Consider the following 72089-nt stretch of genomic DNA (forward strand, 5'->3'; position numbering starts at 1 on the left):
AAAAATTACCTATCTGTGTGGCCATTGGGCAAGCCACTTAACCCCATTTGCCTTGCAAAAAATCCTAAAAAATATAAATGATGAAAATTATGAATATAGAGAAGTATGGGAAAGCTGCTTTAAAGTGAAGTAAGTAAAACAGAGCTATATATATATGTGTGTATATGTGTGTGTGTGTGTGTGTGTGTGTGTGTGTGTGTATACACACATCTAATAGACACATACAACTACAGATACATGTAAATGGAAAGAACCAAAACAAACCATGAAATGGAATTCTGTGAAACTTCATTAACAAAGTTGGTCCCAGAAAAGAGAAATGAAAATAAACTTTTCTTCCTTCTTTGAAAAGATGGGAGACTTAAGGTAGGGAACAGCATAGATATAATCCAACTCAGATAGTGGATTGGTTAGTTCTGTTGAACTATGTTTTCTTTTCTCTTTTTTCATTCTTTATCATAGGAAATGAATTTCTGAATAAGGGAAAGATTATAGATAAATTGTCAATGTAAAAGAGAGCAACAATCTCTGGAAGAAATTAAGTTTATATCAATAGCTTATAAAAGTAGACTTTCTCCAGACTACACCATTCATGGTGATCAACAACCTCCCAAGTGTTTTCCATGAGTTAAACTTATGACAAACAACAACAGATTAAAGAATATGTTGAAATTTCTATTTGAATATTGCAATAAAACTGCAATTCAGTTATACATACATATATACATAGTTGTATGCATGCATATGTGGATATATACAAACATAAACCTAACTTTTCTTGTGACTCTCCTGACTCCTAGGTCTCAGAAACAAAAGTCCATGGAGTAAAAAGCAAAACACAACAGAAGAGTATGTATGTTTAAATTCCCATTTAACCATCTAACTTTATTAAAAACTCAAATTCATTTATTCAGTGTGTCAAAGATTTGTCATTTCTTTGATACTGGAACTTTCTCCAAATCCATAAACTCTCTATCTTAGGAAATGTTAGAGTTGCCTGAGGTTCAGAGAATGTGATTTGCTGGTGGTCTGGGGTCACATAACATTGACATATAATCATGTCAGAGGTGAGATATAAACATAAGTCTTTATGATTACAACTCAAATCTTCTACCTACCTTATCACAACAAAGCATATAGTAAACTTTATCATAAAATATTAATCAGTGATGCAAGTATATAGTATTGAGCAATTACTATATGAACCATATCAGACTCAGAAAGAACTGAGGTCAAATATTATATAGTATATAGTATTGAACACATACTGTATGAACCATATCAGACTCAGAAAGTACTGGCTTGGCCATTTACTAATGAAATTTCTCTGTGCTTCAATTTCCTTATCTGTAAAATAAGGATCTTATGCCTGTTCAAATCCTTTTCAGTTTTACTTGTGATACTATGATCTTATGACAAATTCTAAGTCCTTTAGGCATCTATATAGTCAATCTGTCAAATAGAATTTATTAAGCACTTACTATATGCAGGCACTCTGCAAAGTTGTAGGGTTTAAAGGAAAGACAGCCTCTGCTTTCAAGAAATTTACAGTACTTTGAGATTGGCAAAGTTCTTCACAATCATTTCTGATACAACAGCTCTGTGTGGTAAGAGCTACAGATATTATTTCAACTTTATAGATGAGGGAACTGAGGTTCAGAGATAGTGACTCATCTTTGGCCACATATCTAACATGTCAGCCTCTAGATTCCTATTCAGGTGTTTTGAGTGAAGTTCATTACCAAAAAGAAGCACTTTCTCAGATTTTATTTATATTTATAATATCTATATGGGAAGACAACTAATACATATGTAACAATTAAAAATATTAGAAGCTTAAGCATATTGTGCCACTGCAATTATCATAGGAACCTAAAGCAATCAATATGGATGAGATTTTTTAGTAGAGAAGGTTTCATTAAAGAAAAAAAGATTTATCTTTTATCTTACACCTCCCACTGCTATATAAATTTTTAAACATAATTTTTATTTTTTTTCTAATTGCATGCAAATATAGCTTTCTACAATCATTCTTTTGCAAGCTTTTGAATTCCACATATCTACCATCCTCCTTTCTCTTCCCCCTCCCCATGGCAATGAATAATCTGATATAGGTTATACATGTGCAATCATACTTAATTTAATTGTGTATTCTTCTTTCTTTTTTTAATCAAATTAACCAAATCTTTATCTATTATATTGATTTTTTCATAAAAACCAATTCTTAGTTTTATATATTAGATCAACGGTTCCTTTGATATCAATTTTATTAATCTCTGCTTTGATTTTCAGAAGTTCTAATTTGGTATTTAATTGGAGATCCTTAATTTGTTCTTTTTCCTAGCTTTTTTTAGTTGCATACTCAATTCATTGATCTTATCTTTCTCTATTTTATTCATATAAGCATATAAATATATACATTTTTCCCTAAAATTGTTTTGACTGCATCCCATGAATTTTGTTATAAAGTCTCATCATTGTCATTGTATTGGATGAAATTACTGATTATTTCAGTGATTTGATGTTTGATCAAATCATTCTTTGAAATGAGGTTATTTAGTTTCCAGTTAATTTTATTTTATCTTTCAACGACCTTTATTACATATAATTTTTATTGCATTATTATCTGAAAAGAGACATTTAACATTTCTGCTTTTCTGCATTTGATTTGAGATTTTTTTGCCCTGATATATGGTTAAATTTTAAATAGGTGCCACGTACCATAAAGAAGAAGATAAATTGATTTGTATCCCCACTCAATTTTCTTCAGAGGTCTATCATAGCCAACTTTTCTAAAATTCTATTAACCTTTTTGTTTAATTTGTGACTACATTTATCTAATTCTGAAAGACGGGGATTGAAGTCCTTCACTAATATAGTTTTGCTATTTTATGACTTCCTGTAATTCATTTAGCTTCCTCTCTTAGAGTCTGGATGCAATACCACTTGATGAATAGATCCTTAATATTGATACTTCTTCATTGTCTATGGTAACTTTTAGGGAGATAAAGTTTCCTTTCTTATCCTTTTTAATTTGATCAATTTTTGCTTTAGCTTTGACTGAAATCAGAATTTCTATCCCCACTATTTTTACTTCAGGTGAAGCATAATATATATTCCAACTTTTGTACCTTTACTGCTTATGTATCCCTCTACTTCAAATGTGTTCCATATAAATACCATGTTGTAGGATTCTGGTTTTTAATTCTCTCTACTATCAACTTTCATTTTATGGGAGAATTCAAGCCACTGACATTCACAGTTATGATTCCTAAATCTATATTTCCCTCCTTCCTTTCTTCTCCCATTTGTACTTTTTTCTCTCCTTTCCCCTTATAGCTACTTCCCAGTTTTTATTTCTGATTATTTCCTCCCTCTATCTGCCCTTTCCCCTTCCCCTTCCTACTTCCATGTAGATTAGGATAAATTTCTAAACCCAATTCCTTCTTTGAGGAAGATCTGTTGAGAGTAAGATTCATTCAGCATTCAGACTCTTGCTACTTTCCCTCTACTATACTAGGTCATTTGTGCTTTTTCAAGTTGTGTTATTTATCCTCCAGTGCCTCCACCTTCTTCTCCCTAAAATTGTTTTATACCTGTCTTAAACCCAGACCCTCTGTCAGAGTTTACAACTGTCCTGATAGAAGTACACTTCTCAAGAATTACAAACATCATTATATCATAATCAATTTATACCTACACTCCCAAAGTATACTCGCTTCAGCTGTACCAAATGAAAAACAACCATCATGAGCTAAAATACCATCATATAATGACCAATTTATATCTTCTGTCTAATTTTGCTTCATCCAACTGTCCTTAAAGATATATAATTCACAATAATTTCATTGTCTTTTGAGGGATATAGACCATTTAATTTTATAAATGAGTATTTTTTCCTTTCTGTTTACACTTTATACATCATGTGAATCTTGTATTTGAAGACTGAATTTTCTGTTCAGTTCCAGTGTTTTTATCAGGTAAGTTCTCTATTTTGTTGAAAATGCATCTTTTCTCCCACAAGGATATGCTGAATTTTGCTGAATTGTTGATTCTTGGTTGTAATCCAAGCACTTTTGTCTTCCAGAATATCATATACCAGAACCTTTGAACTTTTAATATTGAATTTGATAAGTTCTGTGTAATACTGACTATGCTTCCCTGGTATTTTAACTGCTTCCTTTTGACTGCTTACAGTATCTTCTCCTTTAACTGAGAATTCTGAAATTTAGTTACAATATTCCTTGGGAGTTTTTATTTTGGGATTTCTTTCTGGGGATGATCTATGAATCATTTCATAGGACTATCTTATTTTCTTCTTCTAGAATATTAAGACAGTTTTCCATAATTATTTCCTTAATGGTGTTGACTAGGCTTTTTTTTAAATTTTGACTTTCAGATAGTCTTAATAATTCATAAATTATCTCTCCTGGCTTTTCCAAGTTAATACATTTTTCATCTAAGATAGTTTACAATTTCTTCTGTTTTTTCAGTCTTTTGGTTTTGTTTGATGGAATCTTGATGTCTTATAGAGTTATTAGTTTCCATTCTCCAATTCTAATTTTTCAGATTTTATTTTCTTCAGTTAGCATTTGTCTTTCTTTTTATAATTAGTTAATTCAGTTTTTGATGAGTTTTTTCCTTTTCCAGTTATTCAATTTTATTTTTAAAGGAGTGGAATTCCATTTACTTATTATCATTATTATTATTATTATTGTTGTTGTTGTTGTTGTTGTTATTATTATTATTTTCATCCATATGCACATGCACATTTTTAAACTACAAAATTTCCTTCCACATTAGCTTCCCACACTCCTCCCCTCAGTGCCAAACAGTCAGGTTAGCATTATACATATATATTTTTGATAAACATGTGCACAGATTAGTTATTTTTGGTATAATGAATTAGGATTAGTGGAAGGAGATTTGGTTGAGATAATTATGTAATAATAATACATAAGAGGTAATCTGTACATCATATTCTGAAAGGTTTTGTGTATGTGTGCGTGTGTGTGTGTGTGTGCGCGCAAGTGCGCGCGCATGTGCATGCATTTTGTTTTATTTTCCTTCCTCTGGATGGGGATAAGATTGTCCATAGCTGGTCTAATATGGTTGTCCTAGCTCCCTGAGAGGAGTGCTTCTATCAAGGTAGAATATCTCACAATGCTGTTTATAATGTGTACATTATCTCTTGGTTCTGATCCCTTCACCCAGCATCAGATCCTAGCACTTATTCCATGCTTCTCTAGAGTCCAACCATTTATGGTTTCTTATAGAACAATAATATCCCATAATATTCATTTACTATAACTTGTTTAACCATTCATATAGATGGGCTTCTATTTACTTATAGAGGTATCATTTTCTTCATTCAATTTTTTTCATAATTCTCCTGAATGACTTTCATTTCTTTTCTGTCTTTTTTCTTTCTCTCTTTCTTGGTTTTTAAAATCCTTTTTAAGCTATTCCAAAGGACCTTTTTGAGAAACCAATGTGGATTTTTTGTCACTTTCTGAAATGATATTTTTAATCACTCTTTTTAGAATTGTAATTTGAGACTATTTGTCTACATGATCCAGTGACACTGACTTCCTTATTTTTTTTTCTTACAATGCTTCATCTCCCAGCTCTGGACATCCTTCTTCCCTGGTTTCTCATTCCTGTAAAGATTTCCAATCTCAACTCTGCCTTTTGGCTTCTTTCAAGTGCCAATTAAAGTTCCACTTTTTGCATGGGGACCTTTCCCTTTCTTCTTTATTCTTAATGTTTCCCCTTTCAGATAATTTCTAATTTATCCCTTATAGTTTGCTTGTAAGTGATTATTTGCCTGATGTCTCCCCAGTTTGTTGCAGTAGTTTGACAGCAGGGAACAATTTTTATTGTTCATTTGCTTATTGTTCTTTGTTTTTGATTTTGGTTTTGTGTTCTTCTTATTCCCTAATTCTTAGCAAAATTTTTGGCATATAATATGCACTTAATAAAAGCTAATTAATTTGACTTGACCCAAAATAAAGTTTTGGTTATAACTATATGATCTTAGAAAATTTTAAAAATCCTTTCTGAGCCACAATTTCCCAAACTATAAAGTAGGAATATAGTATATTACCCATCTCATAAATATGTGGGGATAAAATTAGTATGTGCACATCCATATATATACATATATATGTATAAATATAAACATATATATACCTATACATAAACACAAATATAAATATATGAATTTACATATAAATATATATTTATATACATATATATGCATATATATGCTGCTTTGTGAGCTACAATTATTAAGACTACAAATTATGACTGCTTTGTGCTGCATTAAGAAGTTTTCCCATATCTTTCCATTTGAATATTACTTTAAAATACACTTTAAGGGAATGTACATAATATGCCTTTAATTATTTTTCAAATTAACTTCGAACTTACCTCAGACAGCTGCACAACATAAGCCTCAATTTTTTTTAATTCCTGAACTGTCTGCAAAACACCCTACATATGACTTCAGTTTTCATCTTTTCATATCTAAAGAGTATCTTTCAAATTTACCCAATTTTTTTTTCAATTTCTGTCAACAGCAGGATACCTTCATTACTCATTTTGCTGTAAACTTTGGGTGATCTTGTACACATGAGCCCTATGTGACTCCAAGGAGAGAAAATGCTGCAAATGTGCTTTTGATTTTTGACCAGTGCTAGCTTCAGTTTCAATTCTCATCATTTGAAGCTGATATGACAACAGCCACCAAGCCCCGAAATTGAAGTCATTAGTGAAATTGTGTTTCTTTGTCTAAAGGGATACAGATATTTCTCTATAACAATATCATTTTATATTTCCACTTAACAACAGTACATATATCTCTGGGAAATTATTATTCCTTTCACAGTCATGGAAGAATATGATGACTAAAAAATGCCATATATCCAAAAAAAATATTGTGCATTTCAAGTTTTTAGGGATTGCTGCTGATGTTGATAATCTGCCACCACTGTTTGTAATTTCATCCTTTTCCTCCTCCATCAAAGCGTTCTAATGCAGAGTTAAAGTTGCATGGAAATAGCATGGGGAAGGAAGAAAATTGGTGTGTTTATCTCAACACTTTAGAACTGATTTCCTGTCATGAGTTCCAAACCCTTCATGTTGGCTCTTCTCATTTAAGTAGGGGATGCCCATTCTTCTTATTCTGATGTTGACATTGGAGCTAAGCAAAGCCCCTGGAATGTTTTCTATGTAGCCTTTTCTTTTCTCTTGAGCAAAAACTGAAAATATGTTAGGAAAGATTTGCATAGTTTCTCATTGGGGTAGCTGCACCATATGTCTCACAGGGCATTAGAAGATAAATGTGTGGAAGCAAATACTTCCAGACTTTAATTCTTCATATATCTCTTCACAATTCAAATTCGAAGGTTATTTATTTTTCTTTCCCTGAATTACTTTCTATCTTTCTGCCTGAAATTTCTTAACCACAAATTTAGTTTTGCTATGTTAGGGGTGATTCCAGAATTCCTAGATATTTTTTCTGTACTTGGACCTTTTTTATTCTAAGGTGTTATTCCCCATACTGTTTTATTATTTAAATTCTAATTACTAATTATGAGAAATTTAATCAATTGACTTTTCTCAATATTTCAAGGCTCTATCCTAAACATATATTCAATGTCTAGTATATGATAATAAATTTCTCAGAATCCAGGAAGAGTGGTAGGAGAAAAGATACAAGATCTAGATTTAATATCAGAAAAGTTTTAAAACTTGACTCATTCCTTATCAATCGAAAAGCTTTTGATCAGTCACATAACTTTTCTGAGCTTCAGTTTTATGATTTTCTAAATGGAAATTTAAAGAAAAACTGTACTACCTGCCTCATAGGGTTGTGAGAAAAAAAGTTGATGTCATAAGGTATTATAATGAATTATTTTATTATCTGCAGACATGACATAAATATTATGGCACCTGATGCTTAGATTCCTATTGCTAACACTCCAATGGGTTTTTATAAAAATTTTATTACTGAATCATCTAAATGTGTGTGGGGAGAGCAAGCTATTTCTATAGTTATAGTTTGCATATATTTATTTTCTATATAGCTAACATATATATATATATATCTCAGTGTGAAATAATATACATATGTGTATATTCATATTTACATATATATATATATATATATCGGTATGTGTATACACTTATCTTTAAATCAGCAAGATTTGGATTCAAGTACCACTTCTGATTCTGATACATTCTATTTCCATGAATAAATCACTAGAACTCTCAATGCCATGAGCAATTATCTTAAAAATATAGATTATAAATAAGTTGCTGACCTGAATTCAATAAGAACTCCCAAATAATGAATTACAGATCCACTCCCCCAACATGTAAGTGTATATAAGTATTTATATATATATATATATATATGTATATATTTATATACATATTTACATATATTCTAAAGATAAACAACTTTTGAATGAAGTTCTGCTCTAATAGATATTCTAAGGTTTGAGACTATATACTGAATAGTTAGTAATTTCAAATGACTTGCAGAAGCTTTTCCAAAACACTGTTTTGTCAAATGTGCCCAGAGCCCTTAAGAAGTTACTAATGAATTTTATCTCCACAGGGCTGATAGTGATAAGGATTTTAAAAAGAGGAAAGAATGACCACCCACAGCCCAATCTGTCTTAGAAGAATGATACCAAGTTCCAGACCCACAAATATCGCAATCAAGTGGTATACACATTGGGCCCCAGACTACCTGTCCTTCTGAGTGACATTCCTTCAGGGTATTGTATCAAATAATCTAAAGAAAATAAAAGAAAGGGGATGCTTTTTCTTTAAATACAGCTGAAACTCTTCAGAACATATATGTACATACTGTCTTCCCTTTGAGCTAATGTTTAAGTGAAGAGAAAATGAGTTGATTTAACTCTTTTAATTGAATGGAACATACAAAATTCATATTTCCCCCAGAAAGCCTCCCTAAGGAGTTGAAAAAATCAGGTCGGTTTATTGTACAAGAGAGTACTGCCGCAGATAATAAGGTGCCAATAAAAGGAAGGCTGTAGATGCTCCAGGGCATAAATCATTATTCTTGTCACTTTCTATTACATCAACATGGAAAGCACAAAAAATATATATTTTTTCTTATTTCCAGGTTCCTCCTCATTAGCTTTGCAGTATCTAGGTAGTAAAGTAGATAAAATATTAGACCTGAAGTCTGGAAGACTTCAGTTCAAATCCAGCTCCAGGTACTTACAAGCTGTATGACCCTGAACAAATTCCTTAAACTCTGTTTGCTTTGTTTCCTCTCTTGTCAGATGGGGATAATAATAGTTCCCAGGGTTGTTAAGAAGATCAAGTAAGATAATATTTGTAAGCACCTAGCACTAGTAGGCACTATATAAATACTAGCTATATAGATGAGAATCCAAAAAAATTTATATAGCAAAGGGAAGTTATCACCTTTGATATTCATTGCAAAGAGAAATAAATTAATAACTCGTTGGTGTGGTCAAACTGAATAATAAGGGAGACCTTTCAAAATAACCTGATAATATTCAGAAAGTGCTATCTGATATCCCATAATTTAATATAACATTCATATATTGACTAAAATTCAAAAATCACCCAACTGTTATTCATTGGTTTGCTGGAAGACAGATATTTTTTAGTTTTCTAAATATTTTCAGTCTCTTAGTTGTATAATAAAATCAATTCTTTTTTCACTCTAACCAAAACCCCCAAACAATAATAAAAATGAACTAAAATTATTGAGGGTATGCATATTAGAGTGGATAGAGCATAAATCTACCATTCAAAGAATTTTCATTGTTGACCTATACACATCTTATTTTTTTTATTATATTTTGTTATATTATGTTTACTAGTAAGAAATTTCTTGAAGTGCTTATTGACTTTTGTTACTCATTTCCTTAACTATTGGACCTTCCCGAAACTCTCTGTCCTCCTCTCCTAATTTTGATGTTGGTATAATGATAATGTTGGAAATGATGAATCCCTCAGGGTGAAGGTCTGTCCTTGTCAACAAGGTCAGTAGTGACTGTCTGATGAGTCATGCAAAAAACTACTCAGATTATAGAATCATGGACTTTTTGAGTAGAAAGAATCTCATTGGATTGGGGACTAAGATCCTTAGGGGCAAAGGCCTAATGATAGTCTTGTATGAAATACTGACATAAAAAGTGGGATGAAGGGTGATTGCAAGCTGTGTTGATCATGTCTCTCATTTACAGCACAGTGAGCAGGTGGGTCACCAACCTAATTTACTTTCCTACACTCTTCATTTTATATAAAGTTGGAGTCCCTTACTATTATTACAGAAGAGAAAGGGATCTTTTTATGGATGAGTCATCAGTTGCACAGCTTGGAAAACATTATGCTGTGGTCACTAATCTAAAACTGGAAGAAAACTTGTGAGCCACCATTTTTCATATATTCTCTCTCACTCTCTCTCTCTCCAATTATCAAGTATAAAGTACTAAATTTAATACATAAGGTTATTTCCATATCTCTTCAAGATTTGCTTTACCTGCTTTAATGGCAATACATTTAGAAGGAATACATCCTCAGGAGAAAGAATGGAAAGGAAGAAAGGCAAGGTGATGGGGAATGAAGCAAAAGGAAGGAAGAAGGAAAAGGTGGGAAGGAAGGAAAAAAGGAAGGAAGGGATGGAGGGAGTTGGGGAAGAAGGAATTAAAGGAGGTGCAAAAGGCATTTATTAAAGCAAGACATATGTACCAGACACTGTTATTTATAAACATTACAACATATACTTCAAGAATATTTTTAATTATCTTATAGCAACCCTGGAAAATATATACTATTTTTATCCTCACTAGACAGTTGAGGAAACTAAGGCATGCAGAGGTTAAATATGTATATCAATAACTGTTCCAAATAGTCTTGGGGACTTGGTTGAGGCACTAAACAGATATACGTTGTCATAATGACTATGTATAAAAAGCAGAATTTGACCCTAAGTCTTCCTGACTAGAAGGCTAATCTAACAATAGGATGCTATCTCACAATATATAAACTGATTAAATATACTTTTAACAAAATAAAAATTTCTTTTCTAGATATATACATTCAAGACACATACTTAAATTGAACTATATAAGAAATTTTGAATTGGATAAATATATATATATGTGTGTGTACATATATACTATTTATTGATATGTACTATATCAATGGGGAAGCATTAGCATGCTTTTATAATAAAATGTGTTTTTTATATATCTATATATCTATATATAATATATATATATATATATATTTATATATATATATATATATATATATATATATATATATATATATATATATATATACACCTCAAATTAGTGGCTCCTAACAAAGGATGCAAACTATGACATATAATGTGAAGTCACAGCACAGACGAGACTGGGCATGTGGCATGGGGGGGGGGTAACCAGTCTCTTCTTGTATGTATCATCATACTCCTTAAACTCATCTATATTTGGCTCAAATGTTGTCCATTCCGGGAAATATAATATAGACTAGGTGAGTTGCTGGTAGGGCAGAGTTCAGAAGCAACATTTACTCTGACTCAGATAGTAAAGCTGTGTCAAAGTATCTATGTCTATGGACTAGGGCCATAGTTAGAAAGAACTTAAGAAGGCATCCAAAAAAATTCTAGAGAAAATATTCAAGTCAGATCCTTTAACTCCAAATCCAATATTATACTCAGAACATCTTTCTGGCTGTCCTTTCTCTTTCAATGAAATTGAAGTAATTCTTCTCTCTATAATTTAAGAAAAAGCTAATTCTTGATAGTAGCTGGAGAAAACAAAAAAAAGTTGAAGCATCTATATGTATAATATTAATTTTTTATATTTAATTTTATTTTTTCCATTTACATGAAAAGATAGTTTTTGACATTTTTTGCTAGAATTTGAGTTTCCTAATTTTCTGCTTCCCTTCCTTCCCTTCCCCATGACTGTAAGTAATCTGATAAAATTATATAAGTACAATCATGTTTAACATGTTTCTATATTAGTCATGTTGTGAAAGAAAAATCTTAACAAAAAGGAATAAAACATGAAAAAAAACCAATTTTAAAAAGTGAAAAAACATGCTTTTGTCTGTGTTCAAGACTCCATATTTTTTTCCTTTGGTTGTGAATAGCTTTCTTTTTCCCAACACAAGTTTTTTAGAATTTTTTTTTTTTTGCTCATTGAACTGCGAGAAGAGTTAAATCTATCATAGTTGATCACACAATGTTGCTGTTACTATGCACAGCATTCTGGTTCTCTTTACCTCACTCAGCATTAGTTTATGAAAGTCTTTCCAGATTCTTCTGAAATCCACCTGCTCATGATTTCTTACAGAACAACAGTATTCCATCACATTCATATGCCAAAATTTGTTCAGCCATTTCCTAATTGATGGGCATACCCTCAATTTCCAACTCTTTGCCATTACAAAAAGAGTTGCTATATGTATATATATATATATATATATATACATATATATATATATATACATATATATATATATATATCTTGTATAGGTCTTTCCTTCTTTTTTATATGATTTCTTTGGGATATAGATCTAGAAGTGGTATTGCTGGATCAAGGATAATTTGACTCAGTTCTCTATATATTTTATTTTATTTTTTAATTTTTATTAAAGATATTATTTGAGTTTTACAGTTTTCCCCCAATCTTGCTTCCCTCCCCCCACCCCCACCCCACAGAAAGCACTCCGTCAGTCTTTACTTTGTTTCCATGTTATACCTCGATCCAAATTGGGTGTGATGAGAAAGAAATCATATCCTTAAAGAGAACAGAATTCTCAGAGGTAACCAGATCAAACCATAAGACATCTGGGTTTTTTTCTGAATTAAAGAGAATAGTCCTTGTACTTTGTTCAAACTCCATAGCTCCTTATCTGGATACAGATGGTACTCTCCTTTGCAGACAGCCAAAAATTGTTCCCATTTGTTGCGCTGATGGAATGAGCAAGTCCTTCAAGGTTGAACATCACTCCCATGTTGCTGTTAGGGTGTACAGTGTTTTTCTGGTTCTGCTCATCTCATTCAGCATCAGTTCATGCAAATCCCTCCAGGCTTCCCTGAAATTCCATCCCTCCTGGTTTCTAATAGAACAATAGTGTTCCATGACATACATATACCACAGTTTGCTAAACCATTCCCCAATTGAAGGACATTTGCTGAATTTCCAATTCTTTGCCACCACAAACAGGGCTGCTATAAATATTTTTGTACAAGTAATATTTTTACCCTTTTTCCTCATCTCTTCAGGGTAAAGACCTAGTAGTGGTATTGATGGGTCAAAGGGTATGCACATTTTTGTTGCCCTTTTGGCATAGTTCCAAATAGCTCTTCAGAAGGGTTGGATGAGTTCACAGCTCTACCAACAGTGTAATAGCGTCCCAGATTTCCCACATCCCTTCCAACAATGATCATTATCCTTCCTGGTCATACTGGCCAATCTGAGAGGTGTGAGGTGGTACCTCAACAAAGTTTTAATTTGCATTTCTCTAATAATTAATTATTTAGAGCATTTTTTCATATGGCTATGGATTGCTTTGATCTCCTCATCTGTAAATTGCCTTTGCATATCCTTTGACCATTTGTCAATTGGGGAATGTTTTTTTGTTTTAAAAATATGACTCAGTTCTCTGTATATTTTAGAAATGAGTCCTTTGTCAGCATCATTAGTTGTAAAGATTGTTTCCCAATTTACTACTTTTCTTTTGATTTTGATTACATTGGTTTTACTTGTGCAAAAACTTTTTAATTTAATGTAATCAAAATCATCTAATTGGTTTTTAGTGATGTTCTCCAACTCTTCCTTAGTCATAAACTGTTCCCCTTTCCATAGCTCTGACAGGTAGACTAGTCCTTGATCTTCTAATTTGCTTATAGTATTGTTTTTTTATGTCTATGTCCTGTAACCATTTGGATCTTATCTTGGTTCTCTATATATTTTAGATTTCAGTTCTTTTTTTCAGAAACATTAGCTGTGAAAAATTTCCACCCTTTTGCATTTCTTCTGATCTTAGTTGCATTGGTTTTATTTGTGCAAAAACTTTTTAAATCTAATATAGTCAAAATTATACATTTAGCAGTTTATAATGTTCTCTATCTCTTGCTTGATAAAAAAAAAACTCCCCTCTTCATAGATCTGACAGTTAGACTATTCTTCATGTTCCTAATTGTTTATGGTATCATCCTTTATGTCTAAATCCTGTACTCTTTTCAACCTTACCATGGTATATCAGGTATGAGATATGAATCTATGCCTAGTTTTTGGCCATATTATTTTCCAATTTTTGCAGCACTTTTTGTCAAATAATGAGTTCTTATCCCAGAAGCTTGGAGTCTTTGGATTTATCAAATAGTCGATGACTATAATCATTTACTACTGCATCTGGTGTACTTAACCTATTCCAGTGATTCATCAGTCTATTTCTTAGCCAATATTAAATGGTTTTGATAACTCAGCCACTATATAAAGGGCAGTATGTAACAAGTCCTACTGGAATCAGCTAATTCAGGAAATAATTTCATTCTATATAATGAAAGAGACATAGAGACATCTAGATAATAAAGTGGACAGTCTGCCAGACTTGGAATTGAACCAGATACTAGATGTATAAGTCAGAACAAGTCTCCTAATCTCCCTTAGCCTCACTTTACTCAATTCTAAAGTGATAATATAACAGAACTTATAATAGGTTATTTAAAGAATTAAATGAAATAACTCCTAAAGTTCTTTGCAAGTTTACAAATAAATGAGCGGAAGAAGAAGAGTTGAAAGAAGAGGAAGAAGAAGAAGAAAAAAGAAGATGAATACCACCATATTCTAAACATGATTGTGTGATCTTGGAAGAGTCAGCTGATCTTTTTGGACCTCAGTGTCCTCATTCATAAATTGAAATGTTTTTATTAGTTAGTGGATTCTTAATCCTAGCTCTGTGTACTTTTTTTAATTAAAATTTGATAGAGGGTAGCAGGCAGATAGAGCATGAGCCCTGGAGTCAAAAGGACTTGATTTCAAATCTAATCTCAGACATTTAATACTTACTAGCTGTGTAACTTTAGGCATTGCCCATTGTCCCACTAAAGCCAAAAGGAAAAAATATCAACAGCTGCATTTTAATATTATTGCTTCACTTTGTAATCTCATTTATTTCATTTAATATATTTATTCTAAGGATATTATATAGGCTTCAACAGCCTGAAAAAAGGAATCTATAATACCAAACAGTTAACAATCTTCTATATTAGATGAGATCTTAAGTCTTTTTCTCATTCTAACACTATGTAAATGTTTAGGTCTGAGATCCAGAATTTTACTTTTCCCACAATAGACATTAAGGTAAACTGGGTTATAAAAATTTTGCCTTTGTCTTTTTGGATAAAAATTCCTCAAAGCATTTTAGCAAACATTTATTAAACAGGGAAACCATGCTACATGTTAAAGAGAGAAGGATATAAACCAGCATAATATTTATGTATAAATTATATATACTTTCCTTGAAACATTTACTAAAAAATTGATGTGCTCTAACACAGATGGTTGAGAAATTAGGAGAGAGAAGAAGGGCCTTTGGTTGGAGCTAGTAGGAAAGGCTTCATAGAAGACATGCCATTTCAGTTGGCCCTTGAAGAAAAAGAACAAGTTCAAAAGCCAGAGATATGGAAGGAATTCATTACATATATATTATTCATCTTGACATGTTGGCTGTGTGAATGTGGACAAGGCATTAACCTGTCAAGGTTGGTGGACAGCTCTCTTAGACAGTAAGGTACTGATCTTCATTTGGTATGGAAAGTTCACTAGGAGTTCTCTTAATAATAAAAACACAGACCCAAATAAAAAAAAAAAACTTAAGACAGAAGACTGGGGAAAAAACACTGATTTGAAACTCAGAGGTTATAGGTTTTAAATCCTAACTCTGATACTTTCTACCTGTGTGGCAACTGAGCAAAGCATTTTCCTAAGTCCCAGTTTTTTCAACTGTAAAGTTAGAGGGTTGGTTTGACTTGGTATTCTCTAAGATTCATTTCAGTTTTAGATCTGTGATTTTATGAGATGAGGGATCCCATACTAGATAGCAAGTGGGAGTGAAGTAGAAGGTAGAGGTGGTGGAGAATGACATAGAAGGTTTGAAAAGTTACTCCAAGGAATGTGACTGGAACTCCTACCAAATTAAGTAAAAGCATGATTATGTCATTAGAACATAATTGTCATTTTGCACAATCATTATTTATTTAAGAAATTTATTCCTGATAGAATAAAGACTCTCTGAGAGTCAAAACTGTTAAAATATTTTTAAATTATGAATTCAGTGCCTAATCTTAATACTTGGCATATAGTAGATACATAATAATTGCTTGTTAATTAATTGATTAATTAATTGTTTGATTGATCATGTGCTATGCTGGAAACTGCTGGTTCTAGTCACATTGCTGTTCTGCACAATATCAAAGACTCAAGTTAAGTTACGAAAGCTTCAGCCAAAAATAAAAAGCAGATTGTCATTTTTGTAAAAAAGTCAGGAACCTTGCTTGACCTCAAGAACTGGGGGTTGGAAACTGGCAGACATAGTCATTCAAGAACTGCTAACATTTTTGTTAAGTTCCAGAATGAAGGACATCATCACAGTACAGTCTAAAATATAATATTGATGTGCCAAAAATTATTGTGAAAAAGAAAACAGCCAATACATCAAAATTAGATCTCCAGTCACTTGCACCATGATGTGCTAAGTACACAGAAAAGCTTCCAGCTGCAAAACATTATGGTTAGACCAAGTCGGGCAACATAGCAATGCAATTAATGCAGAAGAATAATGACTAGAAGATAAGAATGGAAATGAAGAATCATATGGAAGGAGTTAATAGACCAGATGTACCACTTGTCCAGATGAAGATTTAAAAGATTATATCTTGTTACAAACAGATTGGAAAACCTCAAAGAGTAGTTTGGATGTAGAAAGGAACATAAATTAAATTTCTTGTCTGATCCTATTAAAGACTCCACCAGCCCAGCAGGTGCTGGGAATTTTGGGAAGTGTACTGTATAGAGATGTTGGATATATAAAAATCACAAGGTCATAAATTGAGAGGTTGAAAGGACCTTAGAGAACAATGAGTCCAACTTTCTCATCTGAGAAATTTAGAAACTGAGGAAAAGGAGATTGTGACTTGCTTAAGAGTCAAAACAATATTTAAAGGAAGATCTGAATTCACATCATCCTGACTCCAATTCCACCACCAAATCCATTATTCCACACTTCCTCTAATTCAAAATTTTTGAGCTAGCAGGGATATGAGAGATTATTTTACAGTGTTCTGTTTTCTTAAACTAAATTTTTATTGATTCTGTTTTTATATAGCCTTTATGTACCAATATACTCCTCTTTTCTTTTCCTTCTCTTCTCATCCCTTATAACAAAGAATAGCAAGAAGTGTTTTTTAAAAGCTTCAACTAACATATGAACTAATTCCAACATTATGAGTCACTATCCTTATAAATCATACACATAGTTCCCTACTGCTGAAAAGAAGGGAGAAAGGTATATTCTTTTACCTTGACTTTTTCAGCCAAGTTCGTTTATTAGAGCTCACAGAATTTCATTTTGATTTTGCAATTCCTTCTTTATAGACTCTGATAAAGATCACCCAGTACTCTAAACCTCAGAGCCTTGACAATAGCAGTACCCTGCCCCAAGACCACCAGACCCAATTCTAACTCAGCACCCACAGGCAAAGAAAGGAAAAATAATTGTGATAGAGATCAAACTTTCTCATCATCACTAGCAACAGCTGGTCATCAACTGTCACCAACTGTCAGATAAGATAGACATAGAAATCCTGGGAATTTCAATACATCTCAGGTCACCAGTCCATCTTTCAGCCTAGCTCTCACAAGCATCATCCAGTGAAGCAATTCCTGTGGAAAAAGGGTTGACCATACCTACCAACTGCCACACTCAGGGAAGGCAAAACAGATTACATAAAATGGTAAGAATGAGAGATGAAAGATGCCAGTCAAATCAAACTATCACAACTTTGACTGTTATTTCCTCTCAGATTCTAATGGAGATAGATAGCCGGGGACCCAGAATCCTAAAGTTTGGGGAATGATAATACTTCCAGTCCAGCCCCCTGAATTCTTTATCTTAAAAAGCAATTCCAGGGGCGGCTAGGTGGCGCAGTGAATAGAGCACCAGCCTTGGAGTCAGGAGTACCTGGGTTCAAATCCGACCTCAAGCACTTAATAATTACCCAGTCGTGTGGCCTTGGGCAAGCCACTTAACCCCATTGCCTTGAAAAATCTAAAAAAAAAGCAATTGCAGTAGAGATAAGATCTGGTAATGGCTTCTGAGTGTGCTATATAGTCATTGTTATAGAAGATCCAAAAGAAAGTTTTTGTCACTAAAGTCCCTATCATTTTCAAATGACTCTATATCAGAAAGTGACATTATTTTGATGAAGAGGCATTGCTATCTGCTTTGCCATTGAACCCTAAGAACCACAGACCTTTAATCTCACCTGTAGCAGAAAATTTCCATTATTAGAATGTAAACTCCTGGAGATCATGAGATATCTTATTTTTCTATTTATATCTCTAGTTCATAGTGAAGTAAAGCCTGATCCCCATACTCTACTAATAATTTATAAAAAAAAAATTAGGGTAGTCCACAAATTAAATGACATGTTTCTTCTATTCCAAATATGAAGTAAAATCATTAGGATAATCTTCAAATCAAATGACACATATTTATATCAAGTATTCCTTAAATTTTCATGTTTTTGGAAAAAGAAGTTAAAACAGTCACATAGTGAGAATGAGAGACAACAGATGGACAGGTGCAACCCACATGGTACAATACTCCTCTGGTGAAACAGTAAGTATAAAAGGAGGGCTTCCAATTGATCTTCTTTGGAAAATTTATTATAAAATATACACAAGAGTGTACAGAAGGGGTATATTTAGGAGTGGAGTGGAGATAGATTGTAGTCTGCATTGGAGAGAGGGAGTACCTACCCATCTATAAAATCACAGATCATTACAAATTATCAAAGTGTTCTTACCATACTATATAACCTTTCTCTCTGTTGTGGCTGCTTACTAGCTATTCTCTTCTGCTAAGATAACTCAGGAATTATTCCATTAACAATTTCTTCCATTGCAAATAATCACATATCATGTAGATTTATTCTTGTACAGTTAAATACTAGATAAGTGATAAGGAGTACATTTTATAAGACTTAGCTGTTTTTAATCAGGTCAATTATTTAAAAAGAGGCCTTTGAATTATTTAAAATAATTTTTCTTTATTTTTCACTAATTATATGTTCTGCTCTGTTGAGTTTGTCCGAAATATGGTGAGATTTTAAAAGAAAATGTAATCTAACTCAATATCCATGCTATAGAGGGAATGGCATTTCAAAGTAAAGGAATATCAAATAGAATATTCTATGTACAGCAAAAATTTTCTTCTACTCTCAAAATATTATGGTAATAGTGAAGGTCAAGCAAGGAACCTAAAATATCAGCCAAACTATGGTTATATCACTGATTTTGGTAGTACCCTCAGCCAGAGCTGGTGCTATTTTGAATATCACGAATAAAAAGGATCTCATGGGTTTGCTTTTGGCCCTTCTTGGAACTCTTACAAATAAATGATCAGTTTGACAAAGAGAGCTGTGTTTTTCACTTGTGTACTGAAATGACAAAAAGACAAACAAAGCAAAGGTATCATATCCCACCTGCTAGAAGTGCTTTGATGAGATGGTACTAGTTATTAAAGTCTACAAACCGCAAATGCACATGGAATTGACTGAATATATGAATGTTTTAATTATGCCAGTATTATATCATGGCATAACTGGAAAATTTTATGTTATATACACATAACTTTTATAAAAACAAATTTCTTTAGTTCCTACTTACCCAACAGCACATAGCTCTATGTTGATTAAAGTAGGACAAGAGTCCTTTAAGGAAAAAACTTCATTTTAACCGCAGAGTAGATTAGAATAAAACAGAAACTGAAGAGTGATAAATAATTAAAGAATGAAAAGTGAAGAACTAAAAAGCATGCAAATTTTCTACCTAATGTTGCAAATATTCTAGAATGATTTGAAAAAGGAGGTGGGCATATTTTAAATGGTATGTCAAAATTATTTTTTAATTTAATCAGATAAATCCAATTAATAGACTAAATATATTAAAACAGAAAAAAAATTTAAATTGGTATCTGAGTTCCAACTACCAAACAGCATAATTTTTTTTAAAAAAGCTATAATCGGGGCGGCTAGGTGGCGCAGTGGATAGAGCACTGACCCTGGAGTCAGGAGTACCTGAATTCAAATCTGGCCTCAGACATTTAATGATTACCTATCTGTGTGGCCTTGGGCAAGCCACTTAAACCCTATTGCCTTACAAAAAACTAAAAAAAAAAAGCTATAAAGCTATAATCATGAAAAAGGATATTCTTTGAAAATATTTAACAGAGAGTACAAAAACACTCCAATACCTATACAGAGAGATATATATGCTATAATCATTGCTATGGTAGAGACAATAGGAGAAAAGGTGGACTCTTCCTAAGAAAAGTGATCCCATGGCAAAATGGCAGAAGTTACTTAAGAAATCTATTTAAGATGTGAATATAGATAATAGAAGATTACATTAGTATCTAAATGGTATGCAAAGTAAAAAGTTTAATATCTTAACATCCCATTAAAGACAATTTAAAAGAAATGATTAGATTGGAATCTAAAATATAAAAATACATCAGAAATTATTAGTGTATTTAATCAACAATTTCAATTTAAAAATTGAAAGAAAAACTCAAAATAATAAATGATATGAGGAATCAAAAAAAACCTCAAGAAACAAAAGAAGCAATTGACAAACTTAAACATTTTAACAAAAACATTTTATTTTTCAACTTGAGAAGACAAGAATTTAGAGGAAAGAGAACCTCCAAAGAAGTGAATGTGAGGACATTTCTATTTGTTTATATTATCTAAAGAAATTTAATACAATGAAAGCCCAGTTGGATGGAACTTAAAACAGAAAACATTTTACATTAATATGAATATAATGTACCAGAGAATTATTTTGTCAAGGAAGTTGATTAAGACTCTTGCTTCTCATCATATACCTATGGTTCCCATGTCAATTTTTTTTATAATACTCCAGTATAAATTATTTTAAATTACATTACTCTTTCAAAAGAAATATATATATTTTACATACAGTCTATCCCTGGTGAATTCACACCAAAACCCAAGGGAGAGAGAAAAAGGTTGTAGTTACTTTAGAAATGATAAATGAGTCTACAGAAAGGTTAAGTGACTTTCTTAACACCACGTAGTAAATGAATGGACAGAGAACTAGTATTATAATTTCAAGGTACTGACACCCGTTTCCATGCTTGGGTCACAAGAAAAGCCACAAAAGAAAGAAGGGACTCCCAGGAGGGCTTCTAGCACATGAAGAAAAAACTCAACTGAAGTGATAATAAGTTTCATTAGACATTAAGGTCAACAAACTCAGGTTCTAATAGATAACACAACAGATAAAAGTATGAATATCAATTAAGGCAAGGAGAAACATAGCTCTTGAAGAGAGTAGTGGCCTATCTGGTTCAACCAGTTGGTTGATAACTGGTCAGCTACTAGCTCCCTTGGTGGGCTTGAGCTAAGTTTCCCTCCCAACACAGATGTAGTCCAATCTGAGCTTATTTCTTTCTTACCTCTTTGAGAACTGAAGATAAGTATGATAAGATGGAAAATATTCCAAAAGCCTTTAATAGCTATAGTCAGTTTTTCTCTACTTTAGAACTGAAAAAATTAAAGAAACATCATTAGAATAGGTAAAAATGTCCTTCGGGCAATTGGGAAAAGAAGTGAGACCTTTAGCTTTGCCAAGATTTGCTCCATTTAATGAAAGTAGCTAATATCCCCCTCCCCCTGAGACTGATTTCTGTCTATGACACCTCTTATTACCAGTGGATCCCCTGCCAAGATCAAACGAATTCCCCAACACAAGTAAAACAAGAATATCTATCTTGTCACTATCAGTTAAAAGAGTAGAATTGAGCATTCCATTCTATATGGGAAAATGCAGCTTGAGGGAAAGACTTTACAAACGAGTGCATGCAGCAGAGGAAGGAAATGGGTAACCATAATAATAGCTAGCATTTTATTGCACTTTAAGGTTTGCAAAGTATTTTGCATATATCATCTCTCATGATCCTCACAACAATCCTATGAGGTAGATGAGAAAACTGAGGCTGAGATGAAGCAATTTGACTAGGTTCACACAGTTTTAATAGCCTGATACAGAATTTGTATGTAATTCTTCCTGTCTCCAGGTCAGTTTCTCTAGTCATTGTATCATCTGTCTTATTCCTAACAATTTAACCACTCAAATACACATATAAAATACACATAATACTGGTGAATTGTCCAATATTGGTCAAAAAAATTTTGTCACCCTTCCTTTAAAAAACTCATCAAGAAATTATTAAAGAAGTAGAAAAAAGTAAAAGATCTTAATGATTATAAAGGATTATGTGGTGTACTTCATGTCAATGACTGGCACGTGCTTTTTCTTGATCTTCTTTTATCCACTTTTATCCACTTTGATCATGAAGTTACATTTTTAAAAAAATCTAGATCATATTCCAGCTTTGATTTTTGTGGCCTCTATAAATTACTTGTAAATTCTATGCTATGGCCATTCTTTGATTTTTTTTTTCCTATTTGAGGTATAAAGATGCCTAGATAGGTATAAAAAAAGTCTTCTAAATATTTAAATAAAAATATGTAGGTGTTCATGTACATATAATACATGCATATATATATATGGATGTGCATATATATAGATAGATAGATATGTGCATAGCTAGTATATGTATATGTCTATAAAACATTGTGCTTATTATAAATACATATAAATATATTTTAATAGTTATTTAGCTTTACCCTATCCTTTGGCATTTCCTGGAGTTGTTTGCCGTTTCCTTCACCAATTTATTTTTCAGCTGAGGAAACTGAGACAGACAGGGTTAAGTGATTTATGCAGGATAACATAACTAATAAGTGGCTGAGGCCAGATTTGAACTTGGGTCCTCCTGACTCTAGAGCCAGTGTTCTATCTAATGCAATATCTAGTTGACCACAATAAATGTAAATATTTCTCTATATTTCTTAATATAAGGTTTTATGGTGGGATTTCCTATGAATTTTTCCTTTAAAATTATTGCAATATTTTTATATCAAAATCATAATAGCAATATTTTTTCATTTTGAATAATTTGTTTTGCAAAGCACTCTATGTAGAGTATTTCATTTTCTCATATAAACCATGTGAAGTAGCTGATATTATCATTATTACCATTTTATAGATGATTAGAGAGGTTAAATGACTTCTTTAGGAACAGAGCTACAAAACATCTGAAACAGGACTGAACTCTAGGTCATCCTGAATTCAATACATAATTTTCCAACAGTGAATTCCAACCTCCAAATTTTAATTGATTACAAAAAAGTATAATGATTAATGATCTAGTGTCTTATAGTACTGATTCATATAAAAAAATGCTTAGAAACTAATTGAGACCAACATGAATATAAGAAAACCAAAGGGGTGGCTAGGTGGCACAGTGGATAAAGCACTGGCCCTGGAGTCAGGAGTACCTGGGTTCAAATCCGGTCTCAGACACTTAATAATTACCTAGCTGTATGGCCTTGGGCAAGCCACTTAACCCCATTTGCCTTGCAAAACCCATTTGCCTTGCAAAAACCTAAAAGAAAAAGATTGAAAACCAAGCACAAGGCAGAAAAAAAAGGAATTCAAATATAGACTCTTTATTTTATATTCTATTCATTTCATTTTTCATAGCAAATGGTATTAGAGTAGTCAATAGAAGAAACAAATTACTAATTGAAAAAGCAATCAGGATTTTCAATTATACAATATTTTTTCATGATATAATGTGAGGAAACTGAAAGATTCTAACTTATTTAAAGTAACTATAGCTACATGAAGTAGAACATGTCTCTTTTGGCAAAGATTTACCTTCAGTAAGATAAGTGCAGTGGGAATAGCAGACATAAAAGAGAAAAGATTATACTGATGTTAGATACTGTTCAGTTGCTCAACTGTGCCCAATTCTTCATGATCTCATGGACCATACAGTCAATGGGATTTTCTTGGAAATAACAAAAACAAAAAAAAAGAACAATAAAAACCTGGAATGATTTTCATTTTCTTCTCTAGGGAATTAAGGCACACATTGGTTGGGTCTTGCCCAGAATCACTGAGCTAAGTAAGTATCTGAGATGACATTTGAATTCAGATCCTCCTGACTCTATCCACTGGGTCACCTAGCTGCCTAGCCTTGACAAAGAGAGATCAAATGACTTGCCCAAGGTCACCCAGCTATTAAATATCTGATGCTGAATTTCAAATCAGATCTTCCTTACTCCAGCACCAGTAATCTATCCATTGAGCAATCAAGCTGTCTACTATGTCAAATGTAATCATAACCAAAATAAATTTTTTTTGATCTAAGGCTATCTGAATACTGGTTTCAATAGAAGATGTTTATTATGGCTCATTAATCTTCAAATGATAGCAAATAAAAGCAAATAAATATGATAAACTTTCCAAAGGGGGAAAAAGAAATTCCGTAGAGGATTCATTGACAGAGTTATAAAATGAAAATCTATAAAGGTCCATGAAACCAAAAAGTTTACAGATGGAGGAAAATATTTACAACATTTCATGGTCTGCATTTTTCCCATTAGATGCTTCAGTGAAGTCTACATTAGATATGAGAATACAATCTGTGGAAACAGGAACTTGTTATGGGGCAACAAGGATCATGACCATGGGGGTTTCTTTATGGTTTTTTTATGTTTTTTCCCCCTCTCTGAAAGGTGGAAAGTACAAAGGATCTTAAGCTATGATTTGGAGTTTTTTGTTTGCTTGTTTGTTTTTTAAGCATCTCCCTCTAGGCTTCATTCTCTTGGATGATATCAGTGTAGATTTTTTTTTTCAAAAAAGGCAAGCTTAAACTTTTCCCATTACTGCTGACCAGAGTCTGGATTTAGTCAAACTGGCCACTGTCACTACCTATATCTAATTAGAAACATCTGTTAGATTTTTGTGCAAAAAAAAAAAAAAAAATCTATAGTTTGCAATGATTCCAGCAAGATTTAATCTCAAAGCTCATTTTATTTGTCTTTGGCTTGACAATAACATTTTCTAAGCACCTCCCACATTTTTTAAATGATCCTCCTTGGGTTTTGGCTGAAATCGCTCATCAGTTACACATTTTTCTGTTACATGTGAGCTACATTTCAGTCTTATTGCAGGCACTGTTCTTCCTTTTTAAACCTCTTCAAAAAGAAAGCATACACTATCTAAAAACCTAGTGGGTTGAATTCAGGGTAGTTTGATCAGGTTTGAATTATACTGAATGTCATGGATGGAGCTGACATCTACACAAGGAAAGGCCATTCTTAAGTGTTCCATTTACTCTTCCATTTTTAACTTCAATTCCATTCTCATGGCTTTCCAAAAGAGATTTCCTTTCAGTCTGAAATTTACTAACTTCGGTCTTATCACAATGGTGAAAAGAGTTTTGGAAATTTTGAGAACTCTGTCCAGCCAGGATGGAATTATGAGAGCAGAGGGAAAAGAGGATATGTTTTTTCCATTTTCAGTCATCAAATGTAAAATGTCACATCTTTCATTTGCTTGGTTTTGAGTATGAAAATGTCAACTCTCAGGAAATAAATGAAGTTCTACTACAAGTGATTAAAAAAAACATTTCTACGACTCAAGTAAACATTTCTGCCTGGATTTTGCATCGTAATACTATGGCTCAGAAAAGTTATGCAACAATGAAAAACCTATTTCCTTTGCAACTATAATAAAAAAAATACAATGTAAAGTTTATCATGAGGGAAAAAATGCCCTGTGAAATCAAGACTCTAAACTGAGCTCAGAACAATGACCTCAGTTAACCTTGACTTATCCTTTTTTCCTTCTCTTTTTCATCCTTTTTTTCTATAAACTGAACCATAATTAAATGCCTAAACTAAGAAAATCCAAAGTTAAGAATAGGAATTTAAACACTAAGACCAAAGCAAATACAAATGTTTTTCCATAACAATTCATTTGAATTGAATGCAAAAAAAATGTGACCTAAAACAACACAATTTTCATTTTTTTAAAATGTGGCAAAAATAATACAACGTAAATGTTAACCTTTGATATTCAAGCTTAAGGGGGAATTCCAAATTTTTACCTCACTGCTAACCAGAGGGCTCCCTATTTCTTCATTCTTTCCCAATGTAATATCAAGTCCTTGAATCTGGTGGTGCAAACCTAACTCCTTCTCCCAGTCAAGGTTCTAGATGTAACCTTGTGAGTGGCTAACATTTTTAGGATTGTCATTCACAAGCCTCCATAAATATATTCTTAATTGATTTTAGTCATATATAATTATGTTTTAGAAAAGGTATTTAGTAATGCTATGTAACAGTTGATACAACAATCACCCCTACTCCACCTACCTGGCTCCCACCCCCATAAAAGTCTGGGTTTCATTCTCCCAGAAATAGACAAAGAGCCTTTAAGAAGAGTAGACACAAACCTAAAGTACAACAGTGGTGAAGTACAACATCTAGGGGAAACGTGTTTCTAAAAGATTAACTCACAAATCCTGGTTATTGAAAGTCTTTTCTGGAGTCCATAGGTGGAGTCTTTTCTGGTGCAAACAGCTTTGCTCCTTAAAGCTGTCTCCTCCCTTAGATGACAGCAAAAGTTTTGTTCTCAGTGGATGGTGAATTACTCTCTGTGCTACTGGCTGGATGCATGATTTGATACTGGTCCAGTATCTGATGGCATGGTCATTGGGAGGGGACATAAGGAAGTTTGGGCTTTGGGCTCTTTTGTTCCTCTGATAAGGAAGAACAGTATCTGCTTCAAGATACTCTTAAGCCTAAAACCTAATCTAAGATTTTCTACTTTACTGCCATATTACTTGACTCCAAGTTAGTTTGCTATTTTTATATGTAGTTTTGGTGATACAAATTGATCTAATTTTTTATGTAGTCACAAAATGTGTCCAATGTGGCATCATCCATCATCATCTAATGATCAAAGTGCTTTATAAAAAAAGTGATGTGTCCATAAAATATTACAAACTTTACAAGATATAATCTCATAGGAAGACAATGAAGTCAAACAATTATAAGTAAATCTTCAAAAAGAAAGTTGAAAATAAACCAAACAAGAATTTCCAGAAGAGCTAAGTTTTTTCCCCAAAAATCAAGTAAGAGAAAAAAAAACAGATAAAGACTTGAAAACAAAGGGAAAAAATCATGAAAAGACAATTAAAAGTTTCGTAAAAGAAGCACAAAAATACTGAAAGAACATTTTGAAAAACAGATTTGGCCAAATGAAAAAGAGGTATACAAATTCACTTCTGAAAATAACTTCTTAACAATCTGAATTGATCAAATTAAAAACATGCAAAAGCTCACTAACTAACTAATTAAAGTACTTATAAAGTAGAATTTTATAGGTATAATCTAATGACTGTCTGAGACATCAAGAAACAACAAAAAAAATTTTAAAAGATGAAAAAATTGAAGAAAATGTGAAATATCAGAAAAACAAGTACCCTAAAATAGATTAAGAAAAGATAATTTAACAATTATGCTCTAAGGGGTAGCTTGATAGAACAGTGAATAGAGTATCAGTCCCATAGTCAAAAGGACTTCAGAATGAGACCTTATGATCCTAGTTATCTCTAAAAACAAAAGGATTGTGGGACAATCTGGAAAGCATAATCAAAGAAAGAGGCTAAACAACTTATTTCAAGAAATTATCAAGTGAAACTGACCTGATATCCTAGAACTAGAGGGTAAAGAGAAAATTAAAAGATTCTACTAATCTATCCCTAAAAGAAATTCCCAATTAAAACTCTCAAAAATAGAACTGCAAAATTCAAAAACTCCCAGGTCAAAGAGAAAATTCTTCAAAACGTGAAAAAGAGACCATTTCAACTGTTATGGAGCCCCAGTCAGAATGATTCGATATTTTAAAGTTTCTGTGTTAAAAGAGCCAAAGATTTGTAATATGATAGTCCAGAAGGTCAAGGGTTTAGTGCTATAAACAAGAATAACCCACTCAGCAAAAGTGAATGTAGTTCTTCAAGGGAAAAAAATGGATATCTAATGAAATAAAAAACTTTCGAGTATTCCTGATTCAAAGACCAGAATTAAATACAAAATGTGACTATGCTTCAAGAGAAGCATAAAAAGGAAAAGATGGAAAGGAAATCATAAGGGTTTCAATAAGGTTAAACTTTATTTATCTTTCCATGTAGGAAGATGATTCATGTAATTTTTAATAATTTTAATATTTTTAAGTCTGTTAGATGGATTCTTACATAAAAAGAGGTCACTAGATTGATTAAATTATATTGGAATGATGTAAAAAAATGGATAGGTGAGAAAGAGGGATTCCTGGGAAAAGATGGGGGAGAATGGGGAAAATTATTTCATATGTAAAATATGCAAGGAAGAGCTTTTACAATTTAGGGGAAATGGTGGCAGAATGCAACATATGATTCTCTTTATTATCAGAATTGACTCAGAGAGGGCTAAATATATACAACTATTCCATTGATTATATAAATCTATCTTACCAAAAAAATAAATAATTTGAGGTGTAGGATGGAAAGGAAAGACAGGCCATGTGAAGGCTCTTAAAGGAAGGCAGGGATCAGGAGCAAACAGACTTCAGAGTGAGTGCAAAATAAAAAGAGAGAAATGTATAAATAAAAGAAAATAGGATGGAAAGAAATGCAGTTAGTAATCATTATTGGATATGTGAATGGAAGTAGACTGCCAAATGCATTAAACAATCAAAATTCAACAATATATTAAAAAAATTATACACACTTGAAACAGAGAGATATATAAACATAGCAAAAGGAGCTTGGAAAGAATGTGCTTCAACTAAAGTAAAAAAAGGCAGAGACAGCACAAGTAGACTTGGCTAAAATGGATAATCAGGGAAACCACACCTTACTTTACTAAAGTAAAAAAGGCATGGATAGCAATCCAGATATCTAGTTGTGCACAAAAGCACAAGTAGACCTGGCTAAAATAATCAGGGAAACCATACCTTACTAAAACCATATACATAATGAAGAAATATCCATCTTAAAAAAGTAAATGCACATTGAGGGCAGAGCTAAGATAGTGACATGAAGGCAGGAATTCCCAGAAACTTTTCCCTAAAAAACTCAGAAAGACTGAGTGAAGCAGTTTTCTAGCTTAAGATGGTTTGGTGGATCTGCAGGAAAGGTCTGCTCCACTGAAACCAGGGTTGGAAGGAGCCTGTCCCACAGTGAACCCAGTTCCAACCTTCCAGGAACAGCCCTTCTGGGTGCCTGAGTCTACAGCAATGGGAAAAATTTCCAGACCTCTTGGCCCAGGGATCACTTGAGACTGCTTGGTAGTTCACCAGAGTGACCATGGAGCCCAAGTCAGTACAGGCTTCAGGGCAGCCTTGGGAAGCTATGGAGCCATCAGCAGCTGCTTGCAGAGTGCACAGCCCACAGACGGTAAGGGGCTGTGGAAAGACTGCAGGATCTCTCCACTATCTCTGCTGCTTTGCCCATCCTCAGATCCAAGTCACAATCTGGGCCCCCATACTGCCATAGTGGAGCAGGGATCCTCCTCACAGCTCCAGGTCAGAGGGAAGTGCTTGTGGTCATCTACAGAAGAGAGTACATGGAAAGAGAGTAGTCAGAGCCTTTCATAAGACTTTGGAGAAATTAAGGTCCCTGTGGGGGTATACCCCAAACCCTTCAAAACTTTGGAAGTATAGTACATAATTCCTAGATAGAGAAAATGAACAAACAACAGAATAGACTCTGACCATAGAAAATTACTTTAGTCCTATGGAGGATCAAAATATACATTCAGAAGATGACAAAGTAGAAGCTTCTGTATCCAAAGCCTCCAACAGAAATAGGAAATGATATCAGGCCATGGAAGAACTCAAAAAAGACTTTGAAAAGCAATTTAGGGAGGTAGAGGGGAAAATTGGGAAGAGAAATGAGAGTGATGTAAGAAAATCATGAAAACCAAGTCAGCAGCTTGGTGAAGGAGATCTTTAAAAAACTGTTAAAAACTACTTAAGGTCAAATGGAAAAAGGAGTCCAAAAGCCCAATGAGGAAAACTAAACCTTAAAAGACAGAAATGACTAGATGGAAAAAGAGATTCAAAAGCTCTATTGAGAAAATAATTCCTTAAACTATAGAATGGTTCTAAGAGAGGTGGATGACTTTGTGAGAAATCAAGAAACAATAAAATAAAACCAAAAAAATGAAAAAGCTAGAAGAAAATATGAAATATCTCATTGAAAACCAACTGATTGGAAAAACAGATCCAGAAGAGATAATTTAAAAATTATTGGGTTACCTGAATGTCATGACCAGGAAAAGAGCCTAGACTTCACTTTTAAAGAAATAATGCAGCAAAATTTCCCTGTAGTACTATGATCAGAGGGTAAAATAGAAATTGAGGGAATCTGCCAATCACATCCTGAGATTCCCCCCACAAAAAAAAAGCTCCCAGGAATATTATAGTCAAATTCCAAAATTTGTAAGTCAAAGAAAATAATACTACAAGTAGCCAGAAAGAAACAATTCAATTACTGTGATGCAACAGTCAGGATTGGGCTTGGAATATTATAGTAGGAGGCAAAAGAGCTTGGATTATAACCTAGAATCGACTACTTAGCAAAACTGAACATCCTCTTCCAGGAGAAAAGATGAATTTTCAATAAAAGAAGCGACTTTTAAATTTTCCTGTTGAAATGACCAGAGCTGAACGGAAAGTATGATCTCCAAGTATAGGACTCAGATGAAGCACAGAGAAGGTGGATGGGGTTTATTATGCTGAACTGTGTGTATTGTATGGGAAGAAGATACTGATAACTCATATCAACCTCATTTATAAGAGCAGTTAGAAGAAGCATAAATAGACAAGGCACAAGAAGTAGCAGAATATAATGGTATAATATAGTATAAATATGGAGTCAATGAGTGAAAAAAAGGAATGTACTAGGAGAAAGGGAAAGAAGAGTTAGAATGGGCTAAGATATTTCACATAAAAGATTTAAGAAAAAACTTTTGCAATGGAGTGGAAGTGGGGGGAGAGTTGAGAGAGAAAGAATGAGCTTTCATTCTCATTGGAAAGTGACTTAGAGAGGAAATGACATACATACATACTCAATAGGGCATAGAACTCTATCTTACCCTAGAGGAAAAAAGAGTGGAAAGAGATGAAATAAGAGGGACGGGGGAGGGATGGAGGGGTGTGGATGATATAAAAAAGGCAAGATTGTGGGAGAGGTTGCAGTGAGATAAAACACACTTCTGAGGAGGGACAAGGTGAAAGGAGAGAGAGAGAGAATAAAATACATAGGAGTGGGGAAGAATAGCATGGAGGGAAATACAGTTAACAATAGCAAATGTGGAAAAAAATATTGAAGCAACTTCTATGATGGACTTATGATAAAGAAAGCAACCAATCACAGAAACAGCCGATGATATCTGAACACCGACTGAAGTGAATTTTTTTTCTCTTACTTAATTTCTCTTCTCTTGAGTTTTCTCTGTCTTTGGGGGGGTGGGTTTATGTTGACTTTCACAACAATACTTGTAGTAAGGTGAAAAGAAATAAATTATTAAAAAAGATAAAAAATTATATTCACAAAATGCCATAGTATCCAAAATCTTAAAGGAAAATTAATGAATTACAGAACAAATACACATTAAAAGTATGCTGGGAGATCTCAACTTTCCCTTTTCAGACCTAGATATACCAAACCATAAAATAAATATGAAAGAGGTCAAAGAGATAAACAGAAACTTAGAAAACTTGAAATTATGACTTCTGGTGAAAACTGAATGAGAATATAAGGATCTTCACAAAATTGACCTTGTATTATGACATGAAAAGCAATTCAATAAAGGGCTGTGGAAATAGAGACAAATATTAATTGGAAACTAAATAATCTAGTCTTAAAGAATGAGTAGTCAAAGATAAAATATAGAAATAATAAGTTCATTAAGGAAAAAGATGATGATGAGACAACATATCAAATTTGTGGGAAACAAAGCAGTATTTGTTGTGAATTTTATTTTTAAGTACATACATTTATAAAAGGAGAAAAGAGAAGATCAAAGAATTGGACAAGCAAATGACAAAACTAGAAAAAAACATCAAAATTATCTTCAATTGAATATTCAAAATCTGAAAAATCAAAGAAAAGATTAATAAAATTGAAAGTGAAAAGAAACCTTGAACCAGTAAATAAAGCTAGAAACTGATTTTATGAAAAAAGTAAACCATTAGTTACTCTCAATGAAAAAAGGAAGAAAACCAAATTAACAGTATAAAAATAAAAAAGGGTGAATGTACCATCAATGAAGGCAAAATCTAAGCTAATATTAGTAGTTATTTTCCTCAATTACATGTAGTACAACTGACAAGCTAATAGACAAATATTCACAAAAATAAACTGTTCAGATTAAGATGAAATAGATTACATAAATAATACTTCCTTAAAATTGAAACTAAGTCATAAAAGAATTCCATAAGAAAAAAAAACTCAGGGAAAAAATGGATTGAAAAGTGAATTCTACCAAACATTTAAGAAACAGTTAACCACAATATTGTATAAAGTATTTGAAAATATAAAGAAGTCCTACAAATTTCTTTTATCATTTGAATATTTGAATATGAATATGTTTTAATATTTAATATGTTTTAGATAGAATAATAACAGAGAAAGAAAATTTTAGACCACTTTATTTACAGAATATTGATCAGCCCTGGAGTCAGGAGTACCTGGGTTCAAATCTGGTCTCAGACACTTAATAATTACCTAGCTGTGTGGCCTTGGGCAAGCCACTTAAACCCATTTGCCTTGCAAAAACCTAAAAAAAAAGAATATTGATATAAAATTTTCAAACAAAATATTAGCAAGGAGATTCCATCAAGAATAATAAAGATAATATATTTTGACCAGATGAGATTAATATCAGAAATGCAGGTCTGGTTGAATATTAGGAAAACTATGAGCATAATGTACTTTATCAAAAACAAGAAAAAAAATTAATTCTATGAATAGATACTGAAAATTCAACATAGTTCCCATTCAGAATTAATGTCTGATAAAAGTCTCAGTTTTCAACTATGTAGAGAACTAAGTCAATTGATAAAGGATTAAAGGATATAAGCAAGCAATTTTCAGATGAAATCAAAACTATAGTCAGATAAAAATGTTTTGAATCACTATTGAGTAGAGAAATGCAAATTAAAACAACTCTGCAGTATTTCTTTCTATCTATCAAATTGGTTAACATGACAGAAAAGGAAAAGGACAAATGAAAAATTGGAACACTAAAGCAAAATTGGTAGAATTGTGAATTGGTACAATTCTGGAGAACCATTTAGAAGTATTCCTAAAATGTTATCAAACTGTGCATACCCTTTGATTTAGACTTAAGTCTGTATCCAAAGAAAGCAAAGAAAAATGGTAAAGAACATTTATCCAAAAAAAATGATTTAAGGCAGCTCTTTCTTTTGTCTTGATATAGAAGCAGAAATTGAGGAGATGCCCATTAATGGGGGAATAAATGGCTTAAAAAAACAAGGTATATGGTTGTGATTGAATACTAATATGCTATAAGAAATGATGATTGGAGTTGCAGCTAGGTGGTGCATTGAATAGAGCACCAGCCTTGAAGTCAGGATGACCTGAGTTCAAATTCGATGCATACACTTAATTACCCAGCTGTGTGATGCTGAACAAGTCACTTAACCCCATTGCCTTGCAAAAAACAAAAATACAACAAAAAGAGAAAAGATAATGGGATGGTTTCAGAAAAACCTGGAATGATTTATGAACTGATACATAGTAAGGTTTGTATAATCAGGACAACTTTATTTTAATAACAACAATATTGTAAAGATAATGAAGTTTGAAAGATTTTGCTCCTCGAATCAAGACAATTCCAAAGGCTATCCACTTTGAAAGGGAGAATTGATGAACTCTGAGACAGAGTGAATGATATTTTTTATTTTTCTTGTTTTGCAAAGTGTTTCACAATTTTGTAACAACATTATTACATACATATATTTTTCATTATTTCACATGAATAATCAATTTCATAGTGCTAGCTTTCTCAAAAAAGTGGAGGGGTAACATAAGGGAGAGAGAATCTGCACTCCTATACACACACACACACACACACACACACACACACACACACAAACATATATATAAATTCTAGATAATTGGGAAATATTTAATGAAATAAAAATGTATTTTTAGAAATGAGTTCTTTTCTGATATCCCCATCTGTCAGTATTCTCCCCATCCAAAATATCTTGATTTTATTTTGTAAATATTCATACCTATATGTTTTCTCCCTGAATAGAATATAAATTCCTTAAAGTCAGGGACCCTTTCATTTTCTGGTTTTTTTATCTGCAGTGGCTAGAAACATAGTAGGTACTTCATAAATTGCTGTTAATAGATTATTTCGATTTTATCCCAGGCACCAGTTTGCCCTTTCCCTTTTTCCATTCCTTAATTGTTCCCTATCCTTAATACTCTATATCTCACATTAATTTTCACATGAAAATCTCCTCAAAAATCTATAAAGAAAAATATCCATTCAGATTAGCTTCCTTCATTACATTATTCTTCCCCCCCACTTAATGAAATTCTATTTCATACACCTGTCTAAATTTTCATCTCTCTAAAATTCTTTTTCAACTTAAAACACCTTATCTTCCTTTTCCTACCCAAATGTTCCACCACTCAAATCTTTTCCTATAATCATCTTTCATATACCTTGACTCCTTTCCATTTTTTCTTCTAATATAATATAGGAAAAGTCAAATTTATTTTATTTTTGACCTTCATTATATTAGAAAGAATTAGAATTATTAGAATTAGAATAATTAGAAAGATTATTCTTTCTAATCATGAACTGAAGGGAAAAAATCCCAATCTCTTTTTATGGTTTAATGAAAATAGTTATTGTTCTCAAGTCCAGTGACATGGCTCTTTTCTAGTTTTATTATTCCTTCATTTCCCTTTTGCTTTCTCTTCTTAACTCATCTAAACTGTATTTTACAATTCTGTATGTCTAGATTTGAATTTTTATTTTCCTTTTCCTTATTTAACATCTAGAATTTGACTGATATTTCACTAAATAATTGTCTTAACTAAGTAAACATTTACCTCTTACCTAAAAGGAAGAGGAAATTTGGTTTCCTCCATATGTTCTAAGTTGAAATTCCAATAGCTGCTTACAGACCTAGTCCCGCTATTGATTGTCCTAGAAAGCTTTGATCCACTCTTTTTCCAACCTGGTATTCTTTGCTTCTCAGGCAACCTTAGGCTTCCCAACTTCCATATTGATAATAGATTGATATGGGGCAACTGAAAGCATAGAACACCTCAATTCAGAGCCTCTGAGTTCAATAAGTCCTCAAGTCTCATCCTCCCAGTAGCAAAGATTATAGGCATATACCACTGAACTCATTCCTAAAGATGCCAGCATGGTGGCGGCAGTGGATAGAGCACTGGCTTTGGAGTCAGGAGGATAAGAGTTCGAATATGACCTCAGACATTGACATTTACTAGCTGTGTGACATTGGGCAAGTCACTTAAGCCTAACCCTGATTGTCTCAAATCAGTCATCCTGATTCATATCTGACCACTGAACTCAGATGACTCTAGAGGAGAAAGTGAGGTTGATGACTTAGCACAGCACTCCCCACACTCAAATCCAATTAATATGCTTGCCACAGTATCAGCTCCCTGATGCCATGGTATTCTTTGAGAAAGAAGGACAAACATCACCATCATTCCTAAAGAGAATTTTGAAAAATACAGTGAACTGATCCCTCCCCCCATGTAATCAAATGATATTTGTTTTTAGATTAAATGAGAATGATCTATGCTTTGGAAAAGCATTCAAATATGCATTCAGTAGATCTATTCAACCAATCAAAAACTAGTTATTGAGTTTCTATTTTGTATGTTGCATCTATACTATATTGAATATCAGATGGAGGAGTAGAGAGAAGGGTTATATAGAATATAGGATCTTAAAATCTAAAGACACTTTAGAGGTCAACTAGTACTATCATGGATAAGAAGCTGCAGTGATATAAGTTCACTGGTTAACTTAGTAACAGTTCACAAGGTAACTTGTTTTATTTTGTAAAGCTCTAGATTTTAGGAAACTTAAATAGAGACAATGATCTCCTTGAAAATTGAAGTTCCATTTTTCCTCTAATATAATATAGGAAAAGTCAAATTCATTTTATTTTTGACCTTCTAATATTTAAAATTAACTAGCATACTTCCCTATTCCTTTATATACTATTGTCAATTATGTTCTGATAATCACTTTCAGTTCTGATCATTTTCCTTTGAATTATTCCAGTTTCACAGAATCACAGAACTTCAGGGCTGAAAGAGAATTCAATGCTAATGTAGTCCAATCTACACCTGAAAAAAAAATCCTGTACTACACATACCTGATAAGTGATCACATAGCCATTCCTTGAAAAGTTCCATTGAGCAAAATCCCATTAACTTTGATTCCCACCCCCCCAAAAAAAACTCACAGTTGTAGAGTTTGGAAGGCTTTAAGAACTTATTCCAACTCTCTTGCTTTACAGGAGAGTAAAGTAATCACAAAGATGTTACATAATTACCTAAAGTTGCATTGATAGGAAATGGCAACAAGAATCTTCAAACCAGGTCTTCTAGCTTCAAATCAACTAATAGCATTTCACTGTGCTCTTCATTGTTCCTACTTATATTCTTTGGGATTAAGTAGAAAAAATCTAATCTTTCCTTCACATTAAAAGTTTCAACAACTTGAAACAACTATCATGTTCTATGCACACTCACATACCACAATCTCCCTTTTTACCCCATGACTTAATAGACTTACTGACCTTTTTCTATGACTTAATACGACTTAATAACTTTATAACTAGTTGTTATATAGCATGAACCCAATACATTTCGCTATTCTCCACTGCATGCTCTCAAATATAGCACCTTCCCTAAAATGTGGCAATCAGAAAATGAAAATAAACTCAGATATTTTCTTCATAGGGAAGAGCTGAATTATATCCTTCTTCTGAATATAATATTTCTGATGTTTAACTTTTGTCACGATTGCATTGACGTGCAGATTCAAATTAAACTTATTCAGGCCTTACTCATCCTTTATTTAAATATTTTCTTATATTTTAAATATTTTTATAATTTCACATTAAATTTTCTTTATTATTATAACTGTAAAGATCTTTTAGAATCTAATTTTATTATTAAGTTCATTAGTTATCTCTACCAACTTTTTTGTAACTTCTAAATTACATAAATATACTTGCTATGTTTAGGGCAGCTTGGGCAGCTTTCTATGTTTAGAGCACTGTGAATGGGGGTGGGGGCAGGCCAGGAGTCAGAAGAACTGAGTTTAAATCCGGTCTTGGACACTTAACTAGTAGTATCACCCTGTATGCCACTGTGTCAACAGTAAAGTGAGCTGGAGAAGAAAATGATAAACCACTCTGATATCTTTGCCATGGAAATCTCAAAGGGTCACAAAGAGTCAGACAAAACTGAAAATAACTAAACATAATAATCTTGTATGTTTAGTCCTTCTTAAGTAGTCTATAAAATATTTAACAAGACAGTCGTGTCTTCCCTAGTTTCTATCTTCAAATATGATGCATCTCTCTATCTTGCTCATTAAAATAAAATTCATCTCAATTCATCCAATATTTATTAAGTCTTTATATCCAGGTAATGAGGATAAAGATTAATTTTAATAGAATTTAACTTTCAAGATTTACCAACCTAACTTAGGGAACCTGAGTCTAGGAAATTTCTGGTATATGCCACTAAAACTAACCATTATGTTGTTCTTAAGTACGTTGTTTTCTCTGATTTGAAAACCCAGACATTTCCCTTTTCCATCCTTTCAGCATTTTTTAGGATTACCAAAGTCAAAGATTCTCATTATTTTATCAACAACCTCTTACATATTTGGTTTTGCTTCCCTTCCTTCTATTTTTCCTACCTTTTCCAAGTTGGTGATCATTCTCTGAGAAATGAGAAATGAAAATAAAATATAGAAGGGTAGACATTTTGTCATGTTATTTGTGAAAATTATGTTATCTCTCCCAAAAATGCTGATTTTTATTATTGTTTGTTTGCTATTGTCTTTTATCTGTCCTTAAAATATACTTTTAGAAATCCTTTCCATTATTTTCAATATTTCTTTTTTTTTAATTTAATGAAAATCTATTTTCTCTCTTTCCCACTGCCTCCTCAATGGGGGAAAATTCTAGTACCAAATTTACAGTCAAAATAATAACATCCAAAAAAGATATATATTAATTGCTACCCTTTGTTCATCATTTATCTGTTAAGAGATTGGGAATACATTTCATTATAAGTCCTCTAGAACTGTGATTAATCAACAAGATGATTAGAATTCTTAAGTCTTTCAAAGCTGTCTTCATAATTGCTGTTATTGTAGAAATAATTCTCTTGGTCTTTCTTACTTCATTTTGAATTGTTTCATACAACTCTTCCCAGGTTTCTCTGTCACCCTATCATCTCTTACAGTTCAATAATTCAATTACAATTATATATATATATATATATATATATATATATCTCACATGTATGTATGTATATGTATATGTATATATATATATATATCACATATATATATCACAAATTTTCCATCTATTGCTCAATTTATGGGCTCTCCTTTAATTTCTAATTCTTTGCCAAAACAAAAAGCACTTCTATAATGCATTTATCTCTTTTTTCTTTCCCTTTTTCTTCATATAATTAGGTATGTCTAGTTGTGATAATGCTGGGTCACATTTAATGGTCAATTTAATTACTTGGGGGGCAGGACAAGTTGATTTTCAAATGGCTGGAGTAGTTCATATTTTCTTTCCTTTCAACTTAGTCGATTTGATTGTTGTAAAGTAAAATGTCAGAATTATTTTATTTGCATTTTTCTAATTATTAATGATGTACATCATTTTTAATATAGTTGTTGATTGTGTGGATATATTCATTGGAATTTTGCACATTTATATCTTTTGATCTTCTTATCAGACATTTTAATCATTTCCTTATATGATTTAGGAATGGGACAGCTGTCAAAGAAACTCACAACAATTTTTTTGCTTGTTTCTTTTATAACTTTACCAGCATTCATTTTGTTTGTACAAACTTTCAAAACTTATATAATCAAAATTATCCATTTTTGAGGTAATTCCTATCTCACTTCTGTTTATGATGTCACCTATTAAGAGCTTATCTTGGAATACAGTGTGAAATGTTGATTTTTACAAAGTATTTTTTATTACACTGCTTTCCAATTTTCTTAATAGTTTTTTGTTATATATTGAATTCTTACATTAATATTTAGGATCTTTATATTTCTAAAACACAATTTTAGAGTATTAGCTTCTGTATCTTTTGTATGTATGTATATATCATTGACTAACCTTTTGATTTCTTAACCAGTATCAAATTGTTTTAAAGTTTACTGCTTTGTGGCATCATCTGAGCTCTATCAGTACTGGGAGCATTTTCCTCCTAATTAAAAAAGATACTTTACTCTTCTGAAGCTTTTTTCCTTCGATGTGAATTGTTATTTTTCTAACTTTTTAATACAATTCTTTGTTAGTTTTATTAGCATGGCCCCAAATGAGTAAAATAATCTAATGTATATTATTATATTCGCTCAACCTTACCAAGAGCAGTATTTTTCAAAAGTTTTAGCTCATTCTGAAAATTTTAACTGATACTATTCTTACTGTTTAATAATACCTCTATTTCCCCTTAATATATGTCACTTTAAGTCTATACTTAGTGAAAAAGTCTTATATAATTCTGGTATTATTAAATGTTGTTTGCATACCTTGATAAAGATTGACAGATGTTATAATTTGAAAGGTTACTCCAGTATTAATCAGAATAAAAAGTTAAAAGATACCCTGTTTTGGAGCACTGACATCTATTTTTTAGATGATAGTACCATTAGAAATATCTCTTATCTTTCTTCAGCATGTATTTAAGTCACAACAGAAAACCTCTCAAGACTTATCAAGCTAGATGGCTACTGCCAAGTTTGACCCAGATGAAATTCGGGTGATATAAATTGGCACAAACAATACTTCTGAAGACAAGAATCACTGTAATTTTTTTTATAAGTGTTGGGCATGAAACTAAAGATTTTAGGACCTTTCTGTCCCATTTGCCACCATAAATATAATAGTTTCAGAAGAAAAGAAAGGTCAATTTGGAAAATAGTTGGTTAAAATGTGTCTAAGAACAATATTTAGATTTCAGAACCCTAGAGTAAAATATAAAAGTCATGGACTTCTAATAGAGTATACCTAATGAAGGCTGGCATAAAAGTACTTTCCAAATATATGATCAATTTTATTTTTTAATATTCAATTACAATATTAATAAGAAAAGATAAAATTTTACCACCAAGATAATGTAGATACAGGGTATCAAAAATGAATATGCAAATCTTGTCAGTCAAAATAAGGAAAAGGTCAAAATCAACTTATTTTCTTGAGAGATTATACACAAACCACAAATTATAATGAACAATCAAAGAGAAGGTGTGCAAGGAGAAATATGTGATTTATGGTTATTCCTGACCTTTGCTGATTTTAAAGTCATCTACATTTGTGAATTTATTTTCCCTCTCTCTCAGTTAGCAAATAATCCCTTACAACAAATAATAAAAAAAAAAAAAGAACGGAGCTCACATTACATAAAATATAGTACAGTTACTTTGACAAAATAGTGGACTGTGTTATTGTAATCATGCTGGACTTTGTTAAGTAAACCATTTTTCTAGAACGTGGAACTGTTTATCCCAGATCCAGACTTTCACAGTAATTCCTGACCTTTTCCATAACCCGAAGTCTCCATTTCAGTGTCCATCTATTTCTCCTTAGTAGAACAGTGGACTTTTCATCCCCCCCCCATTTTCCCATTCAAGCTTTATGTGTTATTTCCTCTCATTAGAATGTATATTCCTTGAAGGCAGGGAATATATTATTTTCTTATATTTTCTTCTAATCATTTGATACATTGTTTTCTTACTCCATTACTCTTCAGTTCACAAAAGTTTCCCATCATTTCTAATAGTACAATAATATTCCATTACATTCTTATAGCGTACTTTTTGTCAATTCCCTAATCAATGGAAATTATTTTATTTCTACTCCTTTGCTACTACAAAGAAAAATGTTTCTATCAATATTTTGTCAGATGAGGGACATTTCTTTCTTTCTTTGACTTCTTGGGTTATAGTTAAACCAAATTTTTATATAAAAATTCATTTTAGGGGGAGAGGAACCTGTTAAAAATGAAGCAATCAAAACAAAAGAGGGAGATACTGAGTCTTATGTATCTATACAGGGAACATACCAACCAATTTAGAGTGTAAAAAGACATAAAGAAAATGAGGGCAAAGTCAGGTAATGGAGAATAAATACAAAAGTGTAACATAATCCTGTAAGAATAGCATCATGAATGATAAAACTAAATTAGTTTAGAGTGACAGGGTATTCAAAGAAAAAAAAGAAGATCAAAAAGTTGATGCAATTGACCACTGCTTAGCATAGAAAGGGAAATGATAATAATCAAGAGAAAGAAGAAAGAACTGTTGAACAGATCTTTTGCTTCCAATTTCTTTGGATCTTTGTATTTGGAAGGATAAAACACAAATGATTGATAGAAAGTTTAACTCTGAGATAATAATGGAGATAGTATGAGCCCCTTGCCACATTTGATGAATTCAAGTCACTAGACCCATATTAATTACATCTTAGAGTTAATATTATAATATCTGGTTGATTTGATTACTGAAATTCTTTCAGTGATCTTAGAAATTCTGTGGAGAACAAAATTGGTAAAGGATAGTTTCCCAGTGAGAGAGAGAGAGAGACAGAGACAGAGAGACAGACAGACAGAGACACAGAGAGACACAGAGACAGAGACACAGACACAGAGAGACAGAGATAGGGAGACAGAATATAAGAATGAGAGAGAGAGAAGAGAGAGCATTAAAATCTGAGAAATATATGCCACTGAGCTTGATGTTGATCCTTTGCAAAATTCCAGAATGCATTATTTAAGCAATAACAATGAACATTCCAAAAAAAGTGGTAGTACTCAAAAAAGAAGGTAACCAAAAGGCAAATAATTTCATCTTACTGATAAATTATACTGTGGGTTACATATTTTCAACTGACAGAGATCTCAGAGATGATCAAGTCTAACTTGTTTCTGTTGCATATGGGGAAACTAAATGCAGAGAAATTAAGCAACTTGTCCAAAAGCATATAGTGACAGAACAGGAGAAATGAGTCTAATTTCTTTGACTTCAAATCCAACACACATTCTTTTACTATGGCACACAGCTACAGATAACCTTTACCTAATATTTTGCAATGCATTTGACAGACTGTTATTCTTTTCTTATGAAAAAGATAGAGAGGCATGGGCTTGGTTATTGTGAATGTGTTTTGAAATAAATGAATACTTAGGCTCAAGAGTAATGATTATTAGTTGTCAATACAGAAGTAATTATACACACCTTCCAGGAATATGTACTGGTCAATATTTTAAAATAACATATAAAGGTTTGGATACTTATCAAATATACATTTAAAAATAATAAGCTCATTTTTCAATTTCATGTCTCCTAAGGTCCATATGTCCACATGATTCTCTCTCCTCTTAAGCCTTAGGGGCTTGTCTTTATATTAGAGGAGTTTTTTTGCTTGTCTTTTTTTTAACTTGGGTCTGTATATTTGTATTCATATGTGTATCAGACATATATATATGCATATAGGGAGCTTTACACATATATAAATATAATTGTAATTCAATATATTTTCATTTTATCTATTATATGGCCTAGATCCATAATATATATATATATGTGTGTGTGTGTGCACATATATACATGCACACATGTATACATAGACATGTACATGCGCAATGCAATACAATACATGTGTGTGTACATGCATGTATACATATGCATGTACATATACACATATACAACTGTAATTCAACATAATAGTTTACCTTTGCGATACTATTCCATTTTATGTTTTTGAAAACATTGTTCTGAGAAGGGTTCCATAACCTTCATAAAAGGAGTTCAAGATTTACATGGAAAAAAAAAAGTTAAAAATCATTTTTTAAATTCAATTTTTTAAATTTTCACATACTAATTTGTTCCTTCCCAATTCCTCTCATTCTCTTTATGCATGGAAAAAAATCCTACATTGACCATATCCAACCCCCCCCACCCAAAAATCACCTCGATCTTCACTGATTTCATCATCTCTTTGTCTGAAGGTAGAGATAGCATATTTTATCATAAGTCCTCTCAAATTGTGGTTAGTCATTTTGTTTATGAGTCTCTAGGTCTTTCACATTTTTGTCTTTGCAGTGTTGCTATTATTGTATAAACTATTTTCCTGGTTCTGCTCACTTGACTTTTTATTATTATGCTAGTCTTCCCAGGTTTCTCTGAATCCACTCCCCTCTTTTTATTTAAGGCACATTAGCATTCCATTTACAGTCATAATTTGTTCAACCATTCCCCAATTGATGGGAATACCCTCAGTTTCCAATTCTTTGCCACCACAAAAAGAGATCCTATAAATATTTTTGTATATATGAGTTCTTTTCATCTTTCTTTGATCTCTTAGGGGTACAAAACTAGTAGGAGGTATCACTGGGATACAGCATATGAAATTTAATAGCTTTTGGAAGCATATTCCCAAATTGCTTTCCATAATAGCTAGACCAGAAGAACATCTATTTTAGATGAAAAGTTATGTGTTCAGTAATACTTGTTGTACACCCCTAGTTAGGAAAAATTCCCAACATTTAAGCAGGGACTTTTTTCCTCTCTTCCAAACTTTGTAATTCTATCTTTCTCTAGTTAACCCCTTCATTTCTTTTTTGTTGACACAATATTTGGTTTACTTCAAACATTTGAGCAATAAAAAAGAAGATTACGGTCATATTATAATGTTTATGTATAGGCAGGTACTAGAAGAGTAAGTTGAAGAAAGAGCAGAGCTTCTTTAGGACTTATATCAGACTAGATCTCCTGCCTTAAGGCACCTGTAGAGTTTGCAGTCCTCTTTGATATCCATTTTATAATGATTCAGATTTGGTTCTGATCTTCAGAGAAGAAAACCATAACTTTCAATATCTGTAACCTCAGAATATATTCTCCTGATCCTGAAAAAAAAATAAGTTTCTGATTTTCCTAATACAAGTCTCCTAACTTTAGTGATAGTAAGGTGGCTCAGTAGACTCAGAAGATCTGAGTTCAACTCCAGCTTCAAATATAAAACTTTTTAATTATGTGACCCTGGGAAAATTACTTATAACTTTTGTTTGCCTCTGTTTCCTCAACTGCAAAATGGGGATAATGCAATACCTACCCAGAAGGATTGTTGTGAAGATTAAATGAGCTAATTCCTGTAAAGTGCTTAGTACATTGGCTGGAACAACATAGGCATTATATAAATGTTTACTTACTATATAAATGCCCCTTTTAGGGCATGCCACAGTGTATTTCAAAATAGTTTTTTATTGAATCAAGAAGATATATGGTCTCTGTCCTAGGGAAGAAAGATATAATAGCTACCATCAAGGGCTTCTGCCTTATTGAAGAGGAATTGAACATTTCTGCTTGACCCTAGAGGGTCAAAAAAAAAGGTAGAATTTATAAAGAGATTAATTTATGTTTGATATTATGAAAACTTATTTAACAGTATACTCCAGCAAAATGGACTTCTCTGTAAGATAGTAAGTTGCCCTTTAATAGAGGTCTTAATGCAAAAAACTGATTGACTACTTGATGGTAATGTGATATAATGGTGATTATGATTGGCTAATCTATGGAATTTCCCACACATCAGAGGCAGTGCATGATGTGGTGGGTAAAGTACTGGACTTGATGTCAAAAAGAACTTGGCTTAATTCCCTACTCACACATACTTACAAATTGTGTAATTTTGGGCAAGTCTATCCGTCTCAGTTTTCTCATCTATAAAATGATGATAATAATACCATCTGCCTCTCAAGTTTCATTTTAGTTTGGAGATCATAATTGTAAAGTGCTTTACAAACATTAAAATGTTAGCTATAAATCCTATCCACTATTGTAATAAGTGGTGTTGTCCTATTACAAGGATGATTCTGATCAACAACATTCATTCCTTCAGTCATGAGTTGTGACAAAAATAGTCGACTCAAATTCCAAAGGATGTCTGGAAAGAACAATATACAGCAGTTTGACAGTCAAAGAAAGGAGATAGACCCCGGATAGTATAAGGCCTAAATGGTGAATGACACTGAGACAAAACCTCTTCTCCCAGCGTGCCTTCAAAGGAAATTAGTTATCATAGTCGAAAGCAGTCACCAAGAAAATATCATCAATTATAGAGTGTCTACCACAGGAGGGGAGTTGATTAAATATCTGTTTTCTTAAGACCTGAACTGCCTAGGTATGGGTTCTTGGATGGCCCCTACTGACAACCTTCTTCAACAGGCTTTTGAAGATAGAGAAGGCTCCCTTTCCCTGATTCTTTCAACAGTTTGAGGGTCATGAAATTCCCCAGCATAATATGCTTATTCAGGTTTTTATATCTGCCCGCCTATTTTATTACCCTTTATAATGCATGGGAGGCAGGATCAGTTTGCAGCAGAACAAAGCTAATTACACCTTTCATTGCCTAAATATAGTATAATAACAGAGTGTCATTCAAGTGCAGCATTGAGCTGAGAAACCTCATGGCGGTTGAGACAATGACAGACATTATTCAGCTCTACCTGAATTGCTGTTGGGGCTGACTGCCCGGATAAAAGTTTCTAGAGAGAGCTAATAGGCAGGTCGCTACATAAACTTCAGCATCAGCTTGACTCCAGGGAAGAACACTTGCCTCATCAAACAAATCCTGCCTTCTTTTCTCTGCATCACCCCCCACTCCAGTTTTTTTTTTTTTTTTTTAGTGTACTACCAATGTCTTGTATACAAAGGGGTTTGAAATTGAATAGAAACATCAAATTTCAGAAATTTGGGCACGAGGTGGTGCAATTTATAGAATCAAAGAATCCTAAAGAGATTCTTGTGGGAAAGCCATATGGAATCATTCCTAACTATGAGATAGGCCATACAAGGTTTCCATCAGAAGGTCATTTGTCACTTGGGTTTAGTGTTTAAAAGTTTTTTTTTTCCCTCTGTTTGACTTAAACATTAATTTTTCCTCCTAGCTTCCCTTACATTTGCTGTTTTCTGTTCCTGATCTATGGTCATATAATATTTCTTTAATACAGAACTTATTTCAGTCTTTGGGAAAGTTGTCATTTTTTATTGACAGACTTGTATTTTTTGGTCAAAATAAAATCAATCCAAGGTATAATGTCTATTTCTGTAGTACATGAGTTATATGCAATGTATAATGCTTCTATAGTGTTTATTAACCATTTTCCAAATTAATACATTTTATTTTTTCCTCTCCTTTCCTTAATCCTCTCCTCCCCTGCTGCAAAGGAAAAAAAATAAAATACCTTCCTCTGAAACATTTTCATTTTCTTTGCCCTAGGTTTGACTGACTCTGACTATTTTTATGTTCTCCTCCTCCTCCTCTTCACCCCCCTCCTCCTCCACCTCCTCCTCCCTTATTCTCTTTTGTTCTTTCTAAAGCTTTGTAGTAATGCCTTATGTTACTGCTTGTTAACACTCTTTAATGAGGAGTTTTAAAAGTCAGGTGAGCAGAAAAAATGAAAAATATGGCCAAGCTAATAACCAAAAGCCCACCTGCAGAGGATTCACCCCCTTCTCTATGTTGCTTTTCGAATTGAAGGCAAGTAATTAAATCTCAGTTACTGGTTCTTGCTCTTAGTGTGAATCAAGGAGGCCAAAGGTCCTTGACCATTTATTCAATGTCTATGAGGCCTCTAGAAACTGAATGAGAAATTCCTTATATCCAACATTTCTTAAGTGATCAAAAGGAGTTACTTAAACAAATATAAATTGTAAATAAATATAAATAAAATGAAAGCAACTTGAAATGAGAAAGAACTAGCTGATGATCATGTTATCTGACAAAATCAAAGCAAAAAAACTAAATTTGACTTGAAATTTATTGTATTATGTTATTTAGTTTAAGTTTCTACTACAAATAGAGGCATAATAAAACAATCCAAGAAAAACTTTCAGTATTATCAATATGATTATTATTTTTTTCTATTTGCTTTTATGCAAAGTATATGCATTCTGTCTTTCTTCTGCAGTCACCCATATCTATCTATATGATTGAAGTCATCCTCAAAGTCTCACTCTTCCTTACCCCAGAGATGCCATCGGCTGCCAAATATTGCTGATTCTATGACATCTGAAGCATACAATCCCTTTTCTCCACTCACATAATCACAACCTTCATTTAGAATCTCATCTCATCTTGCCTGGCCTATTGCAAGAGCTTCTAAATTGGTCTCCCTTCTTCTTTTGCCTTTCTGATGCATCCCTCACAAAAATGGTCAAGAATCACAGGTCTTCTCTGCACAGTAAACTTTAGTAGCTAACTTCCTTTTACATTCAGGACCAAACTTTGTTCCAACATTACTTTTCTAAATTTATTTCCTTCATAAATTCTAAATTATAGCTGAATTGATCTGAAATAAACTCTACCTTTCAGAATCTCTTCCTTTAAACAATCATTCCTACATAAGACCTTTCCTGCTCCTCTCTTCAAATACTACTGTGGCCCCATTCATCTCTTTACTGTGTATCCTATGTTGATTCATACATATGGTTCATCAGAGAGAATGTGAATTTCTTGAGTTCTATGCTATTTCATTTTTTTATCTTTGCATTTACAATGTCTAGTACAGTACTGCTATATAGTTTAATTAAATTTTTTTGGTTGATTGAGCAATTATTTGAAAAAATAAATTTGGGAATATAATATATGCCAAATAAGATTACTTGCAATAATTTACTTCTGTAATCTAAAGAACTTTTGCAAATAATTATAATTCTGAACAATATAAGGATTACTTTTCTGATTTAGGGTCTCTTTTAAGCCCCCATTTGTACTTTCTCCTTTTCTTCCCCTCTTCTACTTTTCCTATTTTTAATAAGCTTTATTGCTCATTGCTAATTGTCAACAGAAGTAAGGTTGAGCAAATGAAATGTGTTAGTATACAGATCAATCAGCTGGGATCCTTGTTAACGGCTCTGAAACAAAATTTGATTAGGTAATTGAAATTCTTGGTTCAAAATGAGATTTGAGGAATATATTAGAATTTTATTCAACCAGACTCCATGATAATTGAAAACACCAAACCCACCTTCTTGGTCCATAACAAAAAATCTCTCACACATATGCAGACAAATTTTATGATGGATTAATTAAGAAATTATTCTAATATCTCTTTTTGCAAATGTAGAAATATTTTATTCCTTTTATTCTGTTGTCTTATGTGGATTTTCTTTTTAAAAAGATTTATATTATATCGAAGTGGTGACATCACAATAATGACATTTTTATCATCACTGTCTCCACAGCACTGTGCAGGGTCATCATTTAAAGAAAAGATGATTTTCCACTTACTGAAGAAAAAGCCAAGGGAAAATTTATAAAGGATACTTACAATTTGAGTTTTATGAGTATGGGAACAGTGAAATACGCCTTTTTCTGACAGCTATAAAAATGTCCCATAATAAAAAAGGAGGAACTATAATTTGGTTTTATATTTTTTGACATTAACAATAGCAACAGCATGGAAAAAATACAGTTGAAATCATCAAAGAGCATTTCTTAGCATCATGTCACTATTACAGAGTTGCATTTGCTATTTATTGTCCAAACAGGTTGCAGCCTAGTAAAATATGCCCTATTCTATAATGTTAATGTGAACCTCTTCATTTAAATAAAGGTATGTATGTATGTTGTGTATGCATAATTTTCTTAGAAACAATATGAATGATGAGATAATAAAATAGAGAATAAGTGCTAATAGAAATATTTTAATCTGGTTTGGAGTATTGTTGTATAGAAAATGTTAGTATAATTTGATTTAACATTCATTCTTGATACTAAAATATGTGTAATGTATTTGCAAAATTGAAATCTATACTAGCCATAGATGTTGTTTAAGGGAATCTCTGGTTTGGTGTGCAAGCTCCAGGTGTCTTTATTTTTCTTACAACATCAATGTTAAGTACAGGGCACTTAGGACAATCAATTCACATATCAAAGCAAGTAACTTCTCTTTAGTGTTCCTGGATGGGAAAATCTGTGCTCATAGTTGAAAAGGGAACTTATAGCACATAATTTAAATTTGTAAAAATTAGAATGAACTTTTGATCTAAACATAGTGTGCAGGAGTTGCTAGTGTAAAAACATAGCTACACTCCTAGAAACTTTATTTGGAAATTCCGTGAAATGCATAATAATATTCCTCTAACAATTTCAGAGAAATTTTGGTATTATAGAAGATTCATCAGGTGGCATAATATCCAACTTAATTCTATATTTGTATTATGCTTACAGTGGAAGCAGGAAACTAAAATGAAGAAAATGATTGGCTGTTTTAACATAGTTGTGAAGATATTTAAGCAGAAAAGACAAAGCCTGGGACCTTCAAGAAAAAGTGAGAACATAGCAAAGAACATTAAGCCTTTGTTTAACTAGGACTTTGACTTCCTAAGATCATAGGATCACAGAATTTGGAGCTGGAATAACACAGATTTTTCTAAACCTTGCTTTTATAAAAATAAAATAAAATAAACGCCTTGTAAATCAACTAACAGGAATTTAGAGAGATTAAAACAAATTCCAGGTGATGTCTTGAGAGCAATACACCCAAAATCTTGGTCTTTCTACTTTGTCCAACTTTGTCCACATTTTTGTACTTTCAAAATAATAAAGTTGTTATTCAGTATGATAACCATGAAATCATGTTCCATAGATTCTACTTCCTAAGTCAAGAGAGTCTCTTCAATAAGTTAATTTTAGAAAGATCTTCCACAAGGGTTAAAATAAACAAACAAAAAAAGCTATTGTATGTGTGTATGTGTGTTTTAAAGACCTTTAGCTAACCAGTAAATTCAATTATCCCATACTCTGAACATTCTGGTTAATCAGGGTTTGATAAAAATAGTGTTTCACTATTTCCTGAGCGAAGTAGCTCTGAAATACCAACTGTGGACTCCCTAAATTACAAGGTATCTTTAAACCACAATGCAGTACAGTGCATACAGTCTTTGAGGTGCCTCAGATATAGAAAAGAGAGTGCCACCATGGGCTTATAGCAATAGTCACTGACCTCACCAAACAACAGGACATTAGCAGCAAACCTAAATGGCTCAAGATTGCTATTCCCCTTTGCTTCCATTTTGGTCAGTCTGCATTGTATCTGTTAACAGTTTTGGCCAAACCCACCAGCAAAGAAAGAGTATAAGAAGCAACAGGAAAAATAGGCGTCAAATTTAAGACTATATCTGTTCTGCTTGTAATTTTTGAATAGTGATTTTTTTTTGTTGTTTTTAATCTCAAAGTCTGCACAAGTTAGTTAGATGGTTTTTAAGTGATTGAATTTAAGCAGATGAGCAGAGGACCATGACCGTCTAATGAAAACATTCTGTGGCCTTAGAAGGTCCCTGAGTTCTACAAAGAATGGATTACTGTCAGGGGTTTTGGTTTATGGGAATGGAATTATAGTATTTTATAAAATCCCCCAGTGGTGGAGTTTGACAACTTAAATGAGTGGAAGGACTTTGACTCTTCCTAAAGTTAGGAAAGAACAAGGGAACCCTGATAGACAGTGCCTCTAATAAGCTTGATGTATATTTGTCTTCAAAAGCTGAGAGAAAATTATGCAGATTTGTTTCCTAGACAGCCTTCTGCTTCATCCTTGACAGACATTCCACTCTTTCATTTTCTTCTGTATCTTTTATCACAACTACTGCTGCTGATTTGTCCACTAGTGAGCTGACCTCTCCCATTCTGCCACTACCTAAGTCATTCATTACTAGATGAGTTGTATTTTTATAGCAAATCCCACATCTTTGCAAGGCGTCCTCAGTAGGGAATCAGAACCATGAAGGGAGGAAAAGCCTCAAAAAAACCACGCAGACTAAGCTACTGGTCAACAGTATTGACAACACTATTCTGAGGCTACTGAGTTCTTTAATGTTACTTGTTGAATGACATTAAGGGTCAAAAGCAAGTAGAAGATGCTGGTGTAAATGTATGCAACAGGCCCCATAATTTCACTGTAAAGGTCCTAAAATAGACATTTCATCCCTTGTTTTATTTTTTAATATAGCTCCATAGGCCTGGTAAAGACAGATTTTTCAATTAGACTGGGAATGTTTGTTCTAATACTTTACATATGAAAAAATGAGCAGACAGTTTATCCAGATTTATTAAGGAAATCAGATACAAATGGGACTTTAAATATAAATTTATTGTTCACATTTATCACATATTTCCACAAATAAAAATTATGGTTGTCTCAAAGTATATATTCCCTCCTCCTTTTAAAAAGAAAAAAAAAGGATTGATAAAGTCTCCACCATGTGAATAAAAATAATGTAAGCTCAAGAAAGATCTGTCATAATATAAATTATAACACACATGGAATACATTTCCCATCGAAGACAATATTTCTTTCTTACACAAATGTTGCACTCCTCCATTGAAGTGAAAGGAAGTTCATGAAGGTTGACAAAACAAAGTGGCCCATTTTTTAACACTGTACAGAACAAAGTGTATTCTGCTGCCAATTACCCTTAACTGCAAATGACTACAACATCTCAGGGACACAGCCAAGGGTCATGGGTGGTATGTGAGCTCCCCCAAGGGAAAAACATAGCATGAAGTGACATTCACACTTCAAATGTACTTCTACCACTTAAAGGGGATGTGGGGGGTAGAAGCAAAGGTGAAAAAAAGCCAGTCAGGATAAAAGATAAATCGTATTTCAGCAGATTTTTCTGTTTCCAGGCCACAGAAAAAACAAAACCCAACTGGAAACCAAAGTGAGCCTAACTTGGAATGTCTGGTTGGTTCTCTACAAGAGAAATAGCAGGGGTTTTGTTCCAAGATGAATTCAACAAAACCCAACAATCTGTATTGGTTTGATACTTATTGTGTCTACATCATGCCATTACAATGAACAGAAAAGTCAGAAATTCTAATGACCTATTTGGTCCATATGATTTCAAGGAGTGTGGACCTTTATGTCCTGTTAATTTAAATAAAGTCTCTGATCCTCTGATTTTGTAGGGCTATTTGAATATTTCTTTAAAAAAATAAATAATTTTAGCTTTAAAAGCAGTGGAGAACTGAAGGTAAGTTATGGCACGGGTATTAACCAGCTCCTTAGAGGCTGTTTCCCTGGTTTCCTTTTGGCTGACTACCCTCACCCCTCAATTTCCAAAATGAGTTTATATTCTTTTTCTTAGCTATAGCCTTAACAATATCAATGCACATGTCTTCTATTAGATTATAAACTCCCTAAGGAACAGAACCATTTCATCTTTTCTCTTCATTAATCTAGTACTTAACACAGTGCCTGAAACATTGTAGATGCTTATTAAATGTTTGTTGATTGATTGAATTCTTTCACATATGATCTTGTAATGATATTATTCTGTATTTGGCCTATTTTATAACTATAATTATGATAAATAAAATATTATTATATTTAATTTTCAAAGTTGTGTGTTTTTACTTATCTCATACCATTAGTGATCAGATTTCATTGCCTCAACTTGGAAAGTATTTGAACTCATCTTCTGAATCAAAGGCTAGTGCTCTAGCAAATACATGCACACAAGCATAAGTGATTATATGCATACATGTATAGAGGCACACAAATATTTATGCTTGCTTTCATATATAGCTATATATCATGCACATGTATATATATATATATATATGTATGTATGTGTCCACATATATGGATATGTATTTCAATGTTACAGATGAACATGTCACTATATATATATATGTAGTCACATATTAAGTAAATGAAAATTTTATGTACATATATGTATGAATAATATAAATAAATATTAACAATAAACATGAATGAATATGATTGAGTTGATAAAACATTAGTTTGTCAAGGAGACCTGAACTCAAATATAGCTTCAATCATCTCTATATGTCAGTGAGTATAGATATGAGTATATGGGTATGTGTATATATATATTTGTTGTTGTTCAGTCATATCCAACTTTTGGGGTCCTCATATGAGTTTTTCTTGGCAGAGACACTGGAGTAGTTTGCTATTTCCTTCTTCAGCTCATTTTACAGTGAGGAACTGAGGCAAATAGGATTAAATGACTTGCCCAGAATCAAGTAGATGGTAAATGTCTGAGCTCAGATTTGAACTGGGGAAGATGAGACTTCAGACCAAGTACTCTAATTCACTGTACTGCCTACCTGTCCTATTCACAAATGTATGTGAAAATATGTATGTGTATATATGTGAATATTAATGTATATATACAAATGTGTGTTTGCCTGAATATGTATGAATGAATACATATTACCCATACAAATATGTATATATTATATATAATGTACATACACACCTTCATGCATATATATATGCACACATTCTTCTAGCTTTTAGCAAATCCTGAAATCCAACCTTTTGATATGTGGTGCTTTGGTTCAAATGCTTTCAAAAGAATTAATATTCCAATTATGTCCTTCATAAAGAGAGTCAACACAGAACATTTCCAGACTAATATGTTGCAGAGTCTGGGGTCTGGATTGTGTCACCCTATGTAGGGGTGAAGCACTGGAAATAATTCCATTAACTGAGAGGCAGCAAAAATAGGAACAGAAAGAAAAAGGTGTCAGAGGTACAATAGCACTGGGTTCACTTTCAGCTTCAGTTTAAATAAGTATAACACTCATAGAAAAAAACATCTGACAAACTTCATAGAGACTTCCAGGAGCCCAGTGGTCCTACTTATCCCATTAGTTAGTTAACACCCTTTCCTGGCCTGCTGCCGCTTGTAATGGATATGTTCTCCATTCAACAGATTTTGTATATCCTGCTCATATTTCACCAGCTGCCTCCAATCAAACCAACACAATCCTAGATAGAGGACAATCACATGAAAATTGTTGTCTGAGATGAAAAGACCTATGTTTCCAAAGTTGATCATTTCTTACATGGAGATTGCAAAAACCCTTTGCCTAGGTGGTAGACAATCAAACGCTACCAGTTCGTAGTCTATTTTGAGGGATCTTCTCAAAACTTATTTAGGCTTGAATGAGATTTATGTTCTTGGTGGCACAAAAGATAGACTGCTAAACTTGGAATCCGGAAGACGAGTCAATCGTGGTTCAGACATACAATAGTTATATGACCCTTGGCTTTAGACTTCTGTAAGATGAAGATATCAATAGCGCTTACCTCCCAGAATTAATGTGAAGATAAAAGAAGATTTTTAAAGCACTTTATAAACCTCAAAGCCAGTTGTTGTTGCTGTTGTTGTTGTTAGTGGTCACTGGAATGTCAGAAGGGGTCTTAGCAAGATCTGCAAAGTTCTTTTGGGAACCCTAGATCTTCTTAATATAAAAAAGCAAAAGAGTAGAAATTCGATGAAGGGATATAGAAATAATAAAAATAATAGTAAACTGCATTAGCATATAATTGAGCTGTCAGAGCACAATTGCCTAGAAATAATAGTAAAATAATACAATTGTTTATATTCCCTCACATCTATATTGCAAGAAGAAAACTATAATAATGAAAGCAAGCAAGAAACACAGAAAATAAGAATTAAGTTATATGACAGCTATATGAACAAAGCATAATTTTGTTGACATAAGATACATTTTGACTATATGATTCCTTATTCAATGGGGAGAAGGTAAAATGAAAATTATTAAATAAAAATGCATCAAACAAAATTGAAAATTTTGACTACTATAAATCATCTAGTATGAATTAAAGGAATTTGGTACAGTACATTTTAATACAATGTCCTTTTGGTCCTCTTTGAGAATTAATGGCAACAACCAACCATGAGACCAACCTTGTTGAATCAAGGCTAATGGTGAAAGAACAATTTCCTACATCAAATAGATTTAGTGTTAGTAAAATTCTTATTATTGAAGATTTAGGAGAAGGTAAAATGAGAAAAACAATGGTTTAGATTTATAGAAATTAAGATCAAATATTTAATTTTGATGTGAAAAACAAAATATTCATCTTTAATAGGCCACAAAATCAATAGACCAGACAATATAAAGTACAATTGTTTTACATTTCTTGATACTTTTTATGTCCATATTAGTTCCTAGATCCAGTGGGATGAATTCTTTCCAATCTCTTCTTGTGTATTGTTCTACTCAAAGAGAAGAATATATTTCAATCACGAAGGAATCCAAGTCTTGATTTACATTTTGCTGAGTGGTTTTTAGTCAATAGAGTTCAATTCACCAATGAATAGGTGATATCATTAATGTAGATATTCTTTTCAATATCAATCACAAACTATCTATGCCTGACCTTTCTTTGAAAGATTTTTTTAACAATACCCCCTAATACTTCATGACAAGGTTCCTCTTATGTTCTATGAACTATGTTAACAAGCCCATCACTTATTTCTGATTGTATATCTCTCTAATGACAACATTTATACTAGTAAGTCAGTCAAGGAACTTTTTTTATTAAGTTGTTTGCTACAGGGGCAGCTAGGTGGTGCAGTAGATAGAGCACCGGCCCTGGAGTCAGGAGTAGCTGAGTTCAAATCCGGCCTCAGACACTTAATAATTACCCAGCTGTGTGGCTTTGGGCAAGCCACTTACAAAGGCCTAAAAAAAAGTTATTTGCTACATACCAAGACATGTATTAAAGATTGGGGATACAAAAATACATTAAAAAGTAAAAGTTAAGAAAATAACCTTAAGGGGATCTTATTCTAATAGAAGGATGATATGTAAATAACTAGGTACATACAAAACACATATAAAGAGGAGATGAAAGGTTTTCTGATAGTTCTAACAATCCAGTTCTCTAATAGGTGAGATTAACATTGGAACAAAATGAAATACTTATATTTCATTCAACATTTAAGAAAAAAAGAGATTTACTTAGACTTAAAGGTATATTCAATAAGGACACTTTGACTTAGTACTAACAATCTGAGTCATTAGTCCACTGAACCAATCAAGTCTTGAGGATGTCCCAAATATATTTTAAGGGGGAAAATCTAGCCAAAGTTGCATGAGGGAAGGGTTTAGGATATTGTACCTAGCACAAGAGACCATCTTGGAAGAAGGTACTAGCAGTTAGAAAATTAAGAAAGGACTCTTGAATGTGGAATTTAAGCTAAGTCTTGAAGAAAACCAGAGAACCTAAGAAGAGGTGAGGGGGGATGAAAATTCCAGGCATGATTAACAGCCAGTGTAGACATATAGTTATGGGTAAAATAGGGTCATAGATTAGGAACTGGTAGAATGTCAGTGTGACTGGACTGTAGAGTGCATGAAAGGAAGGAATGTGTAGGAAAATTGGAAAGACCAAAAGGTCAAACAATTCTATTTTATCCTGGATATTAATAAGTACCTATACATTAGGAAAATCATTGGGAAAGTGAAGGGAAAATGAATTGGAGTGAGAAAAGACCTGAGGCAGAGAAGCTGATTAGAAACCTTTTACAGTAATCCAAGGGAGAGATGATGAGGATAACATATAAGGGAAATTAGATGTGTTGTAAAAGTAGAAATGAAGAGATTTGAAAAGATTGTCTATGTGGGTTGAGTATAAAAGTTGAAGATGTTACAAACCTCGGTGAGTGGATGATGATTCCATCATCAGTGATTGAAATGTTGGGATGAAGGGAGAATTTACAGGAAAGATAATTATTTCTGTTTTGGATATGATGAGTTTGAGACTCTGAGAGAATATACAATTGAAGATATTCAAAGAATAAGTAATGATATGAGAGAGGTTAGGATTTGATATATAGATATGGGCATCATGCCATAGAGTTTATGACTGAACCTATGGAACCTGATGGGAACTTGGGAGATAGTAGAGGTAGAAGAAAAGGCTACGTTCAGAGTTTGGGGAACACTAATTGTTAGTGGTCATGACCTGTATGAAGGTTTAACAAAGACATTGAGAATGAGTAAGAAGAGAAAAGTAGAGAGCAGTGTCACAAAAACCTAGAAGAGAGTACATCTGGAAGTACAATCTGATCAACAGTTCCAAATGTTACAGAAACAACAATCAATTCATATTAGGATTTTGAAAAGGTAACTATTTAGATAAAGCAAGATGTCTGAATGATGTGAAAAGAAAAAAAGAAGAGGGAGTTCTTGGCAAATTGTCTCAATTTTTTCAATGAGGTATGCAACAAGACCTTGAACAAGTCAATTAAGAACTGTTTCCTAATCTGTTAAAGGGTAACAGTGGTATCTGTGCTATGAACAGAGTTATTGTAAAGAAATGGTTTTGTAAAGCATAATACATTCAATAAAATGGGCTATTCTGTCTCCTGAATTGAAGAAGTAAATATAGGGAGTCATTTAAGAATTTTATTTATAGGTAAGCACAATAATATTAAATTTTACAAAATGATTTTTATTTCTTATTTTTATTATTTCTAGTATCTCATACTCAACTATGCACCCCAACTTTTCTTTTAACCTTACACTGTGTGGTTTGTGACAATATTCTTCAAATTTCAATTCCAATCCTATCTCTTTCATGAGACTGGCATGCCTCTTAAATTTGCTGTACTACTCGAGGCTAACTTGACCTTTATGTTATCTAAATGTGCTTGGGACTTAAAGGCAGAATGCATTTGAGTATTTTATCATGTTCTGACTTGTAGTGCTTCCCATTTATATATGTCAAATTCCAATCATGATGATAAAAATCTTCTAGGGCAGTTATATTACAAGACTTCAGTTTGGGGTCCTTCCTTCCCTTCTTTCTCCAATGCTTAAAATGATGTTGGGTATGTCTTAGGTGTTCCATAAATACTTATTCAATTAAAGAGATTTCCTGCTAGGGGAAACTGAGGCTTAGAGTAGATTAAAAACTTCTGACTCATGTCATATAGCAACTCTTACGTCCAAGCTGCTGCTTCAACCATCACCCAAGCTCACTTCCCTCTTTGAGAAATTCTTTTTTCTTTTCCTTTTTTCTTTTAAATAGAAAACTGCCAGCATTTTAAAGGAAATTAAATTACTCAAATATGCTTCTGCAACATCAACAATCTCAATAGAAGCCTCAATAGCAAGGCAAAGCATAATGAACCTTTCAAAAGAAAATGTGCCCCATAGTCAATGTATGTTTTTAATTCATCATTATCATCCATATTAGAAGAACTGCAGCCCAGGGAGCAAAGAACCAAACATGTCAGTTTGAGTTTTTCATGCACTCAAGGGAAGGAGGTCATATAATTTTTCATATTATGCAATCATCATTTAGTAGGTGAATTTTATTTCCATTCATTATTATTCATAAGTAATATACAAACTCTGATTGCTTTGAATGCCACATTCAAATCAGATTTCCTATTATCAGGTAACTAACTTTTTTTAGCCAGAGAATTCATTTCCCCTGTCCTGAAAGCCTCCCTCCCTACCCTGTCTCTTCCCTGCCCAAATTCCTATTGGACAAACTTAGGTTTTCCCTAGCAGTGAAACACAACACTGAATTTGAAAGCTTCTCAGAAGCCTTTTAGGGGAAATGCTCAAACATCTGGTTGACATTTAATCTAGAAATGCCAGGCCTCAGCACTTCCAACCCAGTCTGACAGCTCTTTGGTTTGAGCAGCAGAAACATGCTTATTGAAAAAATAGAGGGAGGAGGTAGATCAGAGACTAAATATTACATTTAAAACATTTTCAAATAACTAGAAAAAAGAACATTTATGGAAACTCATATGCATTCTTGATTTTAATCAGCATGTCATTGTAAAAAGGCATTTTACCTTATGCCTAATTCTGACCAATGTCTTCTGCCAGATAATATTGTGTTGTGAGACCTGAGAAAATAGGAGGGATGGTATAAGGCAAAGAGGAATAAAGGATAAAGAGGCTAATACAAGGTGGCTATCTGTTTTTTTATTATTCCAATATTAATACATATTTTGTTAAAAATGATTTTAACAACTTGGCAAATGAGATCACATGTGATGAATAGCAGTACTGCTCTGAATCAAACCCACTTTTCTATCCTAGTTTTAATATAAATGGAGGGATTTTAAGTGATGTTTATTTTTATCATTGTAACTAATTTAAAGAAAAGTCAGGGATATTAACAATCAAATTCCTGAAGTATAACTTTGAGAATTCATTTTAATGAGTACTTATTAAATCAATATCATATCCAGCTGAATCCTTTTTAGTGCAGCTGATTAAAATCTCTGTATATGTTTCTTGTTTATATAAAAAAGCAAAAACATGTGGGTTTGCACACTCATCAGTGCTCTTGAACACAAATTTGGGTCATGTCTCACTTACCACATCTTCATCAAGTTGCACCACTATCTTGAAGACATTTGGATAAAAACAAAAGACTCTCAAATATGCCCAAAAGTCACAATCTATTTACATACACTAAATTATATACAATTTAATGGACAGAGAAATAAGAAGAGCAGAGAGAGTTAATGGAACAGAACACATGGAACAATAACTTCAGAGGAACCACATTCTGGGTGATGATCCAGCAAAGTCATCTGTAAAGGAGTGGCCAGATAGGTAGAAAAACCAAGAAATTCATTTGTTACTACATTCCATGCATAGAATATATCTCTGTCAGCTGCTTCAGTACTTCAAATGTCCATAGTGTTATCCATCTGAGGATTTTTTCCCTACCACTGCAGAGATTGCCCAAAGATTCACCAAGATGACCAGGCTTGCCCATAGTAGTTACAAACTACATAGTTATTCAACTGCATGCCTTCCACTAAGCCTTTAGATCTCTTTTAGGAAAACCACTATCTATTTATGCCTCTCCCATCTTCTACTTGCAAAAGATTTTTTTAATCTAAGTAAAAGATATTTCCTTATATTAAATTTCATTCTGTTTGAATAGGCTCAATGTTTGTGAGTCCTGACTCTTTAAGTTTGTTATTCCTCCTAGCCTTGTGTCACTTTCGAATTTCATAAGCCTACAGTATGTTCTTTTATCCAAGTCAATGATAAACATTTTAAACAGTACAAGGCCAAACAGATCCCTATGGCACTCTCCTGCTGACTTCTTTCCAAGTTGACATTGAACCACTAACAGCTGCTCCTTTGGTCTGACCATTCAATTGGTTCAAAATGCACATAATTGTTCTATCGTCTAGGCCACATGTTTCCATCTTTTCTGCAAAAATAGCATGAGAGATTTTATCAAATGTGTTGCTATAATTTAAGCTAACTGTAGTTACAACTGATCTATTATATCTAACAGTTTAAAATCGTTTTCAAAAAAAAAGGAGATAAAGTTCTGGCATGACTTGTTCTTGAAGAAACCATATTATTTTTTTCTATATGCTGCTTGTTTTTCTAGAAGTTCTTTAACCACTATTTTACTACTATATCATAGAATGTTTTCCAGGATTCAAAGTTAAGCTTATTTGGCATATAGGGTAAATGTGCATATTGTGTTCTTTTCTTTTTTTTTAAGATTTGTAAAAAATCAAATTGTTTTTTTATATCTCAAATAAGATATATGGTTTTATCTTTAGGGACATTCTGATTTATCAAGCATTGGAACATCTAGATGACACACTGGATGGCTCTAAAGTCAGGAACCTGAATTCAAATCTAAGTTCAGACATTTGCTACATATATAACCTTTGCCAAGTCTTTTAACCTGCCTGTGGTTCCTCATCTATAAAATGGGGATAATAATAGTACCTGTGTCCCAGGGTTGCTGTAAATTAAAATGAGATTGTAAAGTGTTTTGCACACTTTAATACATTATGCAAACATCATTATTATTACTATAATAATAATAACAATTATAATATATTATAACTATAGACATGGATATGATGGAACAGAAGAATATGATAAGATTGTCAATACTGCTCTGAATTCATATAGCATTCACATTTATTATCTTGATTTAACCCTGCAATACAAACCCATGAAAATGTTAGGAAGTATCACTACATCTTGATGAGGTATGCTGAAGAGGAATGGCTTACTTGATGCCACATAAATAATTTGGCGGATTCCAGACTGGATTTCATACTGATTTAAAAACCCAGCATCTCAAATTTTATAGTACTTTTATGGTTGCGACATGTTTTCCTCTACTGAATAGTTCTGGTGAAAATATGAGATATTTGCATTCTAATAGTTACAAACCTATATGGCAACTTCTTGACACTTCCATTCTAAGCCATTACCAATGATGTCATATTTCTAACTGTCATACCACTAGGTGGCTGTAGAGTATTTTTCCTGCCCAACAATTTAGGACAATGTTACTTTAGGATTTCCATGCTTTAATGGCTTATTAACCCCAAGAGGAATTCATCTCCACCTAACTTGAACCCACCTGGTCAATCAGAGTTCATCAAAGAACAATATTTAACATTGACAGAGCATTCCATGTGCTATTGCATCACAATGAAGTAACAATGGTAAACCATTATATTTTGACATAGAAAAGGTACTAGAATTAAAGTGATAGTCTATGTAAATATCTTCACTCTACCAATCCCTGTGAGACTTAGTACATTTTGTCTACTCTCTAAACCTTCAATTCCTTATCTTGTAAATGAATGGAATTCAACTGGATGATTTCAAAGCTTAAATGTGTGATCCTATGAACCTGAGTTCATTCTTAAACTGCCATGGTTTGTTAAGTATCAAAGAAGAAGTCTTGTCCTAAGGCAAATTCTTATAAAACCTAATAAATTGATTAGCTAATAAAAAGAAGAAACTTTAATTTAATATATTATGATTAATTTCTAATGTAACTTGATATTATTGATGATTATGCTTAAAAGTGTATCCTTTATTAGTGTAAACAAATATGAAAATAGATCTTACTTTATAATTGCCTATCATTTTATAGTTTTATGGTCCATCTTTAACTATATCTGATTATTAGAATGAAATACAGAAAAATTGTGATCAGGAAGAAAGATTCCAGATCATGCATCCTTTTGCTTCTTGCCTACTCCTCCAAGAAGTTTAGTATAGTTATCCAGCCTTCTGTGGCGAAGCCACTATAAGCTTTGGGACTGCTAGAACTGGAGTAGTCTTGCCATGCCTCCATACATCCCAAAGGACCACCATCTGATGCTACAGCTTTCTTTTTTTTTTTTTTTTTTTTGGAAATAATGAAATTTATCTGAATCTCTCCCTTTTTCATCAATCTTTCCAATAGTCATTTACTCAGAGAAGGGCACGTGAAAACTGTTTCAGGGACAACATGAGCTAATGTCAGTTATTTTTCTATTTGAGAGAGTTTGGGTTTTTCAGAATGTGGAATTTAGTCAAATTCCTAAATTGGGAAATGTTGACATTACCCATCTAAATCTTGACAATAACTAAACTGACCAGTCAAGAAAAGAAATTAATAAGTGTTTGTCAAACATTTGCAAGAAAATATAAACATTAGCAAAAGATGATGTCAACATTAGATTGCTCAACACAGAACAATTGGTTTACATATGTTTGACATTATCCAATGAATGCAGTTGAAGCTGATGTTATCTGTAATTCAGATTTGGTCTAAAACAGGACCATGTCGAGTTTATATTACAGGTAATGTTTAATAATGGTATAATATACAGCATTAGCTATAAATATTTTCTTATATCTAGTGTTCAATGTAGGACACTAATATAGAATTATTTTTTTGAAGCGGATTCTATTGTTACATTGTTGATGCACATTAAGCTTGCAATCTACTAATATCCCAATTTTATTATTTTTGCATAGAAAATACTAGCTAATTTCATGTCTTGAAACCTGCATAGAGAAATGGTTTTTATTTTGTGAATAATTTTGATATTTCTTACTTTTATGTTGCCAAAATTTATTGTTGCAGCCCTTTCTCTGTCAATTTCCAAAAATACACAACTAATAACAAAGAATTTTTAAAAGAGAAAATAATGGAAGGAAAAAATCAAGAAAACTCATCAATACATCAAAAATGTATTGTGTTCCACACTTTTCCCTCCTCATCCTCTCTCCATTTCTTCAGAAGAGTGAGTATAAGTGTATTTTCATCCCTCCTCTTTGTAGCCATGCTTGTCCTTTATAATCTTGAAATTATCTTTTTTGCCTGCTTTGTGTTTGTTATTCCTTCCCTCTACATTGTTGTTACCATTCTATATATTGTTTCCTTTACTTCATTTTGCATTATTTCATGTAACTGATGTTTCTTAAATATGATTTGTCATATTTATCACTTATTACAGAACATTTATATCTCTAATATGTTCAAGTACCCCAATTTTTTAACCATTCTCAAATCCATGGTCATCTGCTTTTTTTTATCTATTCTTTGCTACCAATAATATAACAGTACTGTAGAAAGTTTTATATTTATAGGGTCTTTATTTTTTTAATGACTTCCTTGATGTACATATCTGGCAATGAAATCCCTGGGTCAAAAAGGAAAGATATTTTAGTAATATTGGTTACAAATTGCAATTGCCTTCAAAAGTTATTTTACTAATCCACAACTCCACTAAAAATGAACTAGTGTCCTTATTTTTAGCAATCCCTCAAACTGTTCCTGCATTTTGATTTTGCAACATTTTAACATTGGGATTAAAGTTTATTTTTATTTGTATGAATTTTGTTACTAGTGATTTGCAGAATTCTTCCATATGGTTGTCAACAGTTTGCAGGTTAAAAAAAAATTTTTTTTCATTTCCTTTGACCACTTATTAAGGATTGGCTTTTGTTCTCATATATTTCTCTTCATTTTCTATATAATTTGCATGCTTTTCTAAGTAATGTGATACTAAGATTTTTTTCCCTATCCAACTTTCCTTCTTATCCTAAATTCATTAATGTTCGTGCACAAGCTTTTCAATTTCATGTAATCAAGACTTTTTTAAAAAATGTAATTGCCTCTATCCCTTGGTTAAATAGAAACAGCTGGTATCACAGTAGATAGAGCAGTGGTGTGGAGTCATTAGGATCTGAGTTCAAACTTGTCCTCAGATACTTCCCAGCTATGTGACTCTGGGTAAGTCACTTAACCTCTGTCTGCTTTAGTTTTCTCAAATGTCAAGTGAGGAAAACAGCATCTACCTTGGAAGGTACCATGGATTATTATTATATTGATTATTATTATCGAGATGATATACTTATTGCCTTCTTTTCCCCTTCCTAAATACACATCTCCTACATTAAGGATGATAACAATGTTGAGATAATATACCAGAAATTCTGGGATGTAACCAAAGCAATTCTTTAAGGAAGATGCATAATGTTACCACTTAAGAAAGGAAAAGACAGTAAAAATTCACAAATTGAACATGCAACTAAAAAAATTAAACCAATAAATTAAAAAATACAAATTAAACATCAAATATAGATCCTTAAAAGTCAAGGAAATTGACAAAATTGAATACAAAAAAACCCTAAATTAAATAAAACTACTATTTTAAATAGATAAGTCATTTTTAATTTGCTTTTTGAAAGAAATAAAAAAGCACATTGCTAATATCAAGACTGAAAAGTGCAAATTCATAGCAAATGAAGAATTTGCTTAAAAATTTTCTTGCACAGTTACATAAAATAGACAATATAAATTAATTGGATGAATAGTCAGAAATTTAAAATGATTAGATTAAAAAACAGAGGACTTAAATGACTGAATTTGAGGGGGGAAAATGAACACTAAAAGTGTAAAAGTAAAACAAGAAGTGTTTACAAGAAAATATCAATAAATAAAGAAAACAATATTCTAACACTATACAAGCTATTTAGGAAAATATGAAAAGATGAAATCATTGTAGTATAGAGATATTACCACAACACTTAAATCAGGAATAGTCAAAACAAAGAATGAAACCTATAGACCAATGTCTATAAAGAATATTGATGCAAAAATATAAACAAAATTTTAAAATAATAATATTTTTCCTTCATTTTAAAGACCATGACATGCCAAGATAAGCATGTGAATTGGATTTGAGTGAGAGGGATTCTGTGCAAAGTCACCAACCTCACTTTCTCCTCTGGAGTCATCTGGGTTCAAAGACTAGATATGAATCAGGATGACTGGAGATAATCCTGTATAGAAGGCAATCAGGGTTAAGTGACTTGCCAAAGGTCATGCAGTAAATGGCAATTGTCTGAGGCTGGATTCAAGCTCCCATACTCCTGAACCCAACTGTGCTACCTAGCAGCCCCAAATAAAATGTTAGTAAGGAGACTAAAGCACTTTATCACAAAGATTATATTCTATGACAAGTTTGGTATTATATAAAAAAATATAGGATTGATTAAATACTAGGAAAATTTCTAACATAATAAACCATAATAATAATAATAATAACAAAATTAAATAATTAAATCAATACATTTCCCCCCCAAAAAACCTATGTCTCTTTTTGCTGAAAACTGCATAAGAATCAGCAGATTTTTCTTATTATAGTCTATATAAAAACAAGAACCAACATTACATGGGATGAGAATAAAGTTGGTATATCTCCCTTTCAATTAAGAACAGGGTAAAAGAAAGGATGTTCACTTTATTATTTGATAAGGTTCTAGGAATTCCAATTAAAATGATAATATAAGAAAAAGATATTGAGAAAATAAGTATAGGCAAAGAAGAAACAAAATTATCACATTTGTAGATTGACATGATGGTTTGCTTAGAGGACCCTGGAATCAACTAAAAATTAATCAAAATAATTTCAACAAAGTTGTTGGATATAAAATAAACTCATATAAATTGTTAAAATGCTATGTCGCACAGTGGATAGAGCCCTGGAATCAGGTGGACCTAAGTTCAAATTAAACCCCAGACACTTAATAATTACCTGTGTGACCTTGGGCAAGTCACCTTATCCTCATTGCCTTGTAAAAAAAAAAAAACCAAAAAATAATTCTGAATATTACCAACAAAACCCATCATGAAGAGACTAAAAAATAACTTAAATGTATATAACTATGGAATATATAGAACACTTAGGGGTATCTACCTGCCAAAACAAATAAAGGAATTATATGACTATAACTTCAAAAATTTTACATATATTGCTCATGGGAAGGCTGAATCAACACAATTAAAATGATATTATTTAAATTAACTTATTGATTCAATGTCATGTTAATCAAGCTAACAAAGGAGTGCTCTTCAGAACTAAAAAATAATAATAATGAATTTCATTTAGAGGAACAAAAGGTCAATAATAATTTCGAAGGAAATAATGGAAAAAAAGGAGGAAAAAGGAGTAATCATCTAAACAATTTGGCATTCATTAGGACATAAAGAGGACAATTCAGATACAAGAAAAAACAAGACAAAATAAAACAAACCATATCTTAGTGCTTGAAACTTGCAGTCAAGTTATTGAGGTAAGAACCAATAGAAAAATGATTGAACAACAAAAATATTCCTTAGAAAATGGAATATTTTAAAGAAACATGTTATAGACTGATATTTCTTTTGATATTATAAGAAAAGCTACAAGTGTATTTATATCTTAAATACAATATATAGTAACTTAAACTACCAGAGGGAAAAGGAAATAATTACTTTTCAGAAAGAGAAAGAATTTGGATAGAGAAAGAGTTCCTGAAAATGGAATATAAAAGACAATTTTTAGTAAACATTTTTTTCACAAACAAAACCAATGAAGCTAAAAATTAGAGAACAACTAGGGAATACTTTTAATAAATTTCTCTGGAAGAGTTTTATTTAAACATATAGAACTGATTCAAATTTGCAAGAAAAAGATTCATTCTTCACCTGAAAAAAATAATCATGACTATGCAGAGACAATTTCCAGAGGAGGAAATGCAAGCCATAAATAGTTATACTTAAAAAAGCAAAGTTCAAATTCACTAATAATAAAAGAATTGGAAAAAATTTAAAATTCATAATATTAGTAAGTTAAATAAAAAAAGAAATTGATCAATTCTGGAGGCATTATGGGAAAACGCACATTTATGCACTCTTGCTATACCAATGAATTAGTCTAACTATTTGTGAAAGTATTTTGGAACAAACCCCCCCCAAAAAATTTATTTAAAAAAAGAAGAAAAGGACTCATTCAGTCATGTCCAACTCTTAATGACCCCGTGAACCATGGATCATCAGTCCTTTTTCCCCTTTTCTATTTCTCAAAATCTGTCCAAGTTAATGCTCATTATTTCTGTGATAATACCTATACATCTCTTCCTCTGCCATTTCCTTTCCTTTTGCTTTCAGCATTTCCATACATCAGATCATTTCCAGTGAGGTTTGTCTTTTCATTATGTGACCAAAGTATTAACTTTCAATTTCACTAAATAAATTTCCACTAAATAGAATTAATTTAGATATTGACTGATTTTGACCTCCTTCTTCTCTAAGGGTCTCTCAAAAAGTCTTCTCCAGCACCACAATTTGAAAGTATCAATTTTGAGTTGCTTAGCTTTCTTATTAGTCTGACTCTCATGGCCCTATGTTGCTACTGGAAAAACAATAGCTTTGACTATATAGAATTGTCTCTGCATTTTATTCTGTTGAGATTTGCTATACCTTCCCTTCAAAAAAAAAACTGTCTTTGAATTTCATGACTGTAGTCACCATCTGAAACCAAGAATATAAAATCTGACACAGCATTAATTCTTCTCCCTCCATTTTCCAGGAAATGATGGAACCAGCTGTCAAAATTTTAATTTTTTTAAAATTAAGCTTCAAGCCAACTCTTGCACTCTTTCCCCCTTAATAAAAGGCTTCTTAATGCCTCTTCACTTTCTTTCATTAGAGTGGTATCATCTGCATTTCAAAGACTGTTAATGTTTCTCCCAGCAGCTTTAATTCTAGTATTTCATGTATCATTCTGGCATTTTGCATATTATATCCTGCATATAAGTTAAGAAAATAAGGTGACACAATACATAGCTTTGTCATACTCCTTTTCTAGTTTTAAACCAATTGGTTGTTCCATGTTTGGTGCAAAATGCTGCTTCTTGTTCTGCATTACAGGTTGCTCAGAAAATTACAATGATCTGATACTTCCAATTCTTGAAGGACATACCACAATTTCTTATGACCCACATGGTCAAAAGTTTTAGAGCTGTCAATGAAAGAGTAGGTCTTTTTCCCGGAACTCCCTTGCTTTCTCCATAAACCAGTGAATATTGGCAATTTGGTCTCTAGTTCCTCTGCTTCTTTGAAAACCATCCTGCTCTTCTGGTAATTCTAGGTTCACATAAGAATCTTTCAGAATCTTAAACATAGATTTGTTGGCATGTGACCTGAACATAATTGTTTGGCAATTTGAACATTCCTTGGCATTGCCCTTCTTTAAGATTTGGATGTAAACTGATCTTTTCCAATCCAATGGTCACTTGTGTTTTTCAAAGAAGTTGTTCTTTCCTAAATAATTTGGGTTTTGAGATTCATGGAGCTGGTAGGCCAAGTTCCATTATTTCAGATTCCATTCTTGTCTGGCCTACTTGTTTATTTCTTTAAGTATTTTATATATCTGTTCATTTCTTTAAGTATTTTAACCAACACATATGGTTTTGATGAATGATGTTTCATAATATAGTTTGAGATCTACTGGTGATATTCCCCCTTCAACCTTCTTCATTGTAGCTATTTCCATTCATATTCTAGGTCTTTTGCTCTTTCAAATGACTTGGGTTGTTATTCTATAGATATTTGTAATTTATATATTTTTGACATTTTGTTATGGCATTAAAAATCTACATTAGCAAGAGTATACTGTCTTTTTTTTATATTTTCTGTCTATCTAGTAGGTTATGGCTACTGACTATGCTACCAACTATTTAAGTTCTTTATTTGTTTTTTGTTTCTTTACTTTGAGACTGATTTTCCCTATTTTGTCCTTGTGGGAAGATTAGAGATGAATCAAGGTCCAGAGCTCAAAACTGAATGAGATTGATTTTCTTTCCTGGATCAGTTCTTCATTACATAGAAAGCCTGGTGACCATTTGTTCCTAGTGTTTGACAATTCTCTAAGGGCCTCTCAAAAAGTCTTCTCCAGCACCACAATTTGAAAGCATCAATTTTGAGTTGCTTAGACACCCAAGTGACTTTTGCTCTACTGGATTTCAAAATATTCAAGCTCAACAATTCACAACACAAGCAATTTAAACAGTTCAGAATCCCTAGCAGTAAGAACTATAATCATGAGTGTCGTGTCATGTGTGTTCATTATGTTTTTGTGATTGAATACATTCTTAAAGTATTTTGTGTGTTTTAATTGAATGGCTCTCAAATATTTTGTATATTTTATAATTATTTTTATTGAGAAGTCCTTTTTATTTTACTAATTGAATTTTTTTCCCCTAGAGATACACCTTTGATTTTGGTAGCTTTATTTTGTAGCCTGTCCCAGTTTTTTTCTGTTATTGCATTTTTGGGTTTTTTCCAATTTCAATTACAAAATTTAAAAATTTTTAAGCAATTCCATGGATTTTAATGTGAAATTGATTTTTCAAAGCCTGTTGTAAGACTATATTAGTCCCCAAAAAAGTTAGTCCCCAGAACTATATTTGTCCCCAGTGAATAGTGATAGGCCTACACATCTTCCTGAGTTCAAATATGGTCTCAAACACTTGCTAAGTGGGATCCTGGAAAAGTTATTTAATCCTAATTGCCTCCATTTCTCATGTGTAAAACGAGCTGGAGAAGGAAATGGCAAACCACTCCATGTTTTTTGTCAAGAAAACCCTAAAGAGGAGATAACAAAGAGTTGGACACAACTGAAATAACAACAGCAATATGTCACTATGTAACTCACCCCACTATTGAAATCTTTTTTGCATCTGAACTTTGGCATCAAATGTGGCTATAACCTCACAGATTTAATGTCATCTGAAAACATAGCAAGCATTCTATCTATGCTGACATGAGTTATCAATAAAAAATAGGAATAATATGAGTTCAAGGATTCTTTAAGCATTCCATTATAGACCTTCCAAGTTGACATTAATACATTAATAATTATTCTTTAGATTTAGCAAGCAAATTATTTCTAAATCTACCTGACAATCTAGTACATATTTCTATAACTTGTTGATAAGTAAATCCATCACTTTTATCAAAAGTTTTGTAGAAATCTAAGTATATTATTTCTTCAGTATTCTAATGATCTAATTATTTAGAAGAAGAAGAAAAAAGATGAAGAAGAATGAAAAGAAGGAGAAGAAAGAGGAGAAGAAGGAGAAGGATGAGGAAGAGAAAGAAGAGAAAGATAGAAAAATGAAAGAACGAAAGAAAGGAAGGAAGGAAGGAGAAAGAAAGAAAAGAAAGAAGGAAGGAAGAAAAGAAAGAAGAGAGAGAGGAAGAAAGAAAGAAAGAAAGAAAGAAAGAAAGAAAGAAAGAAAGAAAGAGAAAGAAAGAAAGAAAGAAAAAGAAAGAAAGAAAGAAAGAAAGAAAGAAAGAAAGAAAGAAAGAAAGAAAGAAAGAAAGAAAGAAAGAAAGAAGAAAGAGTAGATTAGGATGGAAAAAGCATAATGTGAATCTTGTGTAACTAATTCTTGATAAATCCATAATGGTTTCTGGTGACTTTGCCCAGTGCCCACACACCATTATGTTAACAATGTATTCTAGGATTTTGTCAGTAGTAAAATTCAGACACACACACACACACACACACACACACACACACACACACACACACACAAACAAACACACACATCTGAAGCTTACTAAAAATTTGTTCTTCTGTACCAGGTTTCTGATATTTCCCCTATCTACTTCCTCCTATTCAGATTGTCTATAGTATAACCCTACAACTTCTATTGCTCTTCCTCATCCTATATTCCCTTTCTTCAATACAAACCATCACAACTAAATCGTTTTTTTTAAAACAAATAGACATAATCAAACAAATCTGGATTCCTATATTAGATCTCCAGGCCTATTCTTGCCTATTATTTTGGGGAATTTTTTCCTCTTCCCTATATAATTTCTTCTTTTTACTTTATTAAAGTATGTTTTATTGATATCCTTTGTCTTTATGTCACCTACATTTCTCCTTTCTCCCAAAGGAATCATATTTTAGACAAATAATAAAAACATAGAAGTAGAAGAAAATCAATAAAAATCTTCAACAAGTCAAAAGAAGTTTAAATTCACATAGAGATTCATGAATCTCCACCACTTCAGGAATTCAAGAAAAGTGTCTTTTCATTTCTCTTCTTTGGCTCAGTCAATTGATCAATATAATTTAATGTTAAAATTATCGTATTAACAATAGGTAACACTTATATAATACTTATTATGTATCAGGTGCTATACTAATCCCTTTACAATTATTATGTAATAATAATCTACCTGCGAGATAGGTGTTCTTATTATTCTCATTTTACAGATGAGGAAACTGAGGCAGACAGAAGCTAATAGACTTTAGGATCACATAGCTGATCTTAAGGCTAGATTTTACTTCAGGCCCAATGTTCTATCTATTTGTGTCACCTGATCATGAGGAAAAAAAGAAAGGCAAATAATGGTCATTATTCCCAAGGAGCTCACAGTTCAATCCAAACTTAGTCATAATAATTTCCCAGTTAGCTTATATTATTTTATGATTATTTTCCTTCTATTTATATTGATCTTTTATTATTTAATCAATTTGATGT

General features: G+C 32.5%; 1 long non-coding RNA gene across 1 annotated transcript; it reads left to right on the forward strand.

Moving 5' to 3' along the window:
• The first annotated feature begins 17751 nt into the window (after positions 1 to 17751).
• On the forward strand, positions 17752 to 50185 carry LOC141514895 (uncharacterized). The gene is made up of 3 exons (XR_012476137.1): positions 17752 to 18049; positions 18852 to 18936; positions 49842 to 50185. It is a non-coding gene; the product is annotated as an uncharacterized LOC141514895 (long non-coding RNA).
• Positions 50186 to 72089: the final 21904 nt, after the last annotated feature.

Source organism: Macrotis lagotis, chromosome 1 (assembly GCF_037893015.1).
Source record: "Macrotis lagotis isolate mMagLag1 chromosome 1, bilby.v1.9.chrom.fasta, whole genome shotgun sequence".
Lineage (NCBI taxonomy): Eukaryota > Metazoa > Chordata > Mammalia > Peramelemorphia > Peramelidae > Macrotis > Macrotis lagotis.